Raw genomic sequence first — 72,089 nt, 5'->3', positions numbered from 1 at the left:
ACCTCATCGCAAACAGTTCGAATGAATTAACCGTGTGTCCTGCATCGCACACACATTGTTATGGCTGCCCGTTTCTGTTGTTCTGCCTCATCGCAGACAGTTTGAATGGATTAACCGTATGCCCTGCATCGCACATGCAACTAAAATCTTAACCGTGTTTGATGCAGCCATCATCGCAAATGTTTTGCACCTTTTTTGACAGTTTTTTACACCACCGTTTGTGATTATTTCATCGCACACAGTTTCGGCAAAGGGTCTCTGATCATAGTGTCGCGTTAGCAGTCTCCTGCAGTAGTGAGAAGACCGACGATGATGGTAATGTTACTGTCTACAAAGCTCGACTTGTTGCAAAAGGTTTTCGACAAGTTCAAGGAGTTGACTATGATGAGACTTTCTCACCCGTAGCGATGCTTAAGTCTGTCCGAATCATGTTAGCAATTGCCGCATTTTATGATTATGAAATTTGGCAAATGGATGTCAAAACTGCATTCCTGAATGGATTTCTAGAAGAAGAGTTGTATATGATGCAACCAGAAGGTTTTGTCGATCCAAAGGGTGCTAACAAAGTGTGCAAGCTCCAACTATCCATTTATGGACTGGTGCAAGCCTCTCGGAGTTGGAATAAACGTTTTGATAGTGTGATCAAAGCATATGGTTTTATACAGACTTTTGGAGAAGCATGTATTTACAAGAAAGTGAGTGTGAGCTCTGTAGCATTTCTAATATTATATGTGGATGACATATTGTTGATTGGAAATGATATAGAATTTCTGGATAGCATAAAAGGATACTTGAATAAAAGTTTTTCTATGAAAGACCTCGGTGAAGCTGCTTACATATTGGGCATCAAGATCTATAGAGATAGATCAAGACGCTTAATTGGATTTTCACAAAGCACATACCTTGATAAGATTTTGAAGAAGTTCAAAATGGATCAGTCAAAGAAAGGGGTCTTGCCTGTGTTACAAGGTGTGAAGTTGAATGAGACTCAATGCCCGACCACTGTAGAAGATAGAGAGAAAATGAAAGTCATTCCCTATGCTCAGCCATAGGTTCTATCATGTATGCAATGCTGTGTACCAGACCTGATGTGTGCCTTGCTATAAGTATAGTAGGGAGGTACCAAAGTAATCCAGGAGTGGATCACTGGACTGTGACGCCCTCGATTCAATCGTACACTAATCATACACGCAAATGTGTACGATCAAGATCAAGGACTCATGGGAAGATATCACAACACAACTCTAGACACAAATTAAAATAATACAAGCTTTATATTACAAGCCAGGGGCCTCGAGGGCTCGAATACATCAGCTTGAATACAAACGAGTCAGCGGAAGCAACAATATCTGAGTACAGACATAAGTTAAACAAGTTTGCCTTAAGAAGGCCAGCACAAAAGCATCTACGATTGAAAAGGCAAGGCCTCCTGCCTGGGAGCCTCCTAACTACTCTTTGTCGTCGGTGGTCTCCACGTAGTAGTAGGCACGTCGACGGTGGCATCTAGCTCCTGGGCTCCGACATCTGGTTGCATCAACCGGAAAGAAGAAGAAAGGGGGAAAAGGGGGAGCAAAGCAACCGTGAGTACTCATCCAAAGTACTCGCAAGCAAGGATCTACACTACATATGCATCGGTATCAATGAAATGGGTTGTATCTGTGGACTGGACTGCAGAATGCCAGAAGAGAAGGGGAAAGCCTAGCCTATCGAAGACTAGCATCTTCAAGCAGCTCCAAGCATCTTGCAGCATCAGAAGAGATAAGAGTAGCATAAAGTAAAGTAGTAGTGTTATCAACCTCGGCCAGAGATCCTTTCTCGACTCTCTGCGAGAAAGCAATCCCAGAGCCATACTATCCAGTTATCACCTCAAGTATCCAGTTCTAGTTGTATCGATCGGGATACAACTCCAAGTGTCCGTTACCGTAGGACAGGCTATCGATAGATGTTTTCTTCCCTGCATGGGTGCACCAACTTACCCACCACGCTCGATTAACTCTGGCCGGACACACTTTCCTGGGTCATGCCCGGCCTCGGCCAAACAATACGCCGCAACCCGACCTAGGCTTAATAGAAAAGTCAGCACGCCAGACTAAACCTATGCCCCCAGGGGTCATGGGCCATCGCCCCGGGAACTCCTACACGTTGCGAGGGTGGCCGGTGAGCAGACCTAGCTACCTCCTTCAAAAAGGCAGGTGCTTACGCGGTCCAACCCGACGCGCGTTGCTCAGTCGCTGACGTCTATTAAGCTTCGACTGATGCATACGACGCAGAACGCCCATACTATGCCCACGTGATGGTTAGTGCTATCAGGCCAAAGGCCCCTCGAATCAAATATCCAAATCGTAGTGGATTAGGAGCACGCAGTAACAAGCAGAGACTCATGAAAGATGTGACCCTGTTGCCCTGTCTCGAGGACTTGCGGCAAGGGCTAGGAATGCCCGGCCACGCCTCGTAATTATCTCGCGGGCACCCTCCAGGTCAACCCGTCTCCACATCACTCGCGGGTACCCCTCAGGGTCAACCCGCCTTTCCAAGTAACAGTTGTAAAGTCCAAGTATCCATGTGTCCAAACATCAAGGGGAAAACCCGAGGAATCACCCCCGGTGAATTCCACTTGATGTAATCATCAAGGTGAACGTAAGAGGATCCACCCTCGAGGTTCACACTTCAGGGGTTGCACGACAAAGTCGTATCGGAAGTGGTTAAGGAGGAAATCACCCTCGATGACCACGACCGAATAGCTACACTACAGAGATCTCGTCAGGAGTGATGTATGAGGTTCCACCCTCGGCACTCGATGGTAACTCTGTAGAGTCGAGCAACAAAAAGGGTGTGATGTGATGTGAGGTGTCGGGCTCTGGTCTTCGATCACGTTGATCGAGTCGTCAATGATGAAGCAGGGGCAACAAGGACAAGGTGGGGGTCACTGATGGATCACTAACCAACCTATACTAAGCAGTTTAGGATAAGCAGGTAAGGTACAATGAGCAGGTTACAAAAGCAGGCTATGCATCAGAATAGGTGCAAACAATAACAGTAGCAAAATCTAATGCAAGCATGAGAGAATGGAATGGGTGATATCGGGATGATCAAAGGGGGGGCTTGCCTGGAAGCTCTGCTGAAAAGGAAGAAGTGTCGTCGTTGACGTAGTCGATCACAGGGGCAGCATCAGTATCGGGGTCTACCGGAGAGAAGAGGGGGAAGAAACAGTAAATACAGAGCAAACAGATGCATCACTAAGCATAACATGGCAATAAGCTGTGCAGGGTGTGACCTAACGTATGGCTACACGATATAAGTGAAGGGGGAATTCAACCGGGAAGGTATTCCCGGTTCCGGACCTATGTCAAATAGATGACCGGAGGGGGAATGTTCCATGTTCCGCCTACTAGGGGCATGTGACAGATGAACGGACCGCGTATTCGGATTCGTCTTGTTTTTCTGAGCAACTTTCATGTAGAAAACATTTGCATCCGAGTTACAGTTTATTTGCTATGAATTTTCAAAGATTAAACCATTTTCTGGATTTATTTAAATAAACAGAAAGGTTTATTGAGTCAGCATGACATCATAGTGACATCAGCAGTCAGCAGGGCGGCTGACCAGGTCAAACCTAACCAGTGGGTCCCACATGTCATAAAAAGAGGGCTAACAGTGGGTTATTTTAATTAAACATGATTAATTAGCAGCTGGGCCCCATATGTCAGTGACTATTTAGCTTAACTAATTGTTTTTATTTATAAAAACGTTTATTTAACAAAATATGCGGTGGGGCCCGCATGTCAGTGACACTGTGTGCCCAGTCAGCACAGTTGACCACGGTCAACGTGTCAACTGGGGCCAGGGGGCCCACGGGCAGTGACCCAAAGGCGGGCCCCAGGTGTGCCACGTCGGCGGCGGCGGGGTTTCGCCGCTGGCGACCAAAACAGCGGCAGGGCTCGCTGGACTTTGCCGGGAATCGCGCACAGGGGGTCTTTTGGCGCGGAACTTGGCGCGTTCGAACGAGCGCACGAAGGCGCGTCGACTGGGGGCGGTGGCGTAACCGGAGTTGGCCGGAGCAGCGCCCACGAGCGGCGAGAGGGCGGCGGTCGCGCTCGGGCGACGATGAGGATGGTGCTACGGGGCACGACACGGGATGCGGTCCACGACGCTTGGCTGCGGGGAGCGATCGGAGCACGAGGCCGTGTTCGGCTGAGCTCGCCGGCGGGTGTGGCCACGGCGACTATGAAGCAGGGCGGCGACGAGCTACGGCGACGTTGCGTGCTAGCGGCAGGGGGGCCGAGACACGCTAGGAGAAGCAAAGGAAGGGGGAGGCGGAGCTCACCTCGGGGGCACACGGTGGCCCGGTGGGTAACTAGGAGTAGCAGTGGCGCGGATTCGGGGCGGCGGCGTTCGTCGGAGCCGAGGGCGAAGGCGAGGTCGTGGCAGTGCTGTGGGGCCGTCCCGGTCAGTGTGGCTCGGCGGGGAGGGTGAGGAGGTCGAGGCAGAGCCTGGGAGCATGTCGGCGAGGCAAAGGCCGGCCGGTGTCCGCGATGGAGTGCGGTGAGCGGCGACGGAGAGGCGCGGCCAAGGCGGATCTGGAGGGGAGTGGGAGAGGCGGAGAGAGGAGTGGAGTGGCAGAGTGAGTGGGTGAGAGCGGGGAGGAGCTCGAGGGGGCGCGGCTGTCGGCCTTATCCCCTCGGGACAGCGCCGGCAAGGTGGTGCGGCGGCGACCAGCCTCCTGTAGCGATGGGGTCGGGGGCACAGAGAACCGACCGTGGAGGGGGAGTGGGCCGAGGCCCAATGGGAGGCCAGGGGCTCTTTTCTCTCTCTCCCCTCTGCTTTTCCTTTTTAATTTATTTTCTGTTTTTCCAGCAGCTTTTGCATCTTGTTTTTAGACACTAAGGACTTTGCAAAATTATGCCACTGGCCAAGAGAATTTCAAAGAATTATTGTGCACTGCCACAAAAAGGTTGTGAGACTTTTGAAGTAGTTTGCAAATTTTATAATTTAATAAGACATTTAAATTATTGCTTAGGTCATTGTTTTAAGTAGTTTAGGCCACTCAAACCCTTTGCAAAAATGTTGGTTCACCACCAATATTAGTTGTGGATTATTTGGCACATGATGAACATTTTAGTTTTCATGTTTGAGCAATTTTGAATTTCACTCGGAATTTGAAATTGAACTCAACTGGAATTTGAAATGAGAGAGAACCAAGGGTGATCAAACACTTGTTTAGCAAAATGATTAACTTAACCCCAGGGGTTACTGTAGCATCATTACACCGGGGTGTTACAACTCTCCTCTAAAAGAAATTCTCGTCCTGAGAATTAAGAGGTAGAAGGGAACAGGTCGGGGTATTCAGCCCGGAGGTTATCTTCGCGTTCCCAAGTGGCTTCATCTTTAGTATGATTCGACCATTGCACCTTGAGGAACTTGGTAACCTTCTGGCGGGTTCGACGTTCAGCTTCTTCAAGAATGCGGATCGGATGCTCTTTCTATGTGAGATCATCTTGAACTTCAATCAATTCCGAATCCACTTCACGTTCCGGGTCCTTGAAGCAATGACGAAGTTGTGACACATGGAAGACGTCATGGACGTGAGAGAACTGAGGTGGCAACTCTAGTTGATAAGCCACCAGTCCACGACGGGCGAGAATGCGAAAAGGACCAATGTAGCGCGGAGCTAGCTTGCCCTTGACTCCGAACCGATGAGTGCCTCTCAAAGGAGTGACACGCAAATAAGCTTGTTCACCAGGTTGATAAGTTGAACCCCAGTGTTTCCGGTCATAGTTGCTCTTCTGACGGGACTGGGCCGCCTTGAGATTATCCCGGACAATGTGAACCTGCTCTTCAGCTTGTTGATTGGAAATGATATAGAATTTCTGGATAGCATAAAAGGATACTTGAATAAAAGTTTTTCTATGAAAGACCTCGGTGAAGCTGCTTACATATTGGGCATCAACATCTATAGAGATAGATCAAGACGCTTAATTGGACTTTCACAAAGCACATACCTTGATAAGATTTTGAAGAAGTTCAAAATGGATCAGTCAAAGAAAGGGGTCTTGCCTGTGTTACAAGGTGTGAAGATGAGTGAGACTCAATGCCCGACAACTGTAGAAGATAGAGAGGAAATGAAAGTCATTCCCTGTGCCTCAACCATAGGTTCTATCATGTATGCAATGCTGTGTACCAGACCTGATGTGTGCCTTGCTATAAGTATAGTAGGGAGGTACCAAAGTAATCCAGGAGTGGATCACTGGACAGCGGTCAAGAACATCCTGAAATACATGAAAAGGACTAAGGATATGTTTCTCGTTTATGGAGGTGACAAAGAGCTCGTCGTAAATGGTTACGTCAATGCGAGCTTTGACAGTGATCCGGATGACTCTAAGTCACAAACCGGATACGTATTTATATTGAATGGTGGAGCTGTCAGTTGGTGCGGTTCCAAACAGAGTGTCGTGGCGGGATCTACGTGTGAAGCGGAATACATAGCTGCTTCGGAAGCAGCAAATGAAGGAGTCTGGATGAAGGAGTTCATATCCGATCTAGGTGTCATACCTAGTGCATCGGGTCCAATGAAAATCTTTTGTGACAATACTGGAGCAATTGCATTGGCGAAGGAATCCAGATTTCACAAGAGAACCAAGCACATCAAGAGACGCTTCAATTCCATCCGTCATCAAGTGTCGGAAGGGGACATAGAGATTTGCAAGATACATACGGATCTGAATGTTGCAGACCCGTTGACTAAGCCTCTCTCACGAGCAAAACATCATCAGCACCAAGACTCCATGGGTGTTAGAATCATTACTATGTAATCTAGATTATTGACTCTAGTGCAAGTGGGAGACTAAAGGAAATATGCCCTAGAGGCAATAATAAAGTTGTTATTTATATCTCCTTATATCATGATAAGTGTTTGTTATTCATGCTAGAATTGTATTAACCGGAAACTTAGTACATGTGTGGATACATAGACAAACAGAGTGTCCCTAGTATGCCTCTACTAGACTAGCTCGTTAATCAAAGATGGTTAAGTTTCCTAGCCATAGACATGTGTTGTCATTTGATGAACGGGATCACGTCATTAGAGAATGATGTGATGGACAAGACCCATCCGTTAGCTTAGCACTATGATCGTTTAGTTTATTGCTATTGCTTTCTTCATGACTTATACATGTTCCTATGACTATGAGATTATGCAACTCCCAAATACCGGAGGAACACTTAGTGTGCTATCAAACGTCACAACGTAACTGGGTGATTATAAAGATGCTCTACGGGTGTCTCCAATGGTGTTTGTTGAGTTGGCATAGATCGAGATTAGGATTTTTCACTCCGATTGTCGGAGAGGTATCTCTGGGCCCTCTCGGTAATGCACATCACTATAAGCCTTGCAAGCAATGTGACTAATGAGTTAGTTGCGGGATGATGCATTACACAACGAGTAACGAGACTTGCCGGTAACGAGATTGAACTAGGTATGGTGATACCGACGATCGAATCTCGGGCAAGTAACATACCGATGACAAAGGGAACAATGTATGTTGTTATGCGGTTTGACCGATAAAGATCTGTGTAGTATATGTAGGAGCCAATATGAGCATCCAGGTTCCGCTATTGGTTATTGACCGGAGATGTGTCTCGGTCATGTCTACATAGTTCTCGAACCCGTAGGGTCCGCACGCTTAATGTTCGATGACGATTCGTATTATGAGTTTATGTGATTTGATGTACCAAAGGTTGTTCGGAGTCCCGGATGAGATCACGGACATGACGAGGAGTCTCAAAATAGTCGTGACATAAAGATTGATATATTGGAAGGTTATATTCGGACACCAGAATGGTTCCGAAGTGTATCGGGTATTTTCTGGAGTACCGGGGGGTTACCGGAACCCCCCGGGGGGTTAATGGGCCTCATGGGCCCAGTGGTGGAAGAGAGGAGGCAGGCCAAGGAGTGGCGCGTGCCCCCCTAGCCCAAACCGAATTGGACTAGGGTTGGGGGGCGCCCCCCCTTTCCTTTCTCTCCTCCTCCTCTTTCCCCCTTCTCCTTGTACGAATAGGAAAGGGGGGCGAATCCTACTTGGAGTAGGACTCCCCCCCTTGGGCGCGCCACCCCTGGTCGGCCTCCTCCTCCCTGTTGGGGATCGTTGCAGAAATTAAAAATTTCTACGCATCACCAAGATCAATCTATGGAGAGACTAGCAACGAGAGAGAGGGGAGTGTGTCTTCATACCCTTGAAGGTCGCGACGCGGAAGCGTTACAAGAACGCGGATGAAGGAGTCGTACTCGTAGCGATTCAGATCGCGATTGATTCCAATCTAAGCACCGAACAACGGTGCCTCCCTGTTCAACACACGTACAGCACGGGGACGTCTCCTCCTTCTTGATCCAGCAAGGGGGAAGGAGAAGTTGGGGAAGAGCTCCGGCAGCACGACGGCGTGGTGGTGGAGCTTGCAGTTCTCCGGCAGGGCTTCGCCAAGCACTACGAAGGAGGATGAGGTGTTAGGGAGGGAGAGAACTGCGCCAGGGGAAGGGTGCGGCAGTCCTCCCACCTCCCCTCTATTTATATGGGCAAGGGAGAGGGGGGCCGGCCCCCTCCAGATGTATCTAGAGGGGGGACGGCGGCCAAGGGGGAGGCTTGCCCCCCAAGCCAAGGGGAGCGCCCCCTTTAGGGTTTCGCCCCAACCCTAGGCACATGGGCCCGAGGGGGGTTTGGTGCCCAGCCCGCCTAGGGGCTGGTTCCCCTCCATATTCAGCCCATAGGGCCCTCCGGGGCAGGTGGACCCTCCCGGTGGACCCCCGAAACCCTTTCGGTGGTCCCGGTACAATACCGATAAACCCCCGAACACTTTCGGCGACCGAATAAGGACTTCCCATATATAAATCTTTATCTCCGGACCATTCCGGAACTCCTCGTGACGTCCGGGATCTCATCCGGGACTCCGAACAACATTCGGTAATCGATACTAATTCCCATAACAACTCTAGCGTCACGAACCTTAAGTGTGTAGACCCTACGGGTTCGGGAATCATGCAGACATGACCGAGACATCTCTCCGGCCAATAACCAATAGCGGGATCTGGATACCCATGTTGGTTCCCACATGTTCCACGATGATCTCATCGGATGAACCACGATGTCGGGGATTCAAACAATCCCGTATACAATTCCCTTTGTCAATCGGTATGTTACTTGCCCGAGATTCGATCATCGGTATCCCAATACCTCGTTCAATCTCGTTACCGGCAAGTCACTTTACTTGTTCCATAATGCATGATCCCGTGACTAACTGCTTAGTCACATTGAGCTCATTATGATGATGCATTACCGAGTGGGCCCAGAGATACCTCTCCGTCATACGGAGTGACAAATCCCAGTCTCGATTCGTGCCAACCCAACAGACACTTTCGGAGATACCCGTAGTGTGCCTTTATAGCCACCCAGTTACGTTGTGACGTTTGGCACACCCAAAGCATTCCTACGGTATCCGGGAGTTGCACAATCTCATGGTCTAAGGAAATGGTACTTGACATTAGAAAAGCTTTAGCAGACGAACTACACGATCTTGTGCTATGCTTAGGATTGGGTGTTGTCCATCACATCATTCTCCTAATGATGTGATCCCGTTATCAACGACATCCAATGTCCATGGTCAGGAAACCGTAACCATCTATTGATCAACGAGCTAGTCAACTAGAGGCTCGCTAGGGACATGTTGTGGTCTATGTATTCACACATGTATTACGATTTCCGGATAACAAAATTATAGCATGAACAATAGACAATTATCATGAACAAGGAAATATAATAATAACCATTTTATTATTGCCTCTAGGGCATATTTCCAACAGTCTCCCACTTGCACTAGAGTCAATAATCTAGTTACATTGTGATGAATCGAACACCCATAGAGTTCTGGTGTTGATCATGTTTTGCTCGTGGAAGAGGTTTAGTCAACCGATCTGCGACATTCAGGTCTGTATGCACTTTACAAATATCTATGTCTCCATCTTGAACATTTTCATGAATGGATTTGAAGCGACGCTTGATATGCCTAGTCTTCCTGTGAAACCTGGGCTCCTTGGCAAGGGCAATAGCTCCAGTGTTGTCACAGAAGAGTGTCATTGGGCCCGGTGCATTGGGAATAACTCCAGGTCGGTGATGAAATCCTTCATCCAGACTGCTTCCTGTGCTGCCTCCGAGGCTGCTATGTACTCCGCTTCACATGTAGATCCCGCCACGACGCTTTGTTTGCAACTGCACCAGCTGACTGCCCCACCATTCAAAATATACACGTATCCAGTTTGCAACTTGGAGTCATCCAGATCTGTGTCGAAGCTAGCATCGACGTAACCCTTTACGACGAGCTCTTCGTCACCTCCATAAACGAGAAACATATCCTTAGTCCTTTTCAGGTACTTCAGGATATTCTTGACCGCTGTCCAGTGTTCCATGCCGGGATTACTTTGGTACCTTCCTACCAAACTTACGGCAAGGTTCACATCAGGTCTGGTACACAGCATGGCATACATAATCGACCCTATGGCCGAGGCATAGGGGATGACACTCATCTTTCCTCTATCTTCTGCCGTGGTCGGGCATTGAGCCGTGCTCAATCTCACACCTTGCAATACAGGCAAGAACCCCTTCTTGGACTGATCCATATTGAACTTCTTCAATATCTTGTCAAGGTATGTGCTTTGTGAAAGACCAATGAGGCGTCTCAATCTATCTCTATAGATCTTGATGCCTAATATGTAAGCAGCTTCTCCAAGGTCCTTCATTGAAAAACACTTATTCAAGTAGGCCTTTATGCTTTCCAAAAATTCTATGTCATTTCCCATCAATAGTATGTCATCCACATATAATATGAGAAATGCTACCGAGCTCCCACTCACTTTCTTGTAAACACAGGCTTCTCCATAAGTCTGCGTAAACCCAAACACTTTGATCATCTCATCAAAGCGAATGTTCCAACTCTGAGATGCTTGCACCAGCCCATAGATTGAGCGCTGGAGCTTGCATACCTTGTCAGCATTCTTAGGATCGACAAAACCTTTCGGCTGCATCATATACAATTCTTCCTTAAGGAAACCATTAAGGAATGCCGTTTTGACGTCCATTTGCCATATCTCATAATCATAGAATGCGTCAATTGCTAACATGATTCGAACGGACTTCAGCTTCGCTACGGGTGAGAAGGTCTCATCGTAGTCAACCCCTTGAACTTGTCGATAACCCTTAGCGACAAGCCGAGCCTTATAGATGGTCACATTACCATTCGCGTCTGTCTTCTTCTTAAAGATCCATTTATTCTCTATGGCTTGCCGATCATCGGGCAAGTCTGTCAAAGTCCATACTTCGTTTTCATACATGGATCCCATCTTGGATTTCATGGCTTCAAGCCATTTGTTGGAATCCGGGCCCGCCATCGCTTCTTCATAGTTTGAAGGTTCACCATTGTCTAACAACATGATTTCCAGGACAGGGTTGCCGTACCACTCTGGTGCGGAACGTGTCCTTGTGGACCTACGAAGTTCAGTAGCAACTTGATCTGAAGTTTCATGATCATCATCATTAACTTCCTCTCTAGTCGGTGCAGGCACCACAGAAACATCTTCCTGAGCTGTGCTACTCTCTGGTTCAAGAGGCAATACCTCATCAAGTTCTACTTTCCTCCCACTTACTTCTTTCGAGAGAAACTCTTTCTCTAGAAAGGATCCATTCTTGGCAACAAAGATCTTGCCTTCGGATCTGAGGTAGAAGGTATACCCAATAGTTTCCTTAGGGTATCCTATGAAGACGCATTTTTCCGACTTGGATTCGAGCTTTTCCCCAAACTTTCAGAAACGACAGCTTAGGTTTCTTTCCAAACCATAATTCATACGGTGTCATCTCAACGGATTTCGACGGAGCCCTATTTAAAGTGAATGCGGTAGTCTCTAAAGCATAACCCAAAATGATAGCGGTAGATCGGTAAGAGACATCGTCATAGATTGCACCATATCCAATAGAGTGCGATTACGATGTTCGGACACACCATTACGCTGAGGTGTTCCAGACGGCGTGAGTTGTGACACAATTCCACATTTCCTTAGGTGCGTGCCAAATTCGTGACTCAAATATTCCCCTCCACGATCTGATCGTAAGAACTTTATTTTCCTGTCACGTTGATTCTCAACCTCACTCTGAAATTCCTTGAACTTTTTAAAGGTCTCAGACTTGTGTTTCATTAAGTAGACATACCCATATCTACTTAAGTCATCAGTGAGGGTGAGAACATAACGATAACCACCGCGAGCCTCAACGCTCATTGGACCGCACACATCAGTATGTATGATTTCCAATAAGTTGGTTGCTCACTCCATTGTTCCGAAGAACGGAGTCTTGGTCATTTTGCCCATGAGGCATGGTTCGCACGTGTCAAATGATTCATAATCAAGAGACTCCAAAAGTCCATCTGCATGGAGTTTCTTCATGCGTCTGACACCAATGTGACCAAGGCGGCAGTGCCACAAGTATGTGGGACTATCATTATCAAACTTACATCTTTTGGCATTCATACTATGAATATTTGTAACATCACGTTCGAGATTCAATAAGAATAAACCATTGACCAGTGGGGCATGACCATAAAACATATCTCTCATATAAATAGAACAACCATTATTCTCAGATTTAAATGAGTAGCCATCTCGCATTAAACGAGATCCAGATACAATGTTCATGCTCAAAGCTGGCACTAAATAACAATTATTGAGGTTTAAAACTAATCTCGTAGGTAAATGTAGAGGTAGCGTGACGACGGCGATCACATTGACCTTGGAACCATTCCCGATGCGCATCGTCACCTCGTCCTTCGCCAGTCTCCGCTTATTCCGCAGCTCCTGTTTTGAGTTACAAATATGAGCAACCGCACCGGTATCAAATACCCAGGAGCTACTACGAGTGCTGGTAAGGTACACATCAATAACATTCTTATCCACTAAGTACTTGGGGCAGTTCCGCTTCCAGTGACCGTTTCCCTTGCAATAAAAGCACTCAGTCTCAGGCTTGGCTCCATGCTTTGGCTTCTTCCCGGCAACTGGCTTACCGGGCGCGGCAACTCCCTTGCCGTCCTTCTTGAAGTTCTTCTTACCTTTGCCTTTCTTGAAACTAGTGGTTTTATTGACCATCAACACTTGATGTTCCTTTTTGATCTCCACCTCGCTGATTTCAGCATTGAATATACCTCAGGAATGGTTTTCTCCATCCCCTGCATATTGAAATTCATCACAAAGATCTTGTAGCTAGGTGGAAGCGACTGAAGGATTCTGTCAATGACCGCGTCATCCGGGAGATTAACTCCCAGCTGAGACAAGCGGTTGTGCAACCCAGACATTTTGAGTATGTGCTCGCTGACAGAACTATTCTCCTCCATCTTACAACTGTAGAACTTGTCGGAGACTTCATATCTCTCGACTCGGGCATGAGCTTGGAAAACCATTTTCAGCTCTTGGAACATCTCATATGCTCCGTGCTGCTCAAAACGCTTTTGAAGCCCCGATTCTAAGCTGTAAAGCATGCCACACTGAACCAGGGAGTAATCATCACTACGCGACTGCCAGGCGTTCATAACGTCTTGAGTTGTTGGGAAAACAGGTGCTTCACCTAGTGGTGCATCAAGGACATATGCTTTCTTGGCAGCTATGAGGATGATCCTCAAGTTACGGACCCAGTCCGTATAGTTGCTACCATCGTCTTTCAGCTTGATTTTCTCTAGGAACGCGTTGAAGTTGAGGGCAACATTAGTGTGGGCCATTTGATCTACAAGACATATTGTAAAGATATTTAGACTAAGTTCATGATAATTAAGTTCATCTAATCAAATTATTTAATGAACTCCCACTCAGATAGACATCTCTCTAGTCATCTAAGTGATACATGATCCGAATCGACTAGGCTGTGTCCGATCATCAGGTGAGACGGACTAGTCATCAACGATGAACATCTCCATGTTGATCGTATCTACTATATGACTCATGTTCGACCTTTCGGTCTCTCGTGTTCCGAGGCCATGTCTGTACATGCTAGGCTCATCAAGTCAACCTAAGTGTTTTTGCATGTGTAAATCTGGCTTACACCCGTTGTATTCGAACGTTAGAATCTATCACACCCGATCATCACGTGGTGCTTCGAAACAACGGACCTTCGCAACGGTGCACAGTTAGGGGGAACACTTTCTTGAAATTTTAGCGAGGGATCATCTTATTTAAGCTACTGTTGTTCTAAGAAAATAAGATGTAAAACATGATAAACATCACATGCAATCAAATAGTGACATGATATGGCCAATATCATTTTGCTCCTTTTGATCTCCATCTTCGGGGCGCCATGATCATCATCGTCACCGGCATGACACCATGATCTCCATCACCGTGTCTTCATGAAGTTGTCTCGCCAACTGTTACTTCTACTACTATGGCTAACGGTTAGCAATAAAGTAATGTAATTACATGGCGTTTTCATTGACACGCAGGTCATACAATAAATTAAGACAACTCCTATGGCTCCTGCCGGTTGTCATACTCATCGACATGCAAGTCATGATTCCTATTACAAGAACATGATCAATCTCATGCATCACATATATTATTCATCACATCCTTTTGGCCATATCACATCACACGGCATATGCTGCAAGAACAAGTTAGACGTCCTCTAATTGTTGTTGCAAGTTTTTACGTGGCTGCTATAGGTTTCTAGCAAGAACGTTTCTTACCTACGCCAAAACCACAACGTGATATGCCAATTTCTATTTACCCTTCATAAGGACCCTTTTCATCGAATCCGATCCGACTAAAGTGGGAGAGACAGACACCCGCTAGCCACCTTATGCAACTAGTGCATGTCAGTCAGTGGAACCTGTGTCACGTAAGCGTACGTGTAAGGTCGGTCCGGGCCGCTTCATCCCACGATGCCGCCGAATCAAGATAAGACTAGTAACGGCAAGTAAATTGACAAAATCGACGCCCACAACAACTTGTGTTCTACTCGTGCATAGAAACTACGCATAGACCTAGCTCATGATGCCACTGTTGGGGATCGTTGCAGAAATTAAAAAAATTCTACGCATCACCAAGATCAATCTATGGAGAGACTAGCAATGAGAGAGAGGGGAGTGTATCTTCATACCCTTGAAGATCGCAACGCGGAAGCGTTACAAGAACGCGGATGAAGGAGTCGTACTCGCAGCGATTCAGATCACGGTTGATTTCGATCTAAGCGCCGAACAACGACGCCTCCGCGTTCAACACACGTACAGCACGGGGACGTCTCCTCCTTCTTGATCCAGCAAGGGGGAAGGAGAAGTTGGGAAGAGCTCTGGCAGCACGACGGCGTGGTGGTGGAGCTTGCAGTTCTCCGGCAGGGCTTCGCCAAGCACTATGGAGGAGGAGGAGGTGTTAGGGAGGGAGAGGGCTGCGCCAGGGGAAGGGTGCGGCAGTCCTCCCACCTCCCCTCTATTTATAGGGGCAAGGGAGAGGGGGGGCGGCCCCCTCCAGATGGATCTAGAGGGGGGGCAGCGGCCAAGGGGGAAGCTTGCCCCCCAAGCCAAGGGGGCGCCCCCTTTAGGGTTCCCCCCCAACCCTAGGCGCATGGGCCCTAGGGGGATTTGGCGCCCAGCCCACCTAGGGGCTGGTTCCCCTCCATATTCAGCCCATAGGGCCCTCCGGGGCAGGTGGACCCTCCCGGTGGACCCCCGGAACCCTTTCGGTGGTCCCGGTACAATACCGATAAACCCCCGAACACTTCCGGCGACCGAATAAGGACTTCCCATATATAAATCTTTATCACTGGACCATTTCGAAACTCCTCATGACGTCCGGGATCTCATCCGGGACTCCGAACAACATTCGGTAACCGCATACTAATTCCCATAACAACTCTAGCGTCACCGAACCTTAAGTGTGTAGACCCTACGGGTTCGGGAATCATGCAGACATGACCGAGACATCTCTCCGGCCAATAACCAACAACGGGATCTGGATACCCATGTTGGTTCCCACATGTTCCACGATGATCTCATCGGATGAACCACGATGTCGGGGATTCAAACAATCCCGTATACAATTCCCTTTGTCAATCGGTATGTTACTTGCCCGAGATTCGATTGTCGGTATCAAATACCTCGTTCAATTCGTTACCGCCAAGTCACTTTACTCGTTCCATAATGCATGATCCCGTGACTAACTGCTTAGTCACATTGAGCTCATTATGATGATGCATTACCGAGTGGGCCCAGAGATACCTCTCCGTCATACGGAGTGACAAATCCCAGTCTCGATTCGTGCCAACCCAACAGACACTTTCGGAGATACCCGTAGTGTGCCTTTATAGCCACCCAGTTACGTTGTGACGTTTGGCACACCCAAAGCATTCCTACGGTATCCGGGAGTTGCACAATCTCATGGTCTAAGTAAATGATACTTGACACTAGAAAAGCTTTAGCAGACGAACTACTTGATCCTGTGCTATGCTTAGGATTGGGTGTTGTCCATCACATCATTCTCCTAATGATGTGATCCCGTTATCAACGACATCCAATGTCCATGGTCAGGAAACCGTAACCATCTATTGATCAACGAGCTAGTCAACTAGAGGCTCACTAGGGACATGCTGTGGTCTATGTATTCACACATGTATTACGATTTCCGGATAACACAATTATAGCATGAACAATAGACAATTATCATGAACAAGGAAATATAATAATAACCATTTTATTATTGCCTGTAGGGCATATTTCCAACACTCCCTCCCTCCTTTATATACGTGGGGAGGGGGCACCCTAGAACACACAAGTTGATCTTTTAGCCGTGTGCGGTGCCCCCCTCCACAGAAACACACCTCGGTCATATCGTCGTAGTGCTTAGGCGAAGCCCTGCGCCGGTAACTTCATCATCACCATCGCCACGCCGTCGTGCTGACGGAACTCTCCTTCGGCCTCAACTGGATCAAGAGTTCGAGGGACGTCATCGAGCTGAACGTGTGCAGATCGCGGAGGTGCCGTGCGTTTGGTATTTGGGTCGGTTGGATCGCGAAGACGTTCGACTACATCAACCGCGTTACTAAACGCTTCCGCTTTCGGTCTACGAGGGTACGTGGACACACTCTCCCCGCTCGTGTCTATGCTTCTCCTAGATAGATCTTGCGTGATCGTAGGAATTTTTTTGAAATACTACGTTCCTCAACAATTTATACATTTTTTTAATAAAGTTACCGCGGCAACGCGCGGGGCATCATCTAGTTTCTCAGCCTTCATTCTTCCTTGTGGCATCTACAAGCGAAGATATTTATCCTCAAAACCATTGGCGGGAATACTCAAAATTACCATGACAGACACTTAATCTTTCATGCTACACTTTTTCTCGGACATAATGGAACACTTATCTTGCTCGGTAACTGGCCAGTCCCCTCCTCATAGATTGATAAAATATTTTTAATAGTCAACGCATGATCAATGGATCCATTGAAAAACAGAAGACAATCATCGCAAACAAAAGATGGGAAATACCCGGAGCGTGCTTATTCAACCGGAAACTTGAAGAGCCCCTCTAGCACACGCATCATGAAGCAACAAAGATGGTGCCTCCGCCACAATCAAGAATAAATACGGAGATAAAGGATCCCCTTGCCCGATACCACATGAAGGGGAGAATGAATCCAAAAGCTGACCATTAAAATGCATCAAAAATTTGACCGACATAACGCAAGTCATAATCCAGTTCATCCAGACCGAAGCAAAACCCATAGCCCCCATCATACATTCCAAAAAGTGCCAATCTATTCGATCATATGCTTTGGCTAAATCCACTTTATAAGCACAAAATTCGTCTTGAGCATGCTCAAAGAATGCATACATTCAAAGGTTGTAGGAGCATTATCTGAAATTAGTCTCCCAACAATATAAACATATTGGGTTAGGGATATCATACCATCAAGAAGCGATCTCAGCCGGTTTACATGGCACCTAGAAATAATTTCATAAATAATATTGCACAGGCTGTTAGGGATTCACTCCACCCGATGACCACTAAAAGGCTCCTATAAAAACAAAGCAAGATATCAGTTGGAGGCAAACAATTCGAGGAAAAAAAACCTAACCGTTCTTGTACTTAATGTCTTAGTTTACAACATATTTGTACATCTCACAAAAGAAAAATATTCATAGGGATCCCTAAAAAATGCACAAAAACAAAAATGATTAGTCAAATACTTCCTCCGTTCACAAATATAAGCGTGTCTAACTTTTTTGTGAATTGGATGGATATTGACACGATTTAGTGTGTTTGTCCACTAATTTCAGTTCTAATGTAGTTCATATTAAAATATATGTCCAAAATATCTTATATTTGTGAACGGAGGGTACTGTATAGAGTAGACAAAAATAGGGCAAGAAACAAAAACACCAATATTCCATCGCAATGTCAAACGAATATTACTTCTGACTGATTCGGGAAAAGAATAAAATATTTTTTAGGCAAAAATAATATTACTAATGCAGGTGGCCCAATTTTAGAAACCCACACGTTTTTTTTTTGAAATTAGAAACCCACACGTTGATTACGGGCAAAGGCCACCCATTGCCGTGGCCCGTGGGCGAGATGACAGCGCGCATCGTCCACGCCACGCGCCACCCGCCACCGGCCGCCGTCCCGTTTCAAAACGTCGTCAACCGCACCACGCAACCGCTCGCCCGCTCGGTAAGAACGCGCAAACCGTCCCACCGCCACGCGGGCCCCACCACCTACGGCCCCACACGTCATACTCCCACGGAGCGCCATCACCGATTTGGAAGTGAACATACGAATTTCCCCCAAAAGCTTTTCCCTCCCAAGGCTCGCGCCTCCCGCCCAACCCTACCCCACCCCCCCTTCAAATACCGCCGCTCTCTCCTCCTTCCACAGCATCCCACCCATCCCATTGGCCCAATCCACCCCCACCGTCACCCGGACCCCACATGGCAGCCACCCGCAAGACCCGATCCCCGTCCGCCGCCGCCGCGGCCGGCGACCACCTCCGCTTCCTCCGCCCCGGCGCCCTCGCCCGTCTCCGCGACGCCAGGCTCCGCCGCCGCTCGAAGCCCGCCTACTCCCGCCCGGCCCCGGCCTCGCCGCAGCCGTCCCCCTCTCCCCCTCCCGCTCCCGCGCCCGCGGCGGGCGGGGACGGCGAGAGCGGGCCCTTCGTGCCCTACTTCGTGCCCGGGTCGAGGCTCCTCGCCCCGCGGTTCCCGCAGCGGAAGAAGCTCACGGCGGGGAAGGTGGTGGCGCTCTTCTCGCCGCCGATGCCCAGCCCGGACCTGCCATTCGAGGCGGTTATGGAGTTCTTCAACGCGCCGGATATGGTCGTCGCCGCCCACTAGATGGGACCCGTCGTGTTGTATTAGTCGCGGTATACTTGTAGATTCAGGGATCTAGCCCCTCCCTTGTTTGATTTAGTTCGATGTCTTACAGTTTATCCTTTACCTTGTTTGTCTGTACCAAATCGATGTGAAAAACAAATACTATAAAGAATAGTTCTGCAGAGTTTTGTGTAACTGCAAAAATGGGGAAGAGAAGTGCAAATTTGTTATGCTTTCCTTCTACGATCTATTGGGTGATCTGTGAATTCATTCAGGATATTTTGTTCTGGGCTTGCTTATAGGCACATACACGCAGTACTAGGGGAATTCAATTTCTTGTCAGATGTGTATCTAGTTATCAATGGACATCATCAGCATCTGGTTATCCTTTTATAAATGGTATGTATTTTCTCAACTCTAGTTCAATTTTGTTGATTCAGATTACTTGAATCTTGCAGTTAGCAGTTCACACCGACAGTATTATTGGTTAAGAAAGACTAGTTCAATTTGGTTGATGTAGATACATGCTGTTTGTAGTTCAACTTGGTTGCTTTAGATTATATGAATCTTGTTAGTGGTTCAACTCGGTTGATGTTGATTACATGAATCTTGCCGTTAGCAGTTCAACTCTTGTTTAACTTGGTTGATTCTGATTACACGAACCTTGCCGTTAGCATTTCAACTCTAGTTCAAGTTGGGTGATGTTCATTACATGAATCTTACCGTTAGCAGTTCAATTCTTGTTCAACTGGGTTGATTTTGATGACATGAATCTTGCTGTTAGCAGTTCATGCCATTTCTGCAATACAGTTAGGTTGCTTATGGTAAATTTTGACCTATTGATGCTTATGGTATTTTTTGTCAGTTCATGCCGACAGTATTTGTTAAGAAACACTATACTTCCCTCCCTAAAGAAATATAAGAGCGTTTAGATAGTGATCTAAACGCTCTTATATTTCTTTCCGGAGGGAGTACATCTTAGGTTTCTTATGTTGTTGGACATTGCCATCTTCTGGTATTGCCCACTAATTGCTGGGTTGTTACATTATTACCTTCCTTTTCTGCAACACAGTTCATCATGTCGTATTTGCTCCGTTCCCAGCATCTTCAACTGCAATCATAATTCAACATCTCTTGATAACCAAGTTGTCATGCTTGATGTCTGAACAAAGGTGACTAACGCATCTCTTGGTAATCATGTTGAATTATGCCTGTCCTGTACCCCTATGACTTGTATCTGTAATTATGTTCCATTACTGCACAGGAATATGTTTTCAATCATTATATGTTGAGAAATACACTTAACATATACCCCTCTGACTTGTATCTCTAATTATGTTCCATTACTGCACAGGGATATGTTTTCAATTAGTATATGTTAAGAAATACACTTAACATCTTAATTTCCCTATGTTACCAGACACTGTTCTTGTATTGTCGAATAACTGCACAGAGGGGGAAGATAAGTGTCAATTTTTTGTGCTGTCCTACTACGATGTAGTATTGGAGGGCTTATGAATTTAGGATATTCTGTTCTGAGCTGTTTAATTGGCATATGTATGCGGTACTAGGGAATTCAATTGCTTCTTGACTGTGATTACATTGATCAATGAAGCAGTTAGAATGTTATTGCCCTTTCAGAAATGGAAAGTTCCATGTCTACTCTAGTTCAACTTCGTTGAGTTTACATTACATGAATCTTGTTGCTGGCAGTTCAGTAGCAGCCTATTCCGGCTTATGCTAAATTCAACAGTTCATGCCAACAGTATTGGTTAAGAAACACTACATCTTAATTTCCTTATGTTGCTGGATTCAGCATCTTCTTAATTGCCCAACACTTTCTGATTTGTGACATTATTGTGCTGTTTATCTTCTTTTTATGTAATAGATACCTTTCATCTAGGCATATTTGCTCAGCTTTGAACATCTTCAGTTGCAATCATCATTTAAAGCTATCATGCTTGATCCGAACATACATGACTAATGTTTCACTCGCTAATCATGTTGGATTACGTGTTGTGTGGTTTTCCTATACCTCCATAACTCATATCCTTGACAGCGTTTCAATGTTGTGTCCGGGCATTTTTTGTATCAGACTGGGTGTTGTAGTTTCTTTATTCATTTTTGTTTGGACATGCCAACTTCATTTCTGTGCTAACAATGGCCAATAAGGAATAATCCTATTTATATGTTTATTTTTGCATTCTATTCAGTTTATAGTTGACTAAAACTAGTGACCAGCAAGTTTTAAAATAATACCATATTGAGCTAACATTTAATTGGTTTTACTGTTCCATTTCTGCTTATTTTGGTGACATAGATATCCAGAAACTTCTGCACCTTCTGAATCATGTCCATTTACTTGTCATACTGGTCCATTTGAATTACTTGGCGCTTGCTGCTTGTTGCTGGAAGCTGGTCTTGGAATGTTGGCATCATTCCTAAGAGACATTCTTTGAGGTGAAACGTATTGAAATTCAAGCATCTCTCTGGTACGAAGTACATACTGCTTCATGCCTATCTACTTTCAGTTAGTATTATTTTTCTATGCTGCACTGCTGGTAGCCTATGCCACATACTATGAGTGGCACTGATCATGTTCTGAGAATAATGCCTGAAAGTAATGTGTGCAATATGAAAATATCAACAAATTTGAAGTATCAGTTTTCATATATCTTAAAAATGTTAGAACAGGGATGTCACGAAATTGACTTGAGAATTTATGTTCTATAGTTGAGTGCTCTTACAGTTCCTTGTTCTGATGTTGTTAGTACTGTTGGACCACATATACAGTTATGCCCTTGAACTGTGATCTCAAGCATATTGTTCATGCTGAATTCATGGTTCTTAATTGGAATACTGTACTATTATTTTCATGCATTTATTTTGCTGTGATTTGTACTTCATAAATACCTGGGCATCCTAACCTAGCCATTTCGTGCTTGCTCCATCGTGCGACCTGACCATTTTGTGCATTTTTTCTGCCCTGATCTCCACTTGATACAAATTTATCCTAATTTTCTTGTTAGCGTATCTGCTAAGTTATGAAGGCCCATATAGCATGTAATTTGCATTTAATTCTGGAATTACAATTGGTCACCTGAAAAAGGGCTCCACCTCCATTTGTTTGCTGATCTCATCTCATCAAGTTCTCGACCTATTAATCAGTCTTCTTATTACCCTGCAACCCTATATAGCTAAAAAGTTGCATGTTCTGAAAGAAGTTTCATGGCCCATCTGCTTGTTTTGTATATCAAGTGATTTTGCATTCTGGAACTAACAATAGTGAAAAAACAGTTGTTGATGCCCTGTTGATGAGATGAGATCAGCAAACAAATTTTTAAGTATGCACACCAGTTAAGTTGTTGATGCCCTGTTAAGTTGTTAGTTCCAGATTGTAATTTGTTTGCTGATATACGTAAAATTTGTTGATGCCCTGTTGATTAGATGGGATCAGCAAACAACTTTTCCCCCACTATTGTTAGTTAACGATAGCGAGAAGTATTTAACCGTTAAGTTGTTGATGCCCTGTTGTCTTACTTAAAATCCAGTTTGCATGTAGGTGCAGGACCTGGTACTAGGATGAGAGCAACCTGCATCCCCCTTGGCACCATCTAATGAGAATCCACCAATGATAGTAGGGATGTAAGTGGATGCATCCACTTACATCCCTAATGATAAATCGATCGCAAATAACTAGCGCTATTTACCGGCGTGTTTTTGTGTGCGTGTGTTTTGCTGTGTGCATCCTAACTATGCAGAGGCCGGGTGTGTTCATTATATTTGTATCTTCTTGATGCTTTATTTTGAGGCAATAAATTCACCCTTTATTGAAAAAAAAACAAGTGCTGACCTGCATGCGTTGTGCACTTGTTGCGAATCTGAGAATCGCTTAAGCAATATGGGTCAGCATTGACTGCATCTCTCAATGTATATCCTGTTTCGTTCACCATTTCTTTTAGTCTGCATTTTTCTGTTCAGATCTCTACATAGTTACTGGTGGGCAAGGCTCTGTGGCGCTGCGAGGCCAAGGAAGGAGTATTTGACTGCTGAGTGGTTGACGTTCCGATGTTTTCCTCAAGTTCACCTTGCATGCAACCCTTTGGTCGTACGTATCACCATTTTTACTATTAATAACTGGAGAGGATAAGGCCAATCAGTTAACTAAGCGAGATGTGCAGGCTCCCGGAAGAAGAACGACGCGCGGATCACGGACGGGCCTGGGACTACGGTCTACGGGATGAGAACAAAGGTGAGTCATCGGAGCGACAAGCAACTCAGACACGTTTCCCTTTCTTCACATGTTAGAGCATCTCCAGCCGTTGGCCCCCAGGACGCATAAAAATCGCCTCCTGGAGGCAAGCCGGCGATTCGTTCGGCGCTGGGGCGGTTTTGCGCCCAGTCGTCGCCCCCAGCTCGCCTCCAGTCGTCGATTTTGGCCCACTTTAAAGCCCCATTTTGACGAAAAGGCCCATATAGGCGAGAATAGGCCCATATTCGTCATGGCTCGTCATGGCTCGGCGTTCAATTATCAACATAAATATTTTTTTATCACATATTTCATCACAGAAAATTCAAATACTTCAACAAAATAGTTCAACAACAAATAGTTCAATATAAATTATATAGTTCAACAAATAAAAACTCAGATTTCATTACACGTCGTGCCCTCCGCGGCCGGAAACGCCCAGCTGGTGTCGGAGGGGCTGCCGCGGCGAACCTCTACTATTTTTCCGGCGGGGAATGGCTATCTACCGGTGAAGGGCGGCGGGGCGGCGCCGGGATATACCTAGTGGCGGCCGAGAGCACGGGGGGTGGGAGGCGAGTCGAGGAAGAAAATCTTGACTTTTCACCTGGCGGCGTTGGCCAGCCGCGCTTTTCCCTTGCGCCGGAGCCCCAAGCGCCCCCCAGCGCGCCGGGTTCGGCCTGCGGCCGCCGGGCGAAAAAAAGGGCTGAACCGGCACTTTTCGTTGTCCTGGGAGCGCGGTTGGACCGTTTTTTTGACGCCGACGCCGAAAAAGTCGCCTGGGGGCCTGTTGGGGGCGCGGCTGGAGATGCTATTAAAGCCACGCATCACAGCACGCAGCCTGTTATTAGTAACGATTCGTACAATGTTGGATGGTACGTCTGCTGCGGGTTTAGTGCTCGGTCGTGTCGCGTGTATCCATCCATCAATCCATGCGCCTCGTTGCACACAGACAGGGAGGGGTTAGGACATGCTTGCACGGTGGAGTCCACATGCCTGGTTTCTTGCTGATTCCTAGTAAAGCTGTGAGGGGATGCGTAGGCTAGATCGGTGGAGTAAAGGGGTTTTTCCATTAATATAAAGCTTAGACGCCGCCAGCTTGATTATGAAGATGGTCATTTTTGCGAGGCCTTCATTCACATGCGCCCCTCATGCATCCTTCGAAAAGATTTCTTCATCAGGCAAAAAAGAAGAGAAAACACCGAGCGAATGTTCCAGAGCTGAGAAGGCAGGTGCAGAAGCTACACGAGTCATCCGCCCATCCATCCGTGAACCACGTTGCCCTCCTCGACAAATAACAGCCGTCCACACCACAAGCTCCGGGCCCACAGAGCTCGTGTGGGGACGGCCCCGCGCAGCCGATCCAAGAAACCCCAATCTACGTGCGTCCACATGTATTTCCCGCACGAAAATAATACTACGAGGCTTAATTTTTGGCCACACACAAAGCGCACACACGGGAAAGCACACTATCGCTTTCGATCGAGGGGGCGTGTGTGCGTGCGTGCAGACAGCAAGTACGGCTGCGCATTCCGACGCGAGATTTTAGAGGCCAGGAAAAAGAAACAAGGAAGAGGGGTCGGACAGCTTCTTGCAGGGAGGGAGGGAGAGAGGGGGGAGAGATCGGCGGAGGGGGTCGGGTTTTGATTTTCCCTGGGAATGGAGATGGCTCTCCGGGCGCAGAGCCCGCTCTGCTCCCGGAGCCGCCCGGTGCTCCTCCTGCGGCCCGCCAGCGCCGCCGCCGTCCCTTGCCTCGCGCAGGTCCGTCTTCTCTTCCCTGGTCCGTACTGGCTCGCGTTTTTCTGGCCCCATTTTTGGTCTGGAGAAATCCGATTGGTGTTCAGGCATGCGTCTTGCCATTGCCTGGCATCTGAGGCGTTATTTGTGCGCGCACTTGGTTTGAGTGGGTGTTGGACCATCTCTGCATCTGGGGTGTTCTTTACGACAGTTTTGCGCTTCTATCAAGCAATTTTTTGGTTTGGCTGCTCTGCTAGCTGCAATCGAGGCGACGGAGGGGTTCTTAACCTGGGGCATTTGTTGGGGTGCTACGGCCAGACAGTTAGTTCAGTGACAAATAATGTGCTATTACAACATTCAGTCAAGTCATCTTTATTTACAGTTCCACACCGTTCTCTCTTCTTTTCCAGTCTATCGTCAAGTGCAGCAGATTTACAAGAAGCAGGCTCGTTCGGTGCATGGTAGCAAGCTCAGGTTCGAGGATTGATTTTGTTACAAGTCAGCGTATGAGTACTCTAGCGATACAGCTTAGCTCATCTTCTCATAACATTGCATTATTCAGATTATCCCAAGAGGAATCCGAGGAGATCATCAGCTCCTAAGCCCAAGGGCACTGCTTCTAGAGGATATGCTCCAAGACCTTCTGCCGAATCTTGGACCTCCACGAAGAAGACTGAACATAGCAGCGCTGATGAAGACGGTGATCTTGGCACAAGCAATGGGACGCTCAGTAGTGAGGCAACAGAGCAGACAAGTAGCGCAGAAGAAGAATATGAGGTGGAATTCTCAGGAAATGTTTCTAGCAGCATGGAGCTGAAGGGTGTGAACGAGGTCGAGACTGAAGAAGAGGCCGACCAAAAACAGCCTCCTGCATTGGCTTCCACATCCATGGATGTTGAGTCGACAAGTACTGCAGACGAATCATCTGAGGTGGACTTCTCAGGAAATGTTTCTAGCAGCGTTGAGCTGAAGGGTGTGAACGAGGTCGAGACTGAAGAAGAGGCCGACCAGAAGCAGCCTCCTGCATTGGCTTCCACATCCATGGATGTTGACTCAGTTAATGAAGCAACAGAGCAGACAAGTACCGCAGATGAATCATCTGAGGTGGACTTCTCAGGAAATGTTTCTAGCAGCTTAGAGCTGGAGGTAGTGGATGAGTCTGAGACTGAAGAAGAGGCTGACCAGAAGCAGTCATCAGCATTGGCTTCCACCTCCATGGATTCTGAGTCAATTGACAGAGAACTTGAGGAGTACCGTGTCAGAATAAGTGCACTGGTGGGTGCCAGCACCCAAGGACAGGACCAATCAATTATTAGTGTTCATGAACAAGACAAATCGGTAATTACTTCCGATGGGCAAGACATATCAGCTGTTGATGTTCCTGAACAAAGCCAGTCAGTTGTTGGTGTCACCAGAAAAGATCCAATGGAACAAACCACCAGCGAACAGGATATCGCTGAAGCGGCAGTGGAGGAGATAGCCAGCAAGAATCTCGTGGCAAGAAAACATTCTTCATCAGAAGATGGCGTCGGGGCAAGTAAAGATGCCAATGAAGAGCCATTGGTTGCTGGTGATGAACTGAGGGTAACAGAGGATGAAGAACAACATGAACCAGAGATGCAAGAACAGGTACAGATGGATGTTGATCCTCAAGCACTAAAGCGAAGGCTTGAAGAGCTTGCAGATAAAAATTATTCGATTGGGAATAAGTGTTTTGTTTTTCCTGAATTAGTGGAAGCTGATTCAGTTATTGATCTTTACTTAAATCGTAGCATGTCGGCCTTAGCAAGTGAACCTGATATCCTTATCAAAGGGGCATTCAATGGTTGGAGATGGAACCATTTCACTGAAAAATTGCATAGAAGTGAATTAACAGGGGATTGGTGGTGTTGTAAGCTCTACATACCCAAGCAGGCATACAGATTAGACTTTGTGTTCTTTAATGGTGACACCGTCTATGAAAATAACAGTTATAATGATTTCGTCCTGCATATAGAAAGTGACATTGATGAATACTCATTTGAGGACTTCTTGCTTGAAGAAAAGCAAAGGGAACTTGAAAGGCTTGCCGCAGAAGAAGCTGAAAGGGAAAGACAAGCCGAGGAGGAGCGCCGGAAGGAGGAAGAAAGGGCCGCAATGGAGGCTGACAGGGCACAATCAAAGGCTGAGGTTGAGATGATGAGGAATAAATTGCAGCATGTGTTGGGTTTAGCCAGCAGATATGCCGATAATCTATGGTATATAGAGCCTAGCACATACAAAGGAGGGGATAGGGTCAGATTGTACTATAATCGAAGTTCGAGACCACTAAACCATAAAAATGAAATTTGGTTGCATGGGGGTTACAATAACTGGACTGATGGGCCCTCTATTGTTGAGAGACTAGTCAAATCTGAAGAAAAGGATGGTGATTGGTGGTATGCAAATGGTATGTTAATTCACACATTTTATCTCTTAAGAATTAGGGTTCATATTATCCGAACACAGCCATTTTATCATGACATTGACATAAAACAAGCATGGTAACTTGGGCATTGTTTACCCTCTAAGTTACATACTAATGTTTCTTTCCTTAAATACATGTTTTTTCATGAATGAGTTTTAAGATCCAATTTCATGTGTTTCTTTACTTGCTCCTTTTGCTTATCATACATATAGCTTACACTTTACTTTATTCCCTGTATAGTTACTCTACCTGAAAGCGCACTGGTGTTGGACTGGGTTTTTGCTGATGGATCACCTGGGAATGCAAACAAGTATGATAACAATGGGAAGCGAGATTTTCATGCTGCCGTTTCAAAGAGCATATCCGATGACTTGTTTTGGGTGGAAGAAGAACGTAGGATATTTGAAAGGCTTCAGCGAGAAAGAAAAGAAAAGGAGGATGCTGGTCGGAGAAAGGTTAGTTCAAGAGAATCAATGCATATATGTAGGAGCATTATACCAATTTGTACTTGACTACTTATTAAGCAAAAAAAGAGAGGATCTTTCGACAGAAGATCTTGGGGTATTTACCTTTTGTTTGGTTTCAATAGGCTGAGATAACTGCAAGGATGAAAGCTGAGATGAAGGAGAAGACTATGAGAGAGTTTCTTCTCTCACAGAAACACATTGTGTATACTGAGCCACTTGAAGTACGTGCAGGAACCACAGTTGATGTTCTTTACAATCCTTCTAACACAGTGCTGAATGGAAGTCCAGAAGTTTGGTTCAGATGTTCCTTTAATCGTTGGACTCATCCAAGTGGTCCTTTGCCGCCCCAAAAGATGGTGAATGAAGTAAATGGTTCACACTTACAAGCTACAGGTGTGGATCCTTGTCAGTGACCTTTCTTGAATGCATTTTATTAATACACAATCAAGTACCGCTAGATCCATCCCCCAGAATATTTTCTGCCAAAGCTACTTGCTGGATTCGTATTATGTGGTGATGATTCGTACTTTTATAACGGATATGCTCCCATAAATCTCTCTAGACTTATGCTGGAAGAGCTCAAGCTACTACTTGCTCCTCATTTACCAGAAAAAAAATCTCATACAGATGGAGATCCTGATAAAGTAAAACAGAGCCTCTTCCAGCTTATCAAATTTATGTAAAACTCAGTGCTGCTTCTTTTCACAACTTGTTTTCCGACTATCATTTTGTTGCCAGTATTTATGATAGTATTTCAATCTGTGCTTTTATTTAATTTTTTGTATTATCATGGAATTTTCTCCTTTTGCATCTCTTCTAACTGTTCTGTCCATTTTCCAGTTAGGGTTCCTTTGGATGCATATATGATGGACTTTGTTTTCTCTGAGTCGGAAGAAGGTGGGATATATGACAACCGGGATGGGATGGACTATCATATTCCTGTGTCTGATTCCACGGCAAAGGAACCACCTATGCATATTGTGCACATTGCAGTAGAAATGGCTCCTATTGCAAAGGTAAACATACTTCTTACCACCTTTTGGTAGACAGAATGATGACATGCTCAACAATGACCAATGTTGTCACAGGTTGGGGGCCTTGGTGATGTTGTTACTAGTCTTTCACGAGCTATTCAAGATTTAGGCCACAAGGTTGAGGTTATTTTTCCAAAGTATGACTGTTTAAACCTAAGCAATGTAAGTTGTACACTGCACTTTATCTGGTGTCATCCTTTTTTTTTCGTCTTATAGTGGCCCTGTTACTAAGTTACAGTAGTATAATAGCACACAATTATACCATAGCACTATGTGTGTATGTCCTTTTCATAATTGTACTAGAGATTTTGGAGTCTCAAAGATTTCCAACAAACTGAACTCTAGATATTTAAGCAACTGTTAGTAACTCGGTTGGTGGTTGCAAATCCCAACATGCTTTAAAATTTGCTCTCTCATCTGAATAGATCACCGAAGGTTTATTTTGCTTTGTTTGCTGTATAGAGCACCGAAGTCCCTCTCATTGTTGAACAGAGCACCGAAGTACCTCTCTTCAAAACATGATTTATTTTGCTTTGTTTGCTGTATATTTACCTGTAGCAGTTTTTAGTTTTACTGCTATTTCCATCTTTGTTCACAATGTTTGATCTGCTTGCCTGATAGGTGGGAGTGGTGTTTGTTAGTATAGTTATTTTTCACCATTAAGCTGCCTTTCTTTCGTTGCAGGTGAAGGATTTACATTGCCGTCAAAGTTTTACTTGGGGTGGTACAGAGATAAAAGTATGGTTTGGAAAGGTTGAAGGCATCTCTGTTTATTTCTTGGAACCGCAGAATGGGTATGCTTATGCCCCATATTTGACCAATATATACTACTACTATTTACCAGTTCTTATATGGTTTACATTTCATATTCTACTTTGTTAATGAATCCTTGTTTTATCATGAGTATCCTGTGTTTGACCTCATGTTAAGACCTGATGGATACCGGATAGATCTTACAACAAAGTACAACAGGGGCCATGCCCCCCTTAATTTTTGCATTCATTAAAGATCATGCTAGGTTTGGCCCTAACTAGTGTTTCAACTAGAGATTAGCCCCTCCTATCCTACTAATTTGTTCCCTTCAAGTTATGGCCCCCTCTTAAGTTTTACTCAAGCTCCGCCACTGCTTGTCACACTAACTATGAGATGAAAAACGGTTGTTTGATGCTTCTTTTACTGACACCTTAGTTATTCTTTTGTATTGATGTCTTCTCTTTGCTATACTGGCTATTCCAATGAGTTGAACATGGCTATAGAGTTGGCATCCATATTAATTAAATATTCTTGTTTTCAACTTGTATTCAGAACTGAATTGTAGCAAGTTGCAATGCTAGCATGCAGACAGACGAGATGTGATGTGTAGAGGCTTCAGGCAAAACATAAATGTTTACTTCTGTTAGTAATTGAATGAAATTCCATCAATGTGAACCATTAATCTGGGAATAACCTTTGCAATTTCGTTCAAGTAAAAGCATCATAAAAGAGGATTGTTTTGACATTTCTTATTGCAGGATGTTTTGGGTTGGATGTGTCTATGGAAAGAACGATGAAAGTAGATTTGGCTTCTTTTGTCATTCTGCCCTGGAGTTTCTTCTCCAGAGTGGCTCTTCTCCAGTAAGTACAAAGCTATGTCCCATGTCATTATCTATCACATCATTGGGGTTATATTACTTATATAGGTCTTCTCCTGTGGCGTTTTAGCTAGTCCATTTGTTAGACCGTGCAAATAAATCATCAAGCCATTCCATGCTGTTACTTTCTTGCTTGTATTCCCCGCCTCTCGACTTTTCATATTGCTAAAGTGTTGTCATCCTAACAGGATATCATACACTGTCATGATTGGTCAAGTGCTCCAGTTGCTTGGCTGTACAAGCAACAGTATGTTCATAATGGGCTGCCAAATGGTCGGGTTGTATTTACCATCCACAATCTTGAATTTGGGGTACATCACATTGGCAAAGCAATGGCACATTGTGATAAGGCTACAACTGTGAGTATCTGTGTTTTGCTTTATCCCTGTGATAAAGCAGATCATTCAACATATGGTTTAATTGTATTTCTTGTCTTCTTATACTGTTTTGGCCACCCTTTGCAGGTTTCGTACACATATTCGAAGGAAGTGTCTGGACATGGTTCTATTGCTCCTCATTATTTCAAATTCCATGGCATTCGTAATGGAATTGATTCTGATATTTGGGATCCCTATAATGACAACTTCATCCCGGTACGCTAATCATCATCGATTATATAGCCATGCATTTACCATCAGCCTGGACGTAATGTGGGAGGTATGTCTTAGTACTGTTGTGGATATTGTCAGCTCAACCTTTTCTGTCATACTTTTTCAGGTCCATTATACTTCTGAGAATGTTGTTGAGGGTAAGAGTTCTGCAAAAAGGGCATTGCAGGAGAAGCTTGGTTTACATCAAACTGATTCCCCTCTAGTCGGAATCATCAGTCGGCTTACAGCCCAGAAGGGAATTCACCTTATCAAACATGCAATTTATCGAACTCTTGAACGCAATGGACAGGTCTTGGATTTCGCTTATAGATAACACCCCCCATGTTTATTGCAAGCTTGTTATGCGTTCTTTCTTGGCATTTAGCCTTTGCCCAACTTGTCAAAACTAAATCATATTGTCTTTCTTCAACAGGTGGTTTTACTAGGCTCAGCTCCAGATCATCGCATACAAGGTGACTTTAGCAACTTAGCAGCTAAACTGCATGGTGAATTTGATGGTCGCGTGAAGCTTTGTTTAACTTATGACGAGCCACTATCACATTTAGTAAGTCGTCGCAGGTCCTCTTTCAGTGGCCCCACATATTAGAACTGGGTTATCATTACCAAATAAAATTCATGATCCTGTTGTAGATATATGCTGGTGCCGACTTCATTCTCGTGCCTTCCATTTTCGAACCTTGTGGTTTAACACAGCTTACTGCTATGCGATACGGATCCATCCCAATAGTTCGGAAAACTGGAGGTATTTATATATTCTTGACATCTCCATGACATTGTGTTGTGTTGCATCACATGTTAGCAGTAAAAGACATGCAATGCATTGTGTGCAGGCCTTTATGATACCGTTTTTGACGTGGACGATGATAAGGATCGGGCCCATGAACAAGGCCTTGAGCCGAACGGATTCAGCTTCGAAGGAGCCGACAGCAATGGCGTAGATTATGCTCTCGACAGGCAAGTATAACCTATCAGTCCTCTTTCGAAAAGAAAAGTATAACCCACCAGAGTTGCATGCACTGTAACGGCCCACAAAGCGTAATTCATGCCTCCTGTCCCCCCTGCTCCATCTCAGGGCGATCACCACATGGTACGACGCTCGTGACTGGTTTGACTCCCTCTGCAAGCGGGTCATGGAGCAGGATTGGTCCTGGAACCGGCCTGCTCTGGACTACATGGAACTGTACCATTCCGCGCGCAAGAACTGAGACTTTAAACTGGCAGGGAGAAGAACAGATGAAGTTCCGGGAGTGGGTTTGCCAGGTTTTGCGACATGCCAATGTCTCACTGCATATGCCGTTCTCCGGAAGCCATTCTTTGGGCTCTGAGAAGAAGTATTGGGTTTCTGCATCCCTCTGCGATAGGCTGAGATGTGAGCTGTTTACTTTATCCCTTGATCATGATATCGCAGCATGTGACACGCAGACGTCAAATGTGGCACACGGGAAAGTTCGTTCTAGCGGGAGTCTTCAGTTTTCGCAAACATGTACCAATGCAAATATGTTCATTTTACGGTTCTGTAGTCCTTGAAGATGTACATATTTTGTAAGCTGGCAGTTAGATTCTTAGGGCCGACGCTCAGTGTAGCAGTATTATTTTCTGCCTCGTCTTCTGAATAATGAAGTGCATATCAAATGGTGTAGTATATCACGTTGGTATCTCAAAACTCGAAAGCGTGTTACATTCGGCAGCAATTGAGCATGGGGAAGCTGAGCTCTCTGTTCTGATTTTGCTGCATGCGCCGCGCACATCTAATTACGAAATGAAAGAATTGGAATGAGACAAGCAGCTTTGACTTGGCATAGCCGATGCCGGCGCCGCCGCAGCAGTACCTTGACACGATGACAATCTTGTTGTCGTCCGCCCTGATGTTGTCCATCAAGTCGTAGATGCCGGACCTCGCCACCGTCTTCATGGAGCCCTTCTTTACTCGGTCGGATCATGTGCACCATTAGCGAGATTGAGGGCTAGTTTGGTTCGAGACCTGGCAAAAATTTGCCTGGCCTGGACCTTCCCTGAGACCTGCCTGGAAATTGTTTGGTTGATGCCTGAAGAGTGAAACACTAGCCTGGCCTGGAGCTTCTGCTACGGTCATTAGCCTGACTCAAATACCAGGCATGTTGGTTAGCCTGGACCAGGCGTTCTGCACCAGTCGCCTGGCTCAAGCCTGGGGTTCTAATTCTGCTTTTTTCTTGTGGGCCAGCAGCTATTTGCAGTCTGACGCATAAATAATTGCTTCACAGGCACAGGACACGAACCAAACGTGTACCACTCAGGCTGCCTGGCCAGGCAATTATTTTCATGTCTCCAGGCCGTTGCCAGGCTTCGTTTTCTCCCAGGCATGAAGTCCAGGCCTCAAACCAAACTAGCTCAGAGTGTCCCTCTTCGGCGAGCCCTTCTTGGTGTCCCTCCTGTGTGTCCTCTGTGTCTTTGCCTAATGGCCCCCTCTGCGACATGCGGCGGTGGCTGCGGGAGTTTCCATCGGAAATGAGCGGCGGTTCTGTCGATCACGGCTCATGCGCGAATCTGGCAGTGGTGGCATGTTGTGCTACGGATAGAATTGTTTGATTTGGTTCGATTTTGTTTGCTTTCGGTGCCGATTAGGTAAGTGACTGATGCACTGCTGGAGGTGGATTGCCTTGCTTTGTCTTGGGTCAGGAGCACGATGGCATCGAGGACAAAGTGTCGGAGACTTGCGGGCATGGCCAGCGCCCAGTAGTGAAGAAGGTGAATTTTGGGATGCCAGTATGAGCCTACGAGGTAGTTGCATAGCACATGACAAATTTTCCAGTTTATGCTACTTCATTTGTGCTAGAATTGCAAAATTGAGGTGTGGTCTATGTGAACAGGGAAATAAAATATGTGTCCACTTCGCGCTCCGAGGCGATCTTCGTTTTTGCCCTGACATGGCACTTTGCTAGAGGGTAGAATCTTCATCTTCAACCTCTACATCAACCCTTGCCGCTCCCATGGCGATCCGGAAGTAGTCCACCTTCGAGCACAAGGGTTTGTGGTGTACATATGTGTCATCTCTCTCTCTCTCTCTCTCTCTCTCTCTCTCTCTCTCAATGCCACCATGATTGCAATCTTGGGGCATTGATGATTAGTTGAATTGTATGATATACCACTTGTGACAAGTACCTTTATGGATCGAATCTTGTTCATATTATATTCTTGAACTTAAGGGGTTAATGAGATTACAAATGCATGTCTGGTATAATCCCTGGAGACACTCATGAGACATTGGGTGACTCATTAGATAGACTGATCGACTAGATCACATGGTGTTTGTGTAGTATAATCTCTGTGGCTACCAGGGTGACATTGGGGTGGCTTTATATTAAATTTAGAAAGAAAAATTTGAGGTGGTTTGCTATTTGCGCACCTATAAGATCTCGGCCGGAATTGATCCAATCAAAAGAAACTTTGTGAGGTTACATCATTATTTTAACAAAGTTATCATGTTGAGAGTTGACACTAGTGAAACCTAATAACCCTAGGCCTTGTTTCCAACAATTGCAAACCTCATTTTGGTCACGTTTCCATCTTATTACCTTGCTATTTTAATTGTTCATAAAATACAAAAAAAACACCATCCAAATTATCTATCTACCATCAAATTTATCAATCTCTTTGCCGAACGAGTGCACCTATACAATGAAAATTGTACTAGGTGTGTTGGGGACGCAAACGATTACTTGTATCTTATTGTAGTGTTGATTGAGAGGAGAATACAATCGTCCTACACCTCTTGCTGCTTGATAAATCTTAGGTCATCCATTTGAGGAAAATTTACTGTTGTCCTACAAAACTCTGTGCTTGGAGGCCTAACAGAGTCTACATGAATAGAAGTGTGTAGTAGACATTAGTAAGCAGTAAAAAGAGCAATGAAATGCAATGGAACTGAACAATAGCATAAGGATAAAACCTTCACAGGGAATAACGAGTACAACACTTAACAAAAGTAAGGAAAAAAATGACAAGTACTTAAAATGTCTTCACAACAGTCACAGAAGAAGGATAGAGGGAGAAATTCTTTGAAACACGACAAAGTACTGAAAGTAAAGCTATCGAAGAATAGAACCCGTAAGCTTGGTGAAGACACAGTGATTTGTTTACCCAAATTCAAATTGTTGGCAACAGTTCTACATCTTGGTTGGAGAGGTCGATCCACCTCTCTAAGGACACACAAGTCCTTGCCTTTGTGAAGAGATATACAGAAAGATTGAAGTGAATCAGGTGTCTTTATTGCATATTTGTTTAGGTATTTATATCTCCTGAATAGGCGCTTACAATATCGATTACAAGTAGTGGCATCATTTACAGGAGACGCAATGATGGTTCGCTATACACAACATTGGGAGAACACAAGATCCTAATTACTAGGCATGATACACCAAAGAATCTGTTGACTGCCCAATTACCCTAAATCTAATGCTAATTGACTCCTAACACTCCCCTTGGACAACGTTGTTTCTAAGTTTCATTGTCTTGAGAATCTTTATATATCTTGAGTGCTGGAAAGTCTTGCATTTTCTTAATACTCCCTCCGTCCCATGATATAAGAGCGTTTTTGACACTAGTGTCAAACACTCTCTTATATTATGGGAAGGAGGGAGTAGTTCTTAATCTTGAAAACTTTAGTTATCTTTGACCTTGTACTGCATATGTATTCCTAAAAATTCTATGAAAAAAATATTGGGAGAACAATAGGAATTTGATATATTGTTAGTATAATTAATTGTCTCATTCACGCCTACATGAGAAATCCGTTGGAAAACTCATAAAGAAAACAGTACAATATTAATTATCAAATGATAATTAATAAGTTTAGTTCTAGGAGTTTTACCCCCTAAACTTTGCAAATCTCCTAGTTGTCTCATACCAATGCCATGAATGCATTTTTGAAATATAACTATTGGTAAAGACTCAGTGAGAAAATCTGTAAAATTGTCACAAGATTTTGTTTGCAGACTATCAGGTTCTCCATTTTTCTGTAATTGATGAGGAAAGAAGAGTTTTGGAGCAATATATTTTGTGATATTACTTTTAAGATACCCCATATGCATTTGAGCAACACATACACCATTATCCTCATAGATAATGGTTGATGAATCTAATGAACCAATACTGCATGATGTTTGAATATGGTTAATCACTCTGCGAAGCCATATACACTCTCGTGAGGCTTCATATATAATGCAATTATTTTAGAGTGCTAGTGGAAGTTGCTACTAAAGTCTATTTTGTTGACTTCCATGAAATAGCAGTTCCACCGTATAAAAATACAAACACAATTTGTGATCTGGCATATGAGGATCAAAAAGATACCAAGCGTTGTATAACGAACTAGGGTCATGTTTTGATTATTTTGATAGAATAAACCAAGGTCTTTAGTATCATGCAAATATCTGAAGATATTCTTCACTCCCACCCAATGGTGTTCTGTTGGAGCCGCACTATGTCTAGCCAGTAAATTTACTGCAATGGCAATGTCCGGTCTAGTACAATTTGTGAGGTACATTAGTGCTCCTATATCACTGAGGTATGGAAACTTGCCAATACCTCCTCATTATGACCCCTAAATCTAAAAGTATCATATCAAGAGATATCACGACCATGGGTGTTTTGGATGCAAATGTGATACGTCTCCAACGTATCTATAATTTTTGATTATTCCATGTTGTTATATTATCATTCTTGGATGTTTTATAATCATTTTATAGTCATTTTTTGGTACTAACCTATTGACATAGTGCCAAGTGCCAGTTGCTGTTTTCTGCATGTTTTTTACATCGCAGGAAATCAATACCAAACGGAGTCCAAACGCAGCAAAACTTTTTGAGGATTTTTTTCTGGACCAGAAGACATCCAGTGGGCCGGAGAAGCACCTGGGGGTGCTCCGAGGGGAGCACAACCCACCAGGGCGCGGCTGGAGGCCCAGGCGCGCCCTGGTGGGTTGTGCCCACCTCGGGTGCCCCCTGAACCGCCTCTTTGCTCTATAAATACCCCTATATTCCAGAAACCCTAGGGGAGTCGACGAAAATCAATTCCAGCCGCCGCAGGGTCCAGAACCACCATATCCAATCTAGACACCATCATGGAGGGGTTCATCATGTCCATTGGTGCCTCTCCGATGATGCGTGAGTAGTTCTTTGTAGACCTACGGGTCCCTAGTTAGTAGCTAGATGGCTTCCTCTCTCTCTTTTGATTATCAATACAATGGTCTCTGATGTCTACTACACAACCTTCTTCTTGTAGACGTTGTTGGGCCTCCAAGTGCAGAGGTTTGTAGGACAGTAGCAAATTTCCCTCAAGTGGATGACCTAAGGTTTATCAATCCGTGGGAGGCGTAGGATGAAGATGGTCTCTCTTAAGCAACCTTGCAACCAAATAACAAAGAGTCTCTTGTGTCCCCAACACACCCAATACAACGGTAAATTGTATAGGTGCACTAGTTCGGCGAAGAGAGGGTGATACAAGTGCAATATGGATGGTAGATATAGGTTTTTGTAATCTGAAAATATAAAAACAGCAAGATAGCAAGTGGTAAAAGTGAGCGTAAACGGTATTGCAATGCTAGGAAACAAGGCCTAGGGTTCATACTTTCACTAGTGCAAGTTCTCTCAATAATAATAACATAACTGGATCATATAACTATCCCTCAACATGCAACAAAGAGTCACCCCAAAGTCACTAATAGCGGAGAACAAACGAAGAGATTATTGTAGGGTACGAAACCACCTCAAAGTTATCCTTTCTGATTGATCTATTGAAGAGTCCGTAGTAAAATAACGCGAAGCTATTCTTTCCGTTCGATCTATCCTAGAGTTCGTACTAGAATAACACCTTAAGACACAAATCAACCAAAACCATAATGTCACCTAGATACTCCAATGTCACCTCAAGTATCCGTGGGTATGATTATATGATATGCATCACACAATCTCAGATTCATCTATTCAACCAACACAAAGAACTTCAAAGAGTGCCCCAAAGTTTCTATCGGAGAGTCAACACGAAAACGTGTGCCAACCCCTATGCATAAGTTCACAAGGTCACTGAACCCGCAAGTTGATCACCAAAACATACATCAAGTAGATCACGTGAATATCCCATTGTCACCACAGATAAGCACATGCAAGGCATACATCAAGTGTTCTCAAATCCTTAAAGACTCAATCCGATAAGATAACTTCAAAGGGAAAACTCAATCCATTACAAGAGAGTAGAGGGGGAGAAACATCATAAGATCCAACTATAATAGCAAAGCTCGCGGTACATCAAGATCGTTCCATATGAAGAACACGAGAGAGAGATCAAACACATAGCTACTGGTACATACCCTCAGCCCCGAGGGTGAACTACTCCCTCCTCGTCATGGAGAGCGCCGAGATGATGAAGATGGCCACCGGTGATGATTCCCCCCTCCGGCAGGGTGCCGGAACAGGGTCCCAATTAGTTTTTCATGGCTACAGAGGCTTGCGGTAGCGGAACTCCCGATCTAGGTTAATTTCTGGAGGTTTGGGGATTTATAGGAGAGGTTGGCGTCGAGAACAAGTCAGGGGGCCCCACGGAGAGTCCGCGGGGCACAGGGGCGCGCCCCAGGGGGGTGGGCGCGCCCTCCACCCTCATGGGGCCCACGGGACTCCCCTCCGGTAACTCTTCGTTCCAGTATTTTTTATATTTTCCAGAAAAAATCTCCGTTGATTTTCAGCGCATTCCGAGAACTTTTATTTCTGCACAAAAACAACACCACGGTAGTTCTGCTGAAAACAGCGACAGTCCGGGTTAGCTCTAACCAAATCATACCAAAATCATGTAAAAATATTATAAACATGGCATGAATACATAAAAAATTATAGATACGTTGGAGACGTATCAGTCTCCTAGAGATCCATATGATGTAACTCTTTTTGCGGTGTGTTTGTTGGGATCCGATGAACTTTAAGTTTATGATCAGATCTATCTTTTTATCCATGAAAGTTATTTGAGTCTTCTTTGATCTCTTATATGCATGATTGCTTATAGCCTCGTATTTCTTCTCTGATATTTGGGTTTTGTTTGGCCAACTTGATCTATTTATCTTGCAATGGGAAGAGGTGCTTTGTGATGGCTTCGATCTTACGGTGCTTGATCCCAGTGACAGAAGGGGAACCGACACGTATGTATCGTTGCCATTAAGGATAACAAGATGGGGTCTATTTCTACATAAATAGATATTGTCTACATCATGTCATCGTTCTTATTGCATTACTCCGTTTCTCCATAAAATTAATACACTAGATGCATGCTGGATAGCGGTCGATGTGTGGAGTAATACTAGTAGATGCAGGCAGGAGTCGGTCTACTAATCTTGGACGTGATGCCTATATAATGTCATTGCCTGGATATCATCATGATTATTTGAAATTCTATCAATTGCCCAACAGTAATTTGTTCACCCACCGTTTGCTATTTTTCTCGAGAGAAGCCACTAGTGAAACCTACGGCCCCCGGGTCTCTTCTTTAATATAGTTGCCTTTGCAATCTATTTTTCTTTGCTTTTATTTTCAGATCTACTAAACCAAAAATACAAAAATACCTTGCTGCACTTTATTTTATTTGGCGTTCGATCTATCAATATTTACAACTTTCTCACGTCCGTTTGTCAATTTCTGGCGCCGTTACCCGAAAGGGATTGACAACCCCTTTTACACGTCGGGTTGTGAGTATTTGTTATTTGTGTGCAGGTGCTGTTTACGTGGTGTTGCTTGGTTCTCCTACTGGTTCGATAACCTTGGTCTCATCACTGAGGGAAATACTTACCGTCGCTGTGCTGCATCATCCCTTCCTCTTTGGGGAAATACCGACATAGTCCGAGCTGACATCAAAAGGAATTTCTGGCGCCGTTACCGGAGAGCATCATCAACATCTACCAGGTTCCTAATCACAAATCTCATCTCCTCCCAATTTACATTATTTGCCATTTGCCTCTCGTTTTCCTCTCCCCCACTTCACAAAAATTTGCTGTTTTATTCGCCATCTTTTTTGTTCGCCGTTTTCTTGCCGGATCTGTTTTTAAGTGCAATCTTGTTGCGTAGTCACAATGACTCAAGAGAACACCAAGTTGTGTGATTTCTCAAATACCAACAACAATGATTTTATTGGCACTCCAATTGCTCCTCCCGCCACTAGTGCAGAGTCTTGTGATATTAATACTGCTTTGCTGAATCTTGTTATGAAACATCAATTTTCCGGTACTCCTAATGAGGATGCCGTGTCCCATCTTAACACATACGTGGAATTATGCGATATGCAAAAGAAAAGAGATGTGGACAATGATGTTGTGAAGATGAAATTATTTCCGTTTTCTTTGTGTGACTCTGCAAAATTTTGGTTTTCTTCTTTGCCTTGCAATAGTATCGATTCTTGGAATAAGTGCAAAGATGCTTTTATCACTAAGTATTTTCCGCCCGCAAAAATTATTTCCCTTAGAACCCAGATCATGAATTTCAAGCAACTTGAACATGAGCATGTTGCACAATCTTGGGAAAGGATGAAAATGATGCTAAGGAATTACCCAACTCATGGGTTAAATCTTTGGATGATCATACAATTTTTTTATGTGGGGTTGAATTTTGTTTCTCGTAATCTTTTAGATTCTGCCGCGGGTGGTACTTTTATGGAAATTACTTTGGATGAAGCCACCAAATTGCTTGATAATATCATGGCAAATTATTCACAATGGCATACCAAAAGAGCTCCTACTAGTAAAAAAAAGTTAATTCGGTTGAAGAAATTTCTTCTTTGAGTGAAAAAGTTGATGCTCTTATGAAATTGGTTGCTAGTAAAAGTGCTAATATTGATTTCAATGATATGCCTTTGTCTAATTTGATTGTGGAAAATAGTGATGCCATAGATGTGAATTTTATCTCTCGAAACAATTTTAATAACAATGCTTATAGAGGTAATTTTAATCCTAAGCCTTTTCCTAGTAATTCCTCTAATAATTATGGTAATTCTTCTTATAATAATAATAGGAACACCTCTGATCTTGAGAATAATATTAAAGAATTTATCAACACACAAAAAGTTTTCAATGCTACAATGGAAGAAAATTGAATAAGATTGATGATTTGTCTAGAAGTGTTGATAGAATTTCTCATGATGTAGAAAATCTCAAGATGAAAATTTTTGTGCCCAAGGTTGAGGAATCAATTAAAGCTCTTTATGTTTCTATGGATGAAAGTAAGAAAAGAACCGCTATGCTTAGAGCTAGAAGAGAATTTTTAGAAAAAGCGTTTTCTAGTGATTGCTTTCATAAAAATGATGAAGATATTAAAATGATTGGTGTTTCTTCTATTGATTCCTTGGTTAGAAAAATTAAGATTGATGAAAAAGGGACTGGAGAAGAGCCAACTTTAGCTAGAAGGCGTCCCGATAATTCGGAGGGTGAAAATCTTGTTGAGAAAATTGATAAAAGTGGGTTTGAAGAGGTCAAAACTTTAATTAGTGATGTGCCCACTCTTTTGGATTACAAAGACTTTAATTATGATAGTTGCTCTTCGATTGATTGTATTTCTTTGTTGAAATCCATGATAAATTCACCCCATGCTTATGAACAAAATAAAGCTTTTGCTAAACATATTGTTGATGCTTTGATGAAAGCTTTAGAAGAAAAGTTGGAGTTAGAAGTTTCAATTCCTAGAAAATTACATGATGAGTGGGAACCTACTATCAAAGTCAAGATAAAAAATTATGAGTGTTTTGCTTTGTTGACTTGGGTGCTAGTGTTTCTACAATTCTGGAATCTTTATGTGATGTGCTTGGTCTTACCGATATTGAAGAGTGTTCTTTAAATTTGCACTTGGCGGATTCTACTATTAAAAAGCCTATGGGAAGAATTAATGATGTTCTTATTCTTGAAAATAGGAATTATGTGCCCATATATTTTATTGTTCTTGATATTGATTGCAATCCGTCTTGTCCAATTATTCTTGGTAGACCGTTTTTACGCACTATTGGTGCCGTGATTGATATGAAAGAAGGCAATATTAAGTTCCAATTTCCACTAAGTAAGGGTATGGAACGCTTCCCTAGAACAAAAATTAGGCCACCATATGAATAAATCATGAGGGCATCCTATGGATCTAGAAACAAAGATGACAAAACTTAGATCCTTGCTTTATGCCTAGCTAAGGGCGTAAAACGATAGCGCTTGTTGGGAGGCAACCCAATGAATAAAATTTATTTTTGCTTTTTGCTTTCTGTTCTTGAGTGTATGCACAATTATGCTACTATTATGATTGTGTTTTGTGTGTGTTTAATTAGTGTTTGTGCCAAGTAAAGCCTTTAGGATCTTCTTGGGTGATAGTTGTTTGATCTTGCTGAAAAAACAAAAACTTCCGTGCGCACGAAAACAATTCTCATTTTTAACCAGAGCGTGATATTATACCAATTCTTTTTGTAGAAGATTAATATACAAATTGCTCAGGTTTTCCTAATTTCTCAAGATTTTTGGAGTTTCATAAGTATTCGAAATATCCAGATTTCCACAGACTATTCTATTTTTGGCAGATTTTGTTTTCTTTGCGTTGTGAGCTTGTTTTTAATGATTCTATGGTTTTTTGATGAGTTTTTGCCATAGAAAAGTTGGAATACAGTAGATATAATGCAAGAATAAAATATGAATTGGTTTGCAACAGTACTTATAGTAGTGATTTGCTTTCTTATACTAACGGATCTCACGAAGGTTTTGTTGAGTTTTGTGTGATTGAAGTTTTCAAGTTTTGGGTTATCTTATGATGGATGAAGGAATAAGGAGTAAGAAGAGCCTCAGCTTGGGGATGCCCATGGCATCCCAAGCTATTATCCAAAGAGAAGCAAGCAACTAAGCTTGGGGAGGCCCCGAGTGGCATCCCCTCTTTCTTCTAACGACCATCGGTATTTTACTCGAAGCTATATTTTTATTCGTCACATACTATGAGTTTTGCTTGGAGCGTCTTGTATGATATGAGTCTTTTCTTGTTTTGCTTTTTGTTTTAAGTCTTGAATCCTTGCTGGACACACCTATTTGAGAGAGCCAAAATTATGTCATGACTTGTTAAAATTGCTCTCTATGCTTCACTTAAATTTTTATGAGCTATGGACTTGCTCTAGTGCTTCACTTATATCTTTTTGAGTACGGTGTGCTTTGTTATTTTTGGAGAAATACTCTCTTGCTTCACTTAGATTTATTTGAGAGTTAGTAAAATTTTCAAGAAATTCTCTCTTGCTTCACTTAAATTAATTTGAGAGAAAGAAATATTATGCTCATGATCTTCACTTATATTTGTTTGAGCCTATCAAAAGCAACACATGAAAATTAGTTCCAAAGTGATGGATATCCAAGAAGGATATAATAAAAACTTTCATGAAGACCATTGGACAAAATAAACTTGATTCTTTGTAATAGTTTTGAGATATGATGATGTGATATGTGAGTCATGTTGACGAGTAATTATGCTTTAGTAAAAATATTGGTGTTAAGATTTGTGATTCCCTATGCAAGCATGAAAGTCAATAGTCATGCAATGAAATTACATCCTACTTGTGGTGCATTATTCGTTGTTAATTATGCTTAATGCTCGCTTATGAGATTATTCCTTTCTTGGTTGGTCGCTTCTCAATCTTTTGCTAGCCTTCATTTTGCACTAAGTATGACTACTTGTGCATCCAAAATCCTTTAAACCAGTTTTGCCACATGAGTCCACTATATCTACCTATATGCGGTATTCTTTTGCCGTTCTAAGCAAATTTGTATGTGCCATCTCTAATTTTCAAAGTAAATTTCTCTTTTGTGTGCTCGTACCGCTCGCGAGGCGGTGAAGGGTGGCTAATATTTTCCATGCTAGATATGTTATTCTCACGATGAGTGTTTATTCACTTGTCATTGCACATGAGTAAGGCAAAGGTATTAGGGATGCCCAGTCCCAAAATGAAAAATGAATTTACTTTATGTTGTCAAATAATAAATTCCTTGGAAAGTGTTGGTATGTAGGGCAACCATGGATACGGCTAGCCATGGAAACTGAAAGTATGGTTGAAAAAGGAATAAACTTTATTTTCTGTTTGGGAACCGCCTATGATATATTTAGCATGGAAAGTGTTGGGAGCTCTAAGTCGTTTTCGTTATTGGGAAAAGTAAGCCTCTCAAAATATTTTTATCTCTCAGTTTTCGCTTTGAGCTCTGGCACCTCTACAATCCCTACTTCTCTCCAAGAAGGGCCTTTCTTTTACTTTATGAAATTTTTATTTTTAATTTGAGACTCCATCTTCTCTTATAAAGCACCAACTAGGTGGCAAGATGATCGTACTTGAGCATTGTGTGTAGCTAATATACGAGTGTGTTTCATGAATGGATCAATGATTGAGCATGATGGGCTAGGGATAACTTATTTTAGCATTGATATTTTGAAGGACATGGTTGCTTGTTGATATGCTTGAGTATTTAAGTTATCATGTCAAAACTAGACTATTGCTTTGAACCATATAAAAGTCCAAATGTCCATGCTATAAAGAAAAGAATATGAGATGACATGTTAGGCAACATTCCACATCAAGATTTCTGTTTTTATCATTTACCTACTCGAGGATGAGCAGGAATTAAGCTTGGGGATGCTGATACGTCTCGAGTGTATCAATAATTTTTTATTGTTCCATGCTATTATATTATCATTCTTGGATGTTTTATAATCATTTTATATCATTTTTTGGTACTAACCTATTGACATAGTGCCAAGTGCCAGTTGCTGTTTTCTACATGTTTTTTACATTGCAGGAAATCAATACCAAACGGAGTCCAAACGCAGCGAAACTTTTTGAGAATTTTTTTGGACCAGAAGACATCCAGTGGGCCGGAGAAACGCCTGGGGGGGGGTGCTCCAAGGGGAGCACAACCCACCAGGGCACGGTTGGAGGCCCGGGTGCGTCCTGGTGGGTTGTGCCCAGCTCGGGTGCCCCCTGAACCGCCTCTTTGCTCTATAAATACCCCAATATTCCAGAAACCCTAGGGGAGTCGACGAAAATCAATTCCAGCCGCCGCAGAGTCCAGAACCACCAGATCCAATCTAGACACCATCACGGAGGGGTTCATCATGTCCATTGGTGCCTCTCCGATGATGCGTGAGTAGTTCTTTGTAGACCTACGGGTCCGTAGTTAGTAGCTAGATGGCTTCGTCTCTCTCTTTTGATTATCAATACAATGGTCTCTTGGAAATCCATATGATGTAACTCCTTTTGCGATGTGTTTGTTGGGATCCGATGAACTTTGAGTTTATGATCAGATCTATCTTTTTATCCATGAAAGTTATTTGAGTCTTCTTTGATCTCTTACATGCATGATTGCTTATAGCCTCGTATTTCTTCTCCGATATTTGGGTTTTGTTTGGCCAACTTGATCTATTTATCTTGCAATGGGAACATGTGCTTTGTGATGGGTTCGATCTTGTAACATCCCAAAATTCTAAATTTTGGAATGTTATATTAAATAAATAGTTTTGATTGATTGTTTGATTGCCTGTGTGAAATTGAGTGAAATTTGAAACTTTTTGAAGGTTAAATGAGAGGGAATAAAATGACTTTCCCAAAACTTTCATCTTGCTTTTATGATCTCAATGAATTCAAATTTATTTTCAATACAAAACCCTAGAGAGAAGATGACATGACTTCTTCCATTTAAAATGAAAAGGGTGTTTGAAAATATTTGAATTTCATTTGAAAATATTTCCAATTCAGAAACTTTAGGCAACTCAATGATTTTCATGAGAGAAGATAAAATGACTTCTTCTAATCATATGAAATATGAGTTGGAAGTTTAAAAGAATCAAATTTAAAATCCCTTTGAAATTATTTTCAATTTGGAGTTATTTGGATTTTGTTCAAATTACTTTTCTCCAAAAATAAAATATAAGGAAATTAGGGTAAAATGATTCCCTACAGTAGAAAATTGGAGAGAAATAAATTTGAAATCATTTTGGTATTTTTAAAATGATTTTTATTGGGTTTTATCGCAACAATAGCATTCTTTGCTTTATTTAATTTCTGGTGGAGTTTAATTGCCGCTGAATATATGTTCATGTTTCAGGAAATCTCTTTCTGAAAATTTTGATAAATAATATGCCTATATAAAATTTTATTTTAGTTTCATTATTCGGTTTTCCTTCTGTTTCTATTTAAGAAAAATGTATGTGCGGCACATAATTATTTGTCGCCCACACGCCTAGCATAGTGGCAGCGGGCGCCTCATCTTACTTTTTTTCTCCTAAATGGGCCAGGCCCAGCCAGTCTTTTTCTTCCTAGATTTTTTATTCTTTCTTCCTTTGGCAAAAAAAAACTGCAGCGCGTGTGCGCCGGCGGGCCGAACACTTTAGCCCGTGCGTTTTTCTCTTTTCTATTTTTTACGTCTACGTTTAGTCCCACATTGTCTAGCCTTTGACCCCTAAACCTATTTTCCACATATAAATATAGACCCATAAAGCCTCAAAAAACCATCCGATTCGGGTTAAGGTTTGACTAGATTCATTAAAGAAAAATATTTTTCTCCTCTCCGGCGGGACTTCTGGAAGTTGTCATCACTCTCCGAAGTCGTTTTCCCTCTACCTTGTAAAGGTATCTTTCTTCGTTTTTTTATACTTCCGTACTTTATTATTTCTAGACTAGTATGGTAGAATAATTATATTATCAATTAGTCTCTGTATTTATACATTAGGCCTAGAATTGTTTTAGCCGTAGTTTTTTTTCTTTCATAAAACAACTTGACCCGGATTTTTCAAATAACCATAACTTTTTACTCGTTCATCCAAATTAGATGAAACCAGCGTCTATAGTTTCGTCTTGTTTTCACCTATCTAGTGAACCTGTCACGTCAACTTTTGAAATTTGTTCAGATTCATATTCAAACTTTTTTTGATCATAACTTGAGTTTCGTAACCCCGATTTGGTTGATTCTTTTTACAAATCGAAGCTCTTGACCTAAAATTTCTGATAAGACCAAATCCACCTAATTTTGGTACTGTTAGAAATTGTTTTCTGTTGCAAGAGTTAGTTGCTTGTTTTTGAAGTTTTCCAAGATCTTTTCTTCGATTTTTTTGCATGAGTGCTTATGTATGCAATTGCTTGGTTACAATAGATTGAACGGAGTGTGACGAGTAGAACTATCAGGAATTCTGAGTGCGAATCATCTTCATCAATAGTACAAGGCAAGTTCACACTTTGATCATATCCCTTCATTACCCAGTTTTTATGCATTAGTCTTATCCCTCAAACATTGCATGAGTAGGATTGATAACATGTGGGTATTGGGAAGTAGTTGATGAGGTAGGAACCTATCGCCTTACATTCAAACCTTGGGTGTTACTATGTTATGCTTATACTGCTATGCTATGCTCGTAGACGTGGATTGGTATGTGAGATTTCATGGAAGATGTGAGAGTCATTGTTAACTAAGGGAAACTTAAGGTGGCTACTTTAATACACATCTGGGTGGATTGGTTGGGCACCCTGGAGCACCCAGTGGTTTGCCGGGGCACCTGGAGAACCCAGTGCTTGCCCAAGAGGATCTCGGAGTACCCGTGTGATCACCCTATGGAATGCCACCCAGGCTCAAAGGGATCATAAGATTATTCATGCTATAAACTTCCGTGTGCAGCCACAAGCCATTATGAGCTCTGGCATAGTTGAGTATGTTGTGTGACCTCTTTCAGTGGTAGGCTAGCAGATGTAGGGGGAAGTAGGTGGTACTGTCTACCGAGAGTAAAGAGTAAATGCTTCGGGAAGACTGTGTCTCGATCATCCGTTTCTCAAACATCATGTAGTGCGAGAAATTCAATGGAGGAGATCGAGTCTTGTGGGGAAAAGTGGGCAAACCTCTGCAGAGTGTACAAACTAATCATGATTATCCGTGTCCCCAGTTATGGACATCTTAAGTATCTGGTATTTGAATTATTGATTGATCTCAACACTTTACTTAATTAATTTGTTTGGGTAAATGATTATTATTTTGGGATTGAGTTGGAGGAACCTTCTCAATAATTTTCAACAAACTTTCTAGTTAAATAAAATTTATTCCTTTGTTGTAGGAAAAATTAGCTTTATGCAAAAATTAAACTTAGAGCTTCCACCAGCCAAATATGCATGTAGTGATAGCCATTATTCAGCATTGCTCTACAGTGTGAAATTGCCAGTACATTCAATGTACTGACCTACATGGCTGCAACGTCTCATGTTGCAGGATTCTTACGACGAGTAAGTGATACGTTAGGGTTACGATTTCTACACTCAACTTTGCCGTTGGTGTTGATGGGAATCCACAACCTTGTTGTTACTTCCGCTATATGGATTGAGGTAATAGTATTTACGTTACTTTATACATGTGATTTACCTCTGTTATAAATCCTCGAGTACTGTGTGAGTCAGCATACCGATCCAGAGATGACACTTAAGCACAGAGACTTCGATCCATTCGGGTCGGGTCGCTACAAGATGGTATCAGAGCACATGTTGACTGTAGGACGTGACCCCTAGAAACTGGCAAGCCCATAGGAAGGATTTTCTCTCAAACTTTATTTTCAAAAAGATCTTTTACCTCTCTTCTTTTATGAGCTTTATCAAATATTCCCTTTTAGTTAGACCATACCCCTTTCCCCTTTTGACCACACGAAGATACGACTGATGAGACCACTCCAAGAAGTACAAGATATCGGACAACTAAGACCACTTTGGAATAAAGAGGATTTTTACCGTGCATTACAATGATGGAAACTACAACGGTTGAAGACTCCGAAAACTAGGAGAATTTGAAGGTTCTGAAGAATTTCCATATTAGTATGACCTAGGAAGGCTACCCTTTTGGAACTTGGCAGACTATGGAAACTCTTAATACCCGAGATCAAGGTGTGTCGGAGAAAGACCGGAACATGGAGCGTTAAAACTCAAAGTTTTTGTCAAGAAAACCCTAAGGCAAGAGATATCAACTATGGAATGATAACTCATGGCAATGACATAGGCATAAACACGGCTATCCATGATGTTATCACCCGCTTACGCTATTGTCACCGTGCTGAGTTGAGCATGCATTTCTTCGGAAGGATTGGATGACAAAAAAGCTAATGGAGCACCTAATAAGCAAAAGATGGAGTTTTAACCTTAGCTGGTGTATCGCCAGGATCTGGAGTATTACATCAAGAATTTTCTGATGGACCTTTAGGAAGTCGTATTTGACAAGGAAATATTTCATGAAGAACTCAGGACCCAGAAGCTGAAAGTAGCCAAGTTGGAGGAGCAAAACCTCGAGATACCGGAGATTCGTCAGGAACTGAAGGACAGTAGGACCATGGTTCATGCCAAGGATGTTGGAACCCAGAAGTTTGGAACGCAAGTCCAGGAATATTAAAGGACGTCACGAGAGACTTTGTGTCAATGAAGATGATCTGGCAAAAGAACTTGAGAAGGTCAAGCACGATCGGAAGAAGCCTATCGAAGACAGGAACAAGACTTGAAGAGTTTGGCGCCTTTGAAGGTTTATTGACCTTTAGAAGACCAAACCCCTGTTACATACATACGTTAGATGCGACGATTGTGAGCTGTCATTTGTTTGGTGTTTTCCCGACAGCCACAATATAAAATCTGTCTTTTCAAAACTTTTGTTTGTATTGTGTGTATCCCTCCCTATCTCTCTCTCACCCCAAAGCCTTGGAACCAATAGAGGATGAATGGAGATGAAGTCATATTTTCTGGACCGATGAGTCAATTGGACACGGACCAAATGGATTCAGAACATGGAAGATCATATGGAGAATAACACTATAGCTGGAAAGGATATGGCCCAACATGCTCTTTAGTGCTTTGAAAGAGGTGCTGCTACTTGGTGGAGGATGTACCAAACCATCAATGGATGGCAAAGAGTAACCACTTGGGAAGAATTTAAGTTGACATTGCTAAAGTCTCGGCCTGTGTCCCAGAAGTTGAAGCCTCATGGAAATGATATGAAGAAACCTTGTGCATGCAAGCTCTGTGGAGGAATAGGACACAACCATAAAGAACACAAGGATGAATGCCCTCGTTGTGAAGAAAGTCACCCAACTGAAGAATGCCCAACTAGGCAGATTACTTGTTTCTTGTGTGAAGGGACTACCCACTACTCGGCTTAGTGTCACATTTACCCCATGGTTCAAAGAACCATCTAGCAGAAGAAAGAAGTAATGAAAGGAGCCCTCATGGAAATTTTAGAAGAACCTGTGATGAAGGAGGTGGTGGAGGACACACCCGAAGAAGACCCAATTAAACCCTGCACAAAGTCATGCTATTCATGTGGAGAAGAAGGACACATATCCTAGAATTGTCTGAAGGGGGATCTAGTAGCATTCCCGACAGAGGAAGTAGAGTATGACCCACAAGAAATAGAAGCCCTGATTGGAACGGAAAAGTCCAGGAAGAGAAATAGATTGGATTCCAGGAAGGACCTGAGTCATATCACCCGTTTCAGGTGCAAGGAGTCTGGGCACTACTTCAGCGGTTGCCCAAAAAGGAAACCTCGAGACTTGTCAGAAGTGATATGTTTCCGTTGTAATGAAGCAGGGCACTTTGCCAGAGATTGTCCCAAAGAGAAGGAGACTTGTGATAAATAGTTGAGTTTGCAACAAAAGAAATGTAGTAGTAGTAGTGGGATCAATTCTTTTATATTGAGGTGTTGAGCTGAGGCATGTAATGGAAAAACCGAAGATTGTAATAATTTGAGAATCAATAAAGTTGGCATCATCGGTACTGATTTGGATTTGATGAGTAGTGACTCTATGAAGAAAGATTTTGACCATTTTTTGAGGATATGAGAAATATGGTCTATGGATGAATTTGTGCATTTCAAGGGTGGTAGTACCCTGTGAGGACACTTGACCCCTGGAAAAGATAATGATGTTCCACTGAGTGGACTTTGGACAAAGTAAGTACGAGTTTTATCTTGATATGTGGGATACCCCAAGAATATGAAGGGATGAAGTATTATTGGACATAAAGGAGGTATAATGTTGGTAATATGGAGCAATTGTAACTCCATGATGAGTCTGAGTAATCATGTCTTAGTTTGGTACAAATAGAAGGAAGGGAGACAGTACAATTGGATGGATTTATGAATGCTAGGAAGCTGGATGTTGGAATAATGATCAGTTGCCCCCGATGATGAGTTCAAGGTTTACAAGTGATGAGATGGGTCATAACCCACATGCCCCAGGACCTGCCAAGAAGCAATCACACTCTTGGTGAAGGAAAAACCCTGGAAGAGGATATGCCTTTATCGACAGACGATCTTATAGGAGCAACGCAAAACCTGAGAGCTGTGAAGGAACGATAGATGTTTGTTTGGCTTGCAGAATCCATGGATTTATCCGAACTTGGTTCGTCGACAAGAGAAATTCTGCAATGCTTGTGAGGATGACCGAGTGTTAGAATGCGAGATTCGCTAAACCATATACAAGGTAATGATTTGGGTGCGGGATGGATTGATCACCACACCGACTTACTCTTATTATTCGCCTTGCTATTTGGGATGGTAAATCTGAGTGACTTACCTATAGTAGAGAGATGACGATGTTAAGCCTAATTGAACCATAGAATGGTAGGACAATTTTCCCTTGTACAAGGCAGCTATTGCCAACCTTAGGTCATACGGTGAGAATGAAGCCCAGACCCATTTCCTGCAGGAGAAACCATAAATTGATGACCACCATGAGTTCGATAGTTTTTTAGTATTGGCGCCAGACCCGTCAGATAAGAAGGCGCAGTCACAGAGGTACCGTACCAAGATGAAAGGACACAAGAATTGAGGAAAAGGTTATGCCACTACCGAAAGGGCCCAGAGAAGGAATTATCCTGAAGATCTGAGAAGAGCGACACTGTCAATAATAAGGATGGAGTATGTGAGTTTTGATGGAACCGTAACCATGCTTCTAAGGGTGGTAGCACCCCAGACCCCCTATGACAATCGTTGGATTTTGAGAAGACCCCCGAACCTAACCTATTTCTTGCTAGCCTCTCCGAATCTCGAGGACGAGATTCATTTAAGGGTGGTAGGTTTGTAACATCCCAAAAATCTAAATTTTGGAATGTTATATTAAATAAATAGTTTTGATTGATTGTTTGATTGCTTGTGTGAAATTTGAAACTTTCTGAAGGTTAAATGAGAGGGAATAAAATGACTTTCCCAAAACTTTCATCTTGCTTTTATGATCTCCATGAATTCAAATTTATTTTCAAATACCAAACCCTAGAGAGAAGATGACATGACTTCTTCCATTTAAAATGAAAAGGGTGTTTGAAAAAATTTGAATTTCATTTGAAAATATTTCCAATTCAGAAACTTTAAGCAACTCAATGATTTTCATGAGAGAAGATAAAATGACTTCTTCTAATCATATGAAATATGAGTTGGAAGTTTAAAAGAATCAAATTTAAAATCCTTTGAAATTATTTTCAATTTGGAGTTATTTGGATTTTGTTCAAATTACTTTTCTCCAAAAATAAAATATATGGAAATTAGGGTAAAATGATTCCCTACAGTAGAAAATTGGAGAGAAATAAATTTGAAATATTTTTTAAAATAATTTTTATTGGGTTTTATCGCAACAGTAGCATTCTTTGCTTTATTTAAATTTTGGTGGAATTTATTTGCCGCTGAAAATATGTTCATGTTTCGGGAAATCTGTTTCTTAAAATTTTGATATATAATATGCCTATATAAAATTTTATTTTAGTTTCGTTATTCGGTTTTCCTTCTGTTTCTATTAAAAAAACTGTACGTGCGGCCCATATTTATTTGTCGCCTACACGCGTAGCATAGTGGCAGCGGGCGCCTCATCTTACTTTTTTTCTACTAAATGGGCCAGACCCAGCCAGTATTTTTCTTCCTAGATTTTTTATTCTTTCTTCCTTTGGCAAAAAGAAAAAACTGCAGCGCGCGTGTGCCGGCCGCCCGAACACTTTAGCCCGTGCGTTTTTCTCTTTTCTATTTTTTACGTCTACGTTTAGTCCCACATTGCCTAGTCTTTGACCCCTAAACCTCTTTTCCCCCTATAAATATAGACCCATAGAGTCTTCAAAAATCATCCGATTCGGGTTAAATCAATATTTTGGTTTGATTAGATTCATTAAAGAAAAATATTTTTCTCCTCTCCGGCGAGACTTCTGGAAGTTACCTTCTCTCTCCGAAGTCGTCTTTCCTCTACCTTATAAAGGCATCTTTCTTCATTTTTTATACTTCCGTATTTTATTGTTTCTAGACTAGTACGGTAGAATAATTATATTATCAATTAGTCTCTGTATTTATACATTAGACCTAGAATTCTTTTAGCCGTAGTTTTTTTTCTTTTGTAAAACAGTTTGGTCCAGATTTTTCAAATAACCATAACTTTTTACTCGTTCATCCAAATTAGATGAAACCAGCGTCTATAGTTTCGTCTTGTTTTCACCTATCCAGTAACTTGTCACATCAACTTTTGAAATTTTCAAATTTCGAAATTTGTTCAGATTCATATTCAAACTTCTTTTGATCATAACTTGAGTTTCGTAACTCCGATTTGGTTGATTCTTTTTGCAAATCGAAGCTCTTGACCTAAACTTTCTGATAAGACCAAATCCAACTAATGTTGGTACTATTAGAAATTGTTTTCTGTTGCAAGAGTTAATTGCTTGTTTTCGAAGTTTTCCGAGATCTTTTCTTCGATTCTTTTGCATGAGTGCTTATGTATGCAATTGCTTGGTTACGATAGATTGAACGGAGTGTGACGAAAAGAACTATCAGGAATTCTGAGTGCGAATCATCTTCATTCAAACCTTGGGTATTACTACGTTATGCTTATACTGCTATGCTATGCTCGTAGACGTGGATTGGTATGTGAGATTTCATGGAAGATGTGTGATTTATTGTTAACTAAGGGAAACTTAAGGTGGCTACTTTAATACACATCTGGGTGGATTGGTTGGGGCACCTTGGAGCACCCAGTGGTTTGCCCGGGCACCTGGAGAACCCAGTGCTTGCCCAAGGGGATCCCGGAGAACCCGTGTGATCACCCTATGGAATGCCACCCAGGCTCAAAGGGATCATAAGATTATTCATGCTAGAAACTTCCGTGTGCAGCCACAAGCCATTTATGGGCTCTGGCATAGTTGAGTATATTGTGTGACCTCTTTCAGTGGTAGGCTAGCAGATGTATGGGGAAGTAGGTGGTACTATCTACCCAGAGTAAAGAGTAAATGCTTCGGAAAGACTGTGTCTCGATCATCCATTTCTCAAACATCATGTAGTGCGAGAAATTCAACGGAGGAGATCGAGTCTTGTGGGGAAAAGTGCGCAAACCTCTGCAGAGTGTACAAACTAATCATGATTATCCGTGTCCCTAGTTATGGACATCTTAAGTATCTGGTATTTGAATTATTGATTGATCTCAACACTTTACTTAATTAATTTGTTTGGGTAAATGATTATTATTTTGGGATTGAGTTGGAGGAACCTTCTCAATAATTTTCGGATTGAGTTGGAGGAACCTTCTACATCATGTCATCGTTCTTATTGCATTACTCCGTTTCTCCATGAAATTAATACACTAGATGCATGCTGGATAGAGCGGTCAATGTGTGGAGTAATACTAGTAGATGCAGGTAGGAGTCGGTCTACTAATGTTGGACATGATGCCTATATAATGATCATTGCCTGGATATCGTCATGATTATTTGAAATTCTATCAATTGCCCAACAGTAATTTGTTCACCCACCGTTTGCTATTTTTCTCAAGAGAAGCCACTAGTGAAACCTACGGCCCCCGGGTCTCTTCTTTAATATATTTGCCTTTGCAATCTATTTTCCTTTGCTTTTATTTTCAGATCTACTAAACCAAAAATACAAAAATACCTTGCTCCACTTTATTTTATTTGGCGTTCGATCTATCAATATTTACAACTCTCTCACGCCCGTTTGTCAATTTCTGGCGCCGTTACCCAAAAGGGATTGACAACCTCTTTTACACGTCGGGTTGTGAGTATTTGTTATTTGTGTGCAGGTGCTGTTTACGTGGTGTTGCTTGGTTCTCCTACTGGTTCGATAACCTTGGTCTCATCACTGAGGGAAATACCTACCGTCGCTGTGCTGCATCATCCCTTCCTCTTTGGGGAAATACCGACGTAGTCCTAGCTGACATCAATATGATTTATACATGTTGAACTTTTTCAAAAAGTTTATGAATATAGGCGGGTTGATAAATGAGTATTCATGAGGAAGGTGCTCAATTTGTAAACCTAAGCGGGATTTGTTTGTTCCAAATCTTTCATCTCAAACTCTGCCATTAAGCAATTGTGTGCTATAGTTATATCTGTTGCATTATCAACGATGTTGAGGTCATCAACATATACTGGGATGATGAAAAAGCCCCTTGAGGATTTATTAAAAAAAATGCAGGGGCAATCATCATTATTCGAGTATCCTTTATTGAGAAGGAACTCACTGAGTCAGTTATACCACATTTTACCTGACCGCTTCAAGCCATTGAGTGAAATTTGTAACTTTACACAATACATGTTGTGATTTATGGCTGGATTCAAAATTTTAAGGCCCTGTTTGTTTCAGCTTCGCTTGGATTTTAATCACATGCGTATTTGCTTCAGTGGCAAAGTTGATTCTGCGAATCAGCTTCGCCACCGAAGTACACTTTGAGGTGCTTCAGGAAATTGCACTAAAAATGGCCCAAATCCAGATTCAGCTTGAATGGCAAAGATGATTTCAAATAGTTGCTCGTTTCAGATTCCAGATTCAGCTTCACTGGCAAAGCTAAATCTAGTCCCAGAATCCGAAACAAATAGGGCCTAAGTCCATCAGGGACTTTCATATAAATATCTGCATCGACCCATATGGAAAAAGCGGTCAAGACATCCATTAACTACATTGATAAACTCACTTGTAGTGCCAATGATATTAATTATTGAAATGTATTTCCACTCACTACATGAGAATATGTATTGCAGTAGTTGATACCAGGTCTCTGCGTAAACCCTTGAGCTAGTAGTCTCGGTTTATATCTCACCACCTTATTGTGTTCGTTCCTTTTTTGAATGAAAACCCATTTATCTCCTAAATGGAAGGCTTTATGAGGAGTAGGCATTACTTTTAAAAAATACTTATCTTTTGTTAAGCGAGCGCAACTCTGCCTCAGTTGCCTCCTTTCATTTAGGTCAATCCGAGCACTTTAGGCACTTCTCCATAGATTTTGGCTTTGGATCCAATTGAAGGATATTAGCAGCTTTCAAGGAGAAATATGTGTCGACAAGTATAGTCTGTCTATTGTATGATTCTCCTGAATCAATATAATTTATGGATATTTCATTGATTTCTTTAGGCACCGTGTGATTTCCATAAAAATAGAGTTCGAATGTTTCAATGCCCAACATTAGAATTTGTGTGCACATTTATGTTGGGTTCTTGATGTTGAACATCTATTTGGTGTCTACCAACTTTAGGTTGATTTGCATTTACTGTCGTAGATATTGATTTTCTTTATTTCTGCAAAGGCTTTGGAGAAGCCTTTTCCCTTTGTGATCAGATTTCTCCCCCTTTTATTTCAACTGGGAGTTGAGTAGTTTTATTTGGTACCTCTACTCATTACGATGCATTAACTGCAGTGATATAAGATTTAGTGACACCTTTGTGGTTAGTAAATGCGTTCGGCATGTTGTTTGCAATGTGTTGCAAATATGTAATTTTTTAAAATTTGGGTCAAATTCTTTTGTACGTGGGTCTAAGGAATGAATGTCTGTAGCATTGCAATCTATTTCCTAGAATTCCTTATGGTTTGTTCTCCCCCTAATGTGAGAAAATGGTCCTAAAATATCAATCAGCGTACCGGGTTGTTAACAAGTCCCTGATAAATATTTTATAATTGATGGAGAATTATATGCCACATAGATTCCTAATTTTCTATGGGGGCCCACAGAGGTACACTGCGGTTGTGATATTGGTACGTACACATCACAACTTTTGCAGATGAAAAATACTTGTCGGATTGCCACATACTATTTAAAATGGGGAAGTTTCATGGCATGCAGTTGGTCTGATTTGTATCAGATCTGTGATGTGTAAAACCGCATGTCCCCAACAAGAGATTGGTAAATTACAATTATGTAATAATGGTCTAGCAACTAATTTTACCCTTAAGATTCAACCATTCCATTTTGAGTATGAACATAGGGTACTTAATGTTCTAGATGGATACCTAAAGCCATACAATAATCATTAAATGCACGTGAACTAAATTCTGCCATGTTATCCATTCTTATTGTTTGTATCCTATGTTCAGGATGATTTGCCCACAATTCAATTATTTTAGCAATTAATTTGGCAAAGGCATGATTATGTGTGGATAATAAACACACTTGGACCATGTAGTGGATGCATCTATTAGCACCATGAAGTACCTAAATGTTCCAGATAGAGGTTGTATTAGACTACATATATCTCCTTGAATTCGCTCAAGAAAATTAAGTGACAAAATTTTAACTTTTAGGTAGGATGGCTTAATAATTAATTTTATGGTAGCATAGGCGGTGCATACAAAATTTGATGACTTGGTAAATCTTCAATTGGCAAGTTATGATCAACATAATTACTTATTATTTTTCTCATTATACATATTCCACGATGACCAATGTGGTCATGCCAAGTCTTGAATTTATCAAGATTTTGGAAAATTATTTTGCACGCAACATAAGGTACGTGTTTGGTGTATGTAAAGTATAATCCAGATGAAAAAGAAGGGAAGAGTTTGTTCCTCATATCCGTTGCTTTTTGTTAAATCCAAATATTCTTTCCTACCCACCTCTACTATTTTTAGATGGAAATCATTAGATCGGACATCTTAGAAACTCATGAGGGTACATGTAGATTCAAGATACAAGATGCATTCTGTATTAAAAATACCCATAGGAAGTGTGAATGTGGCTCTTCCTGAACCAATGATTGCTTTATTAATTCCAACTATGGCCATAACATCTTTCTTTCCAAAATTGTATTAGAGGTAGCACTATCCACTACACAAAATTCCTCCTCCATCAGATTGTTTCCTGTAGAGTTTTTATAAATAGAAAGAGAATATTTTACTCTCATCGGCCTCCGATTCATATTAATTATCGTTGATTTAGTACAAAGTTGTACTAAATAAGTGACAAGTAATATGGATCGGAGGGAGAATATTTTTTTCATATATGCATCGATGTACATACATAGTATTTACATTACAATCTTAAATATACATATATTGCAAATATTATGCCTGATTCACATGATACAATATACATAGTCCGAAAGACTTTATTCTACTTATTGTTATACAATATATAACGCCTTGTAGTACTTAAATAGCTAAGTGACATCAACTTCTTTATGGAGATTAACCGAGTTCTTCAAAAACATTTTGGGTGTAATTCACAAGCACGTCTTCATCAAGGATGATATTCTCCTTTGACTTGTATACTTGAATAGCGCTTTGATAAAGACTGACACGTCTCCAACGTATCTATAATTTTTGATTGCTCCATGCTATTATATATATTCTGTTTTGGATGTTTAATGGGCTTATTTATACACTTTTATATTATTTTTGGGACTAACCTATTAACCGGAGGCCCAGCCCAAATTGCTGTTTTTTTGCATATTTCAGTGTTTCGCAGAAAAGGAATATCAAACGGAGTCCAAACGGAATGAAACCTTCGGGAGAGTTATTTTCGGAACAAACGTGATCCAGAGGACTTGGAGTGGACGTCAAGAAATCAACGAGGAGGCCACGAGGCAGGGGGCGCGCCTACCCCCTGGGCGCTCCCTCCACCCTTGTGGGCCCCTCGTGGCTCCACCGACCTACTTCTTCCTCCTATATATACCTACATACCCCCAAACCACCAAAGAGCACCACGAAAACCTAATTCCACCACCGCAAGCTTCTGTACCCGTGAGATCCCAGATTGGGGCCTTTTCCGGCGTCCTGCCGGAGGGGGCATCGATCACGGAGGGCTTCTACATCAACACCATAGCCTCTCCGATGATGTGTGAGTAGTTTACCTCAGACCTTCGGGTCCATAGTTATTAGCTAGATGGCTTCTTCTCTCTCTTTGGATCTCAATACAAAGTTCTCCTCGATTCTCTTGGAGATCTATTCGATGTAATCTTCTTTTTCGGTGTGTTTGTCGAGATCCGATGAATTGTGGATTTATGATCAAGATTATCTATGAACAATATTTGAATCTTCTCTGAATTCTTTTGTGTATGATTGGTTATCTTTGCAAGTCTCTTCGAATTATCAGTTTGGTTTGGCCTACTAGATTGATCTTTCTTGCAATGGGAGAAGTGCTTAGCTTTGGGTTCAATCTTGCGGTGCTTGATCCCAGTGACAGTAGGGGAAATGACACGTATTGTATTGTTGCCATCGAGGATAAAAAGATGGGGTTTATATCATATTGCATGAGTTTATCCCTCTACATCATGTCATCTTGCTTAAAGCGTTACTCCGTTCTTATGAACTTAATACTCTAGATGCATGCTGGATATCGGTCAATGTGTGGAGTAATAGTAGTAGATGCAGGCAGGAGTCGGTCTACTTGTCACGGACGTGATGCCTATATACATGATCATACCTAGATATTCTCATAACTATGCTCAATTCTATCAATTGCTCGACAGTAATTTGTTCACCCACCGTAATACTTATGCTATCTTGAGAGAAGCCACTAGTGAAACCTATGGCCCCCGGGTCTATTCTCCATCATATTAATCTCCCGTTAACAAGCTATTTCTTGCGCCGTTTATTTTGCATTCTTTACTTTTAATCTTCATCATAAAAATACCAAAAATATTATCTTATCATCTCTATCAGATCTCACTTTTGCAAGTGGCCGTGAAGGGATTGACAACCCCTTTATCGCGTTGGTTGCAAGGTTCTTATTTGTTTGTGTAGGTACGAGGGACTTGCGTGTGGCCTCCTACTGGATTGATACCCTCGTTCTCAAAAACTGAGGGAAATACTTACGCTACTTTGCTGCATCACCCTTTCCTCTTCAAGGGAAAACCAACACAATGCTCAAGAGGTAGCAAGAAGGATTTCTGGCGCCGTTGCCGGGGAGGCACACACCAAGTCAAGTCAAGATTTGATTTCCCGTCAACGAGCCATTTCTGGCGCCGTTGCCGGGGAGTCTACGCACAAGTCAACATACCAAGTACCCATCACAAACTCTTATCCCTCGCATTACATTATTTGCCATTTGCCTCTCGTTTTCCTCTCCCCCACTTCACCCTTTCCGTTTTATTCGCCCTTCTTCTGTTCGTCTTTTTCGTTTGCTTTGATGTCTTACTTGGCTCGTTTGTTCGTTTGGTTGGAATAGTTGTTTCTTTATTGCTAAACAGAGAACCTAAGATCTATGGATCCTCATCCGCTTGCTAATCTTTTTAAGAGATCCAATTATGTTGAACCAATTGCTAGTGAGTTTTGTGCACTAGATTATCTTTATGAAGTTTTGCTTGAAATTCGTGAATTTGAAAATTGTGATGAAGAAATTTATGAAGAGATTCACCATAGCTCCTTGAAAAAAAGCATGATTGCAATGATTTTACTATAAATTCTCTTGATGTCATTTGTGCTAATAATATGCAAAACCCTAAGCTTGGGGATGCTAGTTTTGCTATGTCTACTACTTGTTGCAATGATCATGATTGGGGTGATTCTTCTTATGATCTTGAAAATTTATTTAAGCCCCATGATGAATATGAGATGGATAATAGTGTTTGAAAATAACATTGAAAGTGGGTTTGGAAGAGTGTCAACTTTAGATCCCACATATTTGGAGAATGTTCAATCTTATGGTATTTTTGATAAAAGTGGGTTTGGAAGAGTGTCAACTTCGCATGCATGCGGATCGTGTTGAGAATATGTTATGTGATAGCTATTTTGTTGAAATTGCCTATGATCCTACATGTAATTATTATGAGAGAGGAAAATATGGTTGTAGAAATTTTTATCTTACTAAATTACCTCTCGTCATGTTGAGATTGCTATCGTCTCTTTGTTCTTCCTTGCATATGCTAATTTTTGCTTGCTATGATAATTTGTTTTCTTATAAAATGCCTATGCATAGGAAGTATTTTAGACTTAGATGTGTTTGTCACGTGTTTTATGATGCTCTCTTTGTGCTTTAATTCTTATCTTTTATGTGAGCATCATTGAAATCTCATTGCCTAGCTAAAAAGGCTTTAAAGAAAAGCGCTTGTTGGGAGTCGACCCAATATTTATCCTTGCTATTTAGTAATAAATAATCCATCTAGCTTCTATTTAGATGTGGTTTTGTATTTTAATTAGTGTTTGTGCCAAGTTAAGCCTATAGGATCTTCTTGGATGATAGTTATTTGATCTTGCTGAAAATTCCAGAAACTTTCTGTTCACGAAAACAATTGTTAAACATTATCAGAACGTGATATAACACTGATTCCAATTGCAGCAGATCAATAAACAAATTATCTAGGTCGTCCTATTTTGGCAGAATTTTTAGAGTTCCAGAAGTTTGCGTTAGTTACAGATTACTACAGACTGTTCTGTTTTTGACAGATTCTGTTTTTCGCGTGTTGTTTGCTTATTTTAATGAATCTATGGCTAGTAATGGAGTTTATGAACCATAGAAAAGTTGGAATATAGTAAGTTTAACACCAATATAAATAAAGAATGAGTTCATTACAGTACCTTGAAGTGGTGTTTTGTTTTCTTTCGCTAACAGAGCTCACGAGATTTTCTGTTAAGTTTTGTGTTGTGAAGTTTTCAAGTTTTGGGTAAAGATTTGATGGATTATAGAACAAGGATTGGCAAGAGCCTAAGCTTGGGGATGCCCATGGGACCCCAAGGTAAAATTCAAGGATAACCAAAAGCTTAAGCTTGGGGATGCCCTGGAAGGCATCCCCTCTTTCGTCTTCGTCTATCGGTAACTTTACTTGAGCTATATTTTTGTTCACCACATGATATGTGTTTTGCTTGGAGCGTCTTGTATGATTTGAGTCTTTATTTTTTTAGTTTGTCACAATCATCCTCGCTGTACACACCTTTTGAGAGAGACACACATGATTCAGAATTTGTTAGAATACTCTATGTGCTTCACTTATATCTTTTGAGCTATATAGTTTTCGCTCTAGTGCTTCACTCATATCTTTTAGAGCACGGTGGTGGTTATATTTTATAGAAATTATTGATCTCTCATGCTTCACTTATATTATTCTGGGAGTCCTTTAGAACAGCATGGTAATTTGCTTTGGTTATAAAATTAGTCCTAATATGATAGGCATCCAAGATAAAGACTATTAAGTGCATTGAATACTAAGAGAAGTTTGATACACTACAAAAAAAGACACATCCGTGACATTTTGGGCCGAAGGAAATTTTTTCTGTCATAGTTATGACACTTCTATGACGATAATTGTGACAAAACCCGGTATCATCATAGATGTGGTGGGGTCCTACTTCTATGACAAAAAATCATGACAGAAAATGGGCTTTTCGTCCTGGGCGGGCCAGAGACGCAGCTGCATGACATTCTTCGGGCCATCCATGACGGAAAAAACCGTGGTAGAAGCGAGGGCGAGGAAAATATCGGGGTGTTCCCGGTTACGGTGGGTGGTCGGGGCCGAGCGATGCGCGTTTCTCTCGTACACGCATGCGCGTGGGTGCGAGGCGTTGGGCTCTAACTGAACCCGAGCGAGGCATTGGGCTCTAACTGAACCCGAGCGATTGCACTGCAGGCTACGCGTTACTGAACCCGAGCGATCGATCGATGGCTGTTAACTGAACCCGATCGAGCGATTCCTTCGCTACTGCTGCTTACTGAAGCCGATCGATGCTGCCTCTGGATGAACAGTGAGAGTTGCTGGGGGGGGGGGTTTGGATGAACAGTTCCCGGTGGGGGTGGATGAACAGGACCCCGTGGTGTTGCCTCTGGATGATCAGGACCCCGATCGATCGAGTCGGTTGGGGCTGGATGAACAGGACCCCGTGGAGGGCTGGATGAACAGTAGACGATGGAGGGCTAGATGAACAATAGCCCGTGGAGGGGTGGTTGAACAGGAGCACGCGGAGAGGGCTGGTTGAACAATAGCTGGTGGAGGCTGGATGAACAGGAGCCTGTGGATGAACAGTCGCAGGTGGAGGCTGGAGGAAGTCGACGGTGGATGAACAGTAGCCCGTGGAGGCTGGAGGGGGTCGACGGTGGAGATGAACAATATCCCGTGGAGTCCCGTTTTGCGGTACGCCACACCCCTCCCGATGAACAGGACCCCCGTCTCGACCGTAGCGCTCCAACACAAGTCCGTTTCCTCCGTTTTGCGGTACGCCAGACCCCTCCCGATCAACAGGAACCCCGTTTCGACCGTTGGAGGTCCGTTTCCTCCGTTTTGCGGTACGCCAGACCCCTCCCGATGAACAGGATCCCGTTTTGACCGTGGCCGGTTGAACACAAGGCCGTTTCCTCCGTTCTGCGGTACGCCAGGCCTCGTTTCCATCGGCTGTTCCATCCAAGCCCTCCCGATGAACACGACGACACATTCCGTTCCGACCCAGCCGGTTGGCTCCCCATGAACACGACGACGACGCAGTTTCTCCGTTCCGACCCAGCCATGTACACGAGCCCTGGCCGTACGTATGCGCGAGTAGGCGTTCGAGACCCTACCCATATGTACCTACGTGGCCGTATTTTCTTTCTTGCACACTTGCCGCTGTACGTACGTGTACATGCTACGTGCGCGCCTCTACATCGACCAGTATGTACGTACACGTTCGCGACCAGAATGACAACACTGCGTACGCTTCAACCAGGTGGGTCCTGCCTGTCAGGCACTTCCTTGCCTCCGAAGATGTAGCTGGTGGGTCCCAACAGTCAGGGGGCGAATCATTTTTTTGCCCGGACGCACTTCCTTGTGTGCGAAGATGTAGTTGGTGGGTTCCAGCAGTCAGGGGGAAATGTTTTTTTCACGAAATACGGTGGCCCGTCCGGTGGGTCCCCGCTGTCAGGTGGAGGAATAATTATTTTGCGCGTAATAAGGAGGCACTTCCATGCTGCGGCCGTGGACCCAGCTGTCAGCCTCTCCACGTACAGTCCACGTCCGATGGAAGCCGTTCCTTGACCACGTTGACCACGCCGCGCTGAGAGCACCAGGGCGGTGGATGACGGCGAGGCATAGGAAGGGGACGACGTGGAGCCGGGGAAGACGCGGCAGTGGACGCCCACGCGTAGAGGAGTATGAGGGTTCACTGGTTCGCTGCGGTGTGAGGCTGCCGTTGCCACAGAATAACAGGGGGTGTGGGTGAGTAGAGGGATGTCCTGGCCAGCGGTGGGAGTAGTAGGGGGCGGTGAGGCCTCCGCCACATCGCAGCCGGCCACGGGAGGCAGGAGCACGAGGCACGACCGGCGCTGGTTTGGGCGGCTGGAGCAAGAAGACCAGAGGTTGAAAAAGCACTACGGCCGTTGGATGGACATCATACAGTCACTGGAGCTAGAATCATGCATACTGACTAAGTTGACAAAGCCCTCCGTCCCCGTCAACTTAGTAGGCCCACAAGTCAGCCTGCCACTATACTGGGTCCCAGCTAGCAGGGGGAGTATTCATTTTGTTGTGCGTAATAAGGAGGCACTTCCTTGCGTGCGAAGATATAGCTGGTGGGTCCAAGCTGTCAGCGGCGGTAACATTTTTTTTTCGCGAAATACAAAGGCCCTTTCGGTGGGTCCCAGATTTCAGGTGGAGGAATCATTATTTTGCGCGTAATAAGGAGGCATTTCCTTGCGTGCGGCCGTGGACCCAGCTGTCAGCCTCTCCACGTACAGTCCACTTCAGATGCATGTCAGTCATTGACCATATTGACCAGGCCGCGCCGAGAGCACCAGGGCGGTGGACGACGACGAGGCCTAGGAAGGGAACGACACGGAGGCAGGGAATACTCGGCAGTTGTTTCCCACGCGGATGGGAGTACGACTGTACGAGGGTTTACTGGTTCGTCTGCCGTCGCCAAAGTATAACAGCAGGTGTGGGTGAGTTGAGGGATGGCTAGGCCAGCGATGGGAGTACGGTGGGGCGGTGAGGCCTGCGCGGCAACACAGCCGGCCGCGGGGAGGAGGGAGCAGGCAGTCCCGCCGGCGCTTGTTTGAGCGGCTGGAGCAGGAAGAGCAGAGATTGAAGAAGCACGACGGCCATTGGATGGACATCCAACAGTCACTGCTTGTGCGTCAACCTTTTTTTAGGAAAGCCTCAAATCTGTGGAAAACATCATACAGCCCATCTGCCATTATTTCTAATAATTTACAGCCCATTTGCTAATTCTTAAGGGTTTTTTGGAGCCCATATTCTTTTTGTTAGCATTACAGCCCATATTGTGGCCACGGTTAAAAAATTATACGAAATTTTGCATATTTCGGTGCGGTCCGAACTGTTTTTAATCCCGAAATTTCGAGTCACATTCAAACTGATTTTAAAAATAAATGTATATCAATATAAAACCCACAAATTGTCCACACATAAAAATCAATGCAATTTAAAATCTCGAAATGAAAAAAAGAAATTTGAAACTAATTGCCGGTTTGATGTGTTTTAAAAATGTACAACCCATTTCTCATTACTGATAGGCCATTTTCTCGGCCAGCCGAATTAAGCTCTCCTCGTCTTGAAAGATTTGCAGCCCAACAGGCCTGACAAAGCGACTTACTTGGCAAATCACAAAAAAACTGAGCTATGGCCGTGGACCCAGCTGTCAGCCTCTCCACGTACAGTACTCTTCCGATGGAAGTCGGTCGTTGACCACATTGACCACGCCGCGCAGAGAGCACCAAGGCGGTGGACGACGGCGAGGCCTAGGAAGGGGACGGCGCGGAGCCGGGGAAGACGCGACAGTGGATGCCCACGCGGAGAGGAGTACGAGGGTTCACTGGTTCGGCTGCGGTGTGAGGCTGCCGTCGCCGCAGAATAACAGGGGGTGTGGGTGAGTGGAGGGATGGCCTGGCCAGCGGTGGGAGTAGTATGGGGGCGGTGAGGCCTCTGCGGCAGCACAGCCGGCCACGGGAGGCAGGAGCAGGCGGCACGACCGGCGCTGCTTTGGGCGGCTGGAGCAAGAAGACTAGAGGTTGAAGAAGCACTAAGGCCGTTGGATGGACATCGTACGGTCACTGGAGCTAGAATCATTCATATTGACTAAGTTGACAAAGCCCTCCATCCCCGTCAACTTAGTAGGCCCACAAGTCAGCCTCCCACAGTGGTGGGTCCCAGCTGGCAGGGGGGTATTCATTTTTTTGTGCGCAATAAGGAGGCACTTCCTTGCGTGCGAAGATATAGTTGGTGGGTCCGACCTGTCAGCGGAGGGAACGTTTTTTTTCATGAAATACAGAGGCCCTTCCGGCGGGTCCCAGATGTCAGATGGAGGAATCATTATTTTGCGCGTAATAAGGAGGCATTTCCTTGTGTGCGTCCGTGGACCCAGCTGTCAGCCTCTCCACGTACAGTCCACTTCCGATGGATGTCGTTCGTTGACCACGTTGACCACACCGCGCCGAGAGCACCAAGGCGGTGGACGACGGCGAGGCCTACGAAGGGAACGACACGGAGCCGGGGAAGACACGACAGTGGCTGCCCACGCGGTGGAGAGTACAAGGGTTGACTGGTTCGGCTGCCGTCGCCGGAAAATAACAGGAGGTGTGGGTGAGTAGAGGGATAGACAGGCCAGGGATGCGAGTATATGATGGGGCCATGAGGCCTGCCCAGTAGCATAGCCGGCTACGGGAGGCGGGAGCAGGCGGTTCCAACGGCGCTGGTTTGGGCGGCTGGGGCAGGAAGATCAGAGACTGAAGAAGCACGATTGCCGTTAGATTGACATCTAACGGTCTGACGCTGGTAGAGTCGATTGTTGACTAAGTTTCTTTTTTGATAAACCTTGTCTACGCATGAACTTAGTAGGCCCACAAGTCAGCCTCCAAATCTGTGGCAGACAACATAGAGCCCATTTGCTATTTTTTAATAATTTGCAGCCCATTTGCTAATTCTTAAGTAATTTATTACAGCCCATTTTCTGCCCAGGACCATGGTCAAAAAGTTCAACCTTATTTTGCATATTTTGGTGGAGTCTGAACGTTTGTAATCCCGAAATGATAAACATTTTTTAAGAACTTATTGATTTGCCAAAAAAATCATTTTGTTTTTGTAAGCAAATAAGACGTGGGACAATTGAGTTGGTTTAAGGGAAAACCAGTGGTAAAAAAATCAGCACTGGGAGGGAAAACAACAACAAAAATAAGGATGTAAATATGAAAAGTGAATTTTATGTATTTTCAATATAATGATACGTATATATGAACTAGTAAAACTATAGGTAGAGATTATAAAACGGATGTAGGACATGCGTTTCAAGAGGAAAATAGAACCGGGCTGTGTGTTTGATTCAGTAAAAAAAAGTGCCTGCGGATGTTGTAAGACAAAATATAACTAACGCTGGCAGGCCAGAGGCTAGTAGATACCTGCTGGATCTTTGTGCCCCGTTGTCGTCATGGGCTGGGCCTGTTAAAAACAAAACCAAGCCTGGGCAGTCTACAGCCCAGTTGAAACTTGCTCGACCTGAAAAAACAATATACGTGCTCAATAAATGAGAGAATTCTGCAAGTACAGACTGATAACTGGGATGCAGCAGGGATATTGTTTTTTCATCGTGATAATAAGAGCATGCACTTGTTTCGAAAAATTTGGAGAACTGGGAATTCGAACGACAGGTGCTTATGCTACCCATCAAATAAAAATCAGGTGCCTAAAAATTCGTTTCCAAACAAATGATTCAGCTTTATATCCACGTCGACCCTCGGCATGATGGTTGGAAGCAAATGCCAAGTTCATACCAAAAGATCGTTAACAACAATACCAACTTGCGGACGACAAGGTAGTACAAGTACCAATACCAAACTAACTTATAATCTTTTTACTCCTGGCCCTAGTGTTCGTCTGGTAGAAAATCTTGTAGAGGACCAGCTCCCGCTCCTCCTCTTGCTCCCGGTCCCCGAGGTGGTACTAGTGCATCACCCAGTTGGTCCTCTGCTGGTCGAAGTTCTTGTTGGTGTGCAGCACCAGAACCTTTTTGTTGCCCGTCTGCTGGCCGTTGACCATCACCGGCAAGGTATTGCCGGTGTTGTGCCACATCGCGTGCATGCCACACTCCGACTGTATCTTGCGACGCGTCCACATGCCCCTTTTGAACGCCCTGGAATTGCGCTGGAAGAAATGCTTGCTTAGGCCACTCAGTGTGATACCTGCAGTATTGTCGAATACAAGTTTTAGTGTACGTAGTTGGCATTTTCATAACATCTTTGGCATGTTGCAGTCACTGGTTTCACTTTTTATTAACTGTCAAATTGTAATTGTTTCACCAGGTCTGCGTCTAAAAAGAAAAATAGAGCTATACACAAAGGAATATGTTTGTGCAAGTAGACGGCCAATCGGTGTCTTACCTGGAAGTTTCTCAGGATGGGTGTAGCATATGCCATGCTCGCTGTCGATGGTTGGTATGAACAAATCGATGAGAGGGTGAGATCTCGCGCTGTCAGCACTCACTTTGGCCTCAAGGTGCTCGATCAGCTCCTGATCCGTGGGATCGAACTTGACGCCAGCCGGCAGCACCAGCCAATCCTTCTTCGACTTGCATGGGTTAATTCCAGTTATATGGTACTCAATGTATGATCAATCGACTGTTTTAAGTGAATGATGAAAGATTTCGACAGATAAGTGGTACTCCAAATCTGAAGTCCAGAATACCCGAACACGCCGCCGGGATTCTTGTGTCACCTCACGCAGCATGTTGTCACGTCAATTCAATATGTGGACATGATGAATAATTTGACCGACGTATACTAGTACTGCTACTGTACTACTTACTAGTCGTATTTAGTGTCACATTTTAACCATAGGTTTAACTAACAAGTACGCACTTGAAGCCTAAGTGATATATATATATACTGCACAACATCTCCATCATCATTATCAGTACATCCTGCGCAGGTGAGTTAAGATGCACTTGATCCCAGAAAGGTATCTATCCTTCAAACCAGAGGAGTGCTTCAAACTAACAATAGTACATAATACTCCCTCCGTCCCAAAATAAGTGTCTTGAGCTTAGTACAAATTTGTACTAGAGCTAGTACAAAGTTAAGACAGTTATTTTTGGGACGGAGGGAGTATCCAACAAAAGAGGGTCGTGCTACAGCAGCAGAATACATGGCTCAGTCTACATATCAGTACGAATCAAGTTGTGCATATTTGTTGTTGGCATGAACCACATCGCCGCATGTCGGGTTTGCAAAAGTCATCCATCGCATGGAAGCTTGATGCCTTTCACACATTGAAGATTATCTGGCAACAAGCTGTGTCGACAAATCTCTGGATATGGTGATTCATGAAACCCATGGTATGATGTGTAAACACAGTCCCCCCTGGCGAATGGAAGTTGCATAGCACGGTAATCATCGCCGGTGATATGATCGATGATTGGTTGGATGATCGGATAATTGAGCCCGAGGAACATGGAGTGGTTGCCGAGGCTGTAAAGCCGCCTCCAGTTGAATACACCTAGCCCAATGGAGCTGGGATCTTTCTCGAACACGAAGCAACCATAGCCATCAGTGTCACGAACGCCCCAGGCATTGTACTGCATGTGGTTTGATGAAATGGTTTGGTCAATTTGGTACGTGCAAATGAGCATCAAATGACCACCGTTAGCTGAACGAGCGATAAACCACCACCCATCGGCTCGTATGATTCCAGGTCCTGGAATCATGAAGGCCGGCGCATTTGCGTCTGCTGCAACAATTCAAACTGGAGACCAAAAGGACAAAAATAAACAATCATGTTCAGAATATGTGTGGAATTAAGATTATTATAACAGTGACACATATCATAGACAGAGAATTGCAATGCCGTGGTCATAATCATACCCCAAGTTAAAAAATAAGCCAATGGCTTTCATATTCTAGCAATATATCATGGTTCAAACATCATGTAACAATGAGAGGAAAACAGATATGACAGGGCCTACTCATATTCTACCATAGCACTTACTACAGTTATCATATCAACTCTAAGCAATAACATGCGTTGTTATAAAAATCCTGGAAATGAGAGTAACATATAGCAATCATGAGGTTATACTCATAATATCTATTCTAATAATCATTAGATACCAATTGTTCTCATATCAACTCTAACAATAACATGTGTGGTCATAAAAATCTAGGAAATGAGAGGAACATATAGCAATGATGTGGTTATAGACATACTATATATTCTAAATTTGTAACAATGAACAGGCAGTCGTATTCTTAAGGTAAAGATGAGATGAGATAGAACAATTACACAACGATAGATTCCACCAGTATAGGCAGCCAATCTGTGCGTCAACGACATAAAACGATGCCATCATGCACTATAGCATCAGACAGAAGTGTTGGGTAAAGAGGATCGACGATGAGCCATAACCATGTATGGCGACCGGATTCCAGATAGACTAATCCCATGTTGAACACGGCAATGAGCTTGTAATCCATGTAGTCTTCTGATGGTGTGGGCACTTCGCAGATTACAACCTTCAGCAAACAGTGGTCGAGCCAAAAGCTCGACGCGTCTCGTGCGTAGTAGGCAGGAGTGTCCGGTGGGCCGCGAGGCTCGATGGCGGCGGTATCCAAAGATGGAAGGGTGATCTCTCGCTGGGTGTAGATATCCACGAGACGGACTACTGGATTGTTGGATGAGGATGATCCAGTTGGCCTTCATGCCCGCCCAGTAGTGGCCGCTCATGAAGGACAGGTGGACGGGTAGTGGTAGCATGTCGAGGGGCACCACGGCAACCTCCGTAGGATCGTCAAGTCGGTGTCTGGGCTACCTGCGAGGACCGGGCATCAGCAAGCAGGGTGTCTTGAAAAGAGCCGGCCGGTTGCAGACGAGTAGACGATACAAAGACACCGAGCATGCGGCCAGACGGACGGTGCTGTGTAGGTCCATACGATTACAAATCTGCTCCAAGAGAACACCGGGGAGGGAATTCCAATCGCGGCTCTGCGTGTCAGTCAGTTCTGCCATTGGGGTTTTCGGTGCCTGCGAGCCAGCGAGGAAGTGGATTCGGGCGGGCGAGCGAAGAAGCTTATCCTCGTGTGGCCGAGCAGTGAGCCGGGGGATATGGTACGCGCGAGCTACCATGGAAGATAGCGCGGGCGGGCGAGCAGAGAGCGGGGGGAAATGGTGTGGGCCGACGATGGGGAAGAGAGGAGGAAGAAGAAGAGAGGAGGAAGAAGAGTGGAAGACGGGGAAGAAAGTGCATTAAATCTCAATTCTACTACTACTACCAGGATATACCGTCCTTCGGAGTGTAAATAGTTACACCGATGACATATGTGTCTACCACAAGAGGGCCCATATGTCAGTTAATGGAGGACAGAAGCGTGCTCTACTGGCAAACATGAT

At 43.3% G+C, this 72,089-nt stretch overlaps 2 protein-coding genes and 1 long non-coding RNA gene across 3 annotated transcripts; all 3 read left to right on the top strand.

Annotated features, from left to right (window-relative positions):
* The first annotated feature begins 18,927 nt into the window (after nt 1–18,927).
* Nucleotides 18,928–19,607, top strand: LOC109762321 (uncharacterized). Its single transcript, XM_020321158.4, has one exon. The coding sequence runs from the start codon at nt 18,997–18,999 to the stop codon at nt 19,396–19,398; it is 402 nt and encodes a 133-aa protein (XP_020176747.1). The 5' UTR covers nt 18,928–18,996; the 3' UTR covers nt 19,399–19,607.
* Nucleotides 19,608–25,112: 5,505 nt separating this feature from the next.
* On the top strand, nt 25,113–33,212 carry LOC109762317 (starch synthase 3, chloroplastic/amyloplastic). Its single transcript, XM_020321153.4, has 16 exons — nt 25,113–25,384; nt 25,771–25,834; nt 25,923–27,788; nt 28,047–28,261; nt 28,396–28,666; nt 29,114–29,289; nt 29,362–29,469; nt 29,992–30,101; nt 30,819–30,921; nt 31,127–31,297; nt 31,403–31,531; nt 31,656–31,838; nt 31,962–32,093; nt 32,180–32,291; nt 32,380–32,503; nt 32,622–33,212. Exons 1-16 carry the CDS (start codon nt 25,283–25,285, stop codon nt 32,752–32,754), a joined length of 3,999 nt encoding a protein of 1,332 aa, XP_020176742.1. The 5' UTR covers nt 25,113–25,282; the 3' UTR covers nt 32,755–33,212.
* Nucleotides 33,213–34,150: 938 nt separating this feature from the next.
* Nucleotides 34,151–34,715, top strand: LOC141041790 (uncharacterized). Its single transcript, XR_012203342.1, has 2 exons — nt 34,151–34,306; nt 34,396–34,715. It is a non-coding gene; the product is annotated as an uncharacterized lncRNA (long non-coding RNA).
* Nucleotides 34,716–72,089: the final 37,374 nt, after the last annotated feature.

The sequence above is a fragment of the Aegilops tauschii genome, chromosome 2 (genome assembly GCF_002575655.3).
Source record: "Aegilops tauschii subsp. strangulata cultivar AL8/78 chromosome 2, Aet v6.0, whole genome shotgun sequence".
Classification (NCBI taxonomy): Eukaryota; Viridiplantae; Streptophyta; class Magnoliopsida; order Poales; family Poaceae; genus Aegilops; species Aegilops tauschii.
Note: the sequence above shows the minus strand (reverse complement) of the source record. Positions and strands in the feature narration are given on the sequence as shown.

Bases quoted from the DNA above. Each gene is read 5' to 3' on its own strand.
- LOC109762317 (XM_020321153.4), top strand. From the start codon at position 25,283: ATGGAGATGGCTCTCCGGGCGCAGAGCCCGCTCTGCTCCCGGAGCCGC. The intron at 30,102-30,818 runs GTATGCTTATGC...TTCTTATTGCAG, and splicing joins TTCTTGGAACCGCAGAATGG to GATGTTTTGGGTTGGATGTG. The intron at 31,298-31,402 runs GTGAGTATCTGT...CACCCTTTGCAG, and splicing joins ATTGTGATAAGGCTACAACT to GTTTCGTACACATATTCGAA.
- LOC109762321 (XM_020321158.4), top strand. From the start codon at position 18,997: ATGGCAGCCACCCGCAAGACCCGATCCCCGTCCGCCGCCGCCGCGGCC.